We start from the raw sequence: 72,089 nt of genomic DNA, 5'->3' as shown, positions 1-72,089 counted from the left end.
ACACTTTTCTGATGATAATAAGACCGGAGCAAGGCCTCACCCCATTCCCTAACCCCCGAGAGGGTCAGACTGTCGTTATCAAGGAGGAAGAGGCACGATAAGAAACGCTTTTCACAGACTGATAAGAGCATGCAACTCCCAGTTCACAGATTTTATGCGAGTTACTCACCCTCCTGCAGTTCGGCAAATTTGCCAGTAGCAACGCTGAGTGTCTTTGACTACACCCGCAAAGTTTATCATAGGATACCAGTGACGATGATGCTGACCACACACTATTCAACGGCTCTCCACCACACACAGGACATGAACCACACCACCAAATGTTGTTACAGGTACCAATGTGTGGATGATGTGACAACGCCAGGCACACAGCAGCGTCTCCACCCCACACCAAACACACAATGACATACCACCCGACAAAGTTTGTTATAGGATGGCAGGGCTATCTATCCATGTGTATGCCAGTGTGTATGCCAGTGCATACTGATGATCTGCAGACCGTGCAACGACTCCACCTACACAAACACACAATAACATACCACGCCAAAGTGTTGTTATAGGGGATACAAGTGATGTGCTGCAGGCCATACCCATACAACACACTCGCCCCCTGCACGCGCCCTGGCTCCACTCAAGCTTGAAGGAATACAAGCAGAATATCCTGTTGTCTTTTCGAACAGCGCACTCATATGTTTGTATCTACAATTTGTATATAAGATAACAAATACATCATGACATCGATAGATACCATACATGGGATAACACACGGAAATCACACATGAGATAACAATATCTCCATAAGATAACTTTTGTTCTCTATCTCCTGTGTTCATGGCTGATTCTCACATAGATACCTATACTTGTTTTCTATTCTAACATTAGTGATATACTGTTTCTATCTCGGTGCAGTGGCTATATCTCACATAATACTATACTTTTCTATCTCCTGTGTTCATGGCTGTATTCTAACAATAGATACATACTTGTTCTATCATTCTAGTGTCAAGGCTGCCTATTCTCACATAGATACTATACTTGTTCATATCTTCTAGTTTCAGTGGCGTATCTCAATGATACATACTTGTTCTGTCTCCTGCTGTTCCGTCTGTATTCTCACATAGATACTATACTTGGTTTCTATCTTCTAGTCAGTGGCTGTATATCAATAATATATACATATACTTGTTTCTGTCTCCTGGTGTTCCGTGGCTGTATTCTCACATAGATACTATACATATTTCTATCTCCTGGTGTTCGGTGGCTGTATTATCACATAGATACTATACATATTTCTATCTCCTGGTGTTCAGTGGCTGTATTCTCACATAGATACTATACTTGTTTCTGTGTCCTGGTGTTCAGTGGCTGTACTCGCATCGTATCACTGGAGCACTCATCTCCTGTCCCACTGGTTGTACATTTTTCACACTTACTGCTTTCCTTCCGGTTGCCTGCACACTGGCAGCATTGATGATACGAACTCATTATTTCTAGAGAAAGATGCATTGACTCCTATTCTATCAGCAAATAAAATATTCCGACCATTCTGTTGACTACGGTCTAAATGAACTCCGTTTTTGATGCAGAAGCATCGGTAGCAATGTACCTCGAATATCCGTATAAGAGTTAAATAACTAAACAAATTTTCGTTATTTAATTATATGCTGCTCTAATAAATATAGAATTTATGTATTCATGATAATTATAGATCTGTTATAGTTTGAAAACAATTATGTCAGCTCGACAGCCATTTGGATTCGGCATCGTGACCGCAGCTTTCGTTGTATTCGTTTCCATTCTTATAATCATATTAATTATAAGAAAACGAAGAAAGCTTTTCATGCAAATATGCCATATAGTTTTAAGACACTCTTTTGCAGTTTGTTTTTGAGATTATTGTGGATTTATTGTTTTCTCTGATTGTTTAAAATTCTCAGACACTTTCATCACGAGCATCAAAGCTCTGTAATATTAAGACCATTTCATGACGAGGACTCAATGAGACAACATCGTCACATTTGGTTATTCACCTATTCATCCTCTTCTGTTGATAGTCATGTACATAGCCGCATTTACTTTTTTTTTTTTTTGCGATCTGTCTTCTTATAATTATTGTGTAGAGTCGTACGAATGCGACACTTGTAGTAGGTTCCACATTCTGTTCTCTCTCTGTATGTATATATATCCCAAGTCATGGCTGACGCGAAACAAGCATATCATCAGTGAAGGAACTGTTAAACCCATTACCTCCCCACCCCAATGCACCTGCGTGGTGTCGAGTTTCCTTGCGCCTGTGAGAGTCGTGATGCATTTTGCAAGCTTGAGAACGGCCGCTAATAGCCTGTAATAGACCCTTATGATGACGATCTTCTACTGTGAGCGTTCACAACAGAAAGGCGAGAGAAAGAAGAGATTTTGGAACACTGACAGTGACAGCACACTCTCTCTCTCACTCTCTCTCACACACACAAACTATCTCTCTCTCACACACACAACACTCACAACAATCTACACACACAATCTCTCTCTCTCTCACACAACACTCTTATTCTCTCTCACACACAACACTCTCTCTCACACACAACACAATCTCTGTCACACACACAAACACTTTCTCTCATACACACAACAAATCTCTGTCACACACACAAAAACACTCTCACACAACACTCGTGACACAAAATCTATCTCACACACACAACAACACTCTCACACACACACACAATCTATCTGCACTCACAACCAACACTCTCACGACACATACATCTCTCTACACACACACAATCTCTCTGTTCTTCACACACACAAATCTATCTCTCTTTCATCACACTCACAACTCTCTCACACACACACACACACTCTCTCACACACACACATACACTGCTCTCACACACACACAACACTCTCTCTCACACACCAACTCTTCACACACACAAGGAAGTGGTTTTATCGATTCTACGCTAGCTCTTATATCTCTGTCTCTTAAAAATCTCCTAGAGGGGGGTGGCGAGGGAGGTGCTCCAGAGATCTATATACGACTTTTGATCATCGGGAGGGGAGGGGTCATCATCAGCTTCAAAGATTGCCTCACTTTGAACTGGTGTTTCCGTCTCACATTAGCAACACATTGAATTCTTCCTCCCCAATGCACAAATTTATTTTAGCTGTTCTTGGTTTGAAGGGTAGGTTTTTTGAACATGACATTCCAACAGTGGACGACAACAAACGATACACCGCCAAACTGTTCGTGAAGTAAACTCAGTGTAAAAGGGTGGGCGAACGTCATTGAGTAATGGCTGCAATATTGTCTATAGTGGCGCCTTCAATATGACCTGAGCGGGACTCAAAATCAATAAACTCTATGAGATATAAAAAATATAACACAACTAATTTATATTTAGTGAATCAAATACATGAGAAAGATGCATACGAACACATTTCTTTTCGCTCAGCTTATAGCCTGGACTCAGTTTCTCGCGGACCTGGCAGGCTGGCATGTATACATCTGCACAAGAAACTAAAACCAAGAAACCAACATAGCAGGCTCACTTTGTAAGTACTAATATTGTAGAGCTCGCGATTGTTAGATATATTGCAAACTATACAAAAGCCTTAGCAGAAAAAAAATGTTATTCCTGGATAAGAGGCTGAACATGAAAACACTTTAGTTAAGTTAGGTTAGTTTTAACTGGAGCCTGGAGGTTCCGCCGCTAGTGTCAGGTTAACAAATCGTCGAAGCCAGAAGAAAAATTCAACGAGAGCCAATCGCTATTTCAGACGGGATCGTTTCTCGCCCTGATTCCAAACAAAGCAAAGCTCATGCTAGTGCTAGCTCACTCCTCGCTCACAAGTCTGTCAACAGCTTCCCTGCTGCAGCCAATCACCCACTACGTGAGAGCACTCTCTATCACCTCCGAACTCTCAGGCGGCCCCGAGTGCATGTATTCCTTGTGCGTGTGTAGTGCGCGCCACGTGTTTAGGGGGAGAAAAAGATAAAAAGTTTTTAGGAGATCGAAGTCTATGGAATGAAATGTGTTACTGCAGATTATAACTGTCTGTACACACCTTAATGATTGGCGATTCGTACATCCTTTGCCTTGACTCAAACTCGGATGGATGGTGTGCGATTTCGGGCATCACTGTTAACCAATGATTCTAGTCATCACATTGATGTGTAGTCATGTATGTCACACCATATGATAAGAGTCCCACCAACCATGATTGCATGAACGAAAGGCGAGTGTAGTCACCCTAACGAGATGAGTTGGTCGAGTTATGAGGACAAGACGAGAACATTCCGTATTCTGTCATAACCTTGAACCCAATGACTCTTCTCTCTGTTTCTTCGAGTGTTTATCCTCGCAGGAGGTTAATCCTCTCAACATGTGATTTTCCCTTTCTACATCCTTTGTCTTTAAGAAAAGCGTCGTCTAGGATTTGCTTTATTTTAACACGAGTAATTCACCTCTTTAAACTCAGAAGTTCATTCTCTCCGAATTTACCTCCTTATAACCCAGGAAGAAGTAGAACCTACAGCACCACAGACAAGTTTAACAGCCACTTGCAAGTACCAGAGACAAAGTAACAGCACCAGACGAGAGCATCGAGGGGATGTGAGCCCCGTACTTATGTTTTTATCAGTTTCATAAACCGAAATATGAGGGTGTTTGCCCTCAGTAAGATACAATGACATAGTTCTGGTAGGTTCAAAATCGGTACATTCTTGTTTGAATCTTCCTTTATATACTCAGATTTACTTGTTTTTTTCTCTGCTCCTGTCTTTTTATTACACTTACTGAACGTGAGTGTGAGTGGATGATTGGAGTACATGATTTTATTTTATGTGGGTAATGTATATTTTGAAACTGAAAAATGCAAAATAAACACATTACACTGAATACTGTACACTCAGCCATCACTTACATGTAATTGTAGTGTTAGTACCCGTAATCAACAAACAAACAAAAAACCACTGGAAAGCCATGGAATTGTTTGGCTACACGCGCGGTGATGCTCACACGAGAAACACCAGCAGAACGCGTGGGTCGCCCTTTGCGCAAAATTAGTAGCGAGGTCACGTGGGCACGCTGACAAAATCCGAGGCAACCGACCAAAACCGAGATGATTTTTTTTTTTTTGGGGTTAAAAAATCAACGCTAACTGGTCAACGAAAACTGAGGTTTTACTGTACAGTGAAGGTGACTGTCCTGGGTTCAGCCTCATTCTCGGAACGCTGTCTTTCTCTGTATTGGTGCACAGTAGTGTTACAGCCCCCCCCCCCCGCTATTGCTTTGCCGTATGTCCGTGAGCCTTATAGCTACGCTTCTTTTGTTTTACCAGTTCCTTTTTCTTCTGTTTTTGTCATCTCAATTTTATTTTTTTTTTATGCTGGTTTCGTTTGCTGGTTTTTATATTAATAAGATGTTGGGTCTACATTGTTGGGGTGTACTTTTGTACGGTGCAGACACCGGTTTTACTCACTAATTGTCTCTAGTCAATAACGGGTGACTCACACGCGTTTTATTATCGGTTGTGAAGGGCAGTGCAAATATTGATAAGAATAAAAGAAAGCTGCCTTCACTACGAACTGTTCCGAAAACGTAAGACACATAGAGACACGACACACACCAAGTGACACTGAACTAAAGACACTGACAGTTCTAGACACATTACATGACACAGTGACAAAAGATATGACCCAGCTTAGAGACACACGATCATGACACAAAAAACAATGACATAACCCAGTAACACGAAAAAGATGCCCACGACACACAATCATTGCCAATACAACGCAAAGGGGCCCCATTGAACACCACGAAAAAAACAGCCCCGAATACACAATGACACCAATTGAACCACAGCCCCCCCTCAATGACACATTAAAAACAGCTCGTGACACAATGACAACAGCCACCAATTGACACATTGCTAGAACACCTTTTGAATTTGCAGACTCCCTTCCTTGTGGATGTTTTTCAGCCGGTACTGAGATAGCTTCATAATCAAAGAAAAAAATACGAGTAGGGTTTATCAACAAGTCCAACGCAAACGTTACGTGACGGGACTTATCCCAACACATATACAGTGTGACATCATATGTGCTCACTCCCATCTACAGTGACAATCATATGGCTCCCTCCCATCTTTACAGTGTGTGTGACATCATATGGTGCTCACTCCATTTCTACAGTGGTGACATCATATGTGCTCACTCCCAATCTACAGTGTGTGGGACATATGTGGCTCACTCCCATTACAGTGTGTGACATCATATGGTTGACTCACTCCCATCTACAGTGTGTGATTAATCATATGGTGCTCACTCCCATCTACAGTACATCATATATGGTGCTTCTCACTCCAATCTACATGTGTGATGGTGAAACATCATATGTGCTCACTCCCATCTACATGACATCATATGGTAGTCTCACTCCATCTAGGGGTGTGGTTACATTCACATAACATGGTGCTCACTCCCATCTAGTGTGAACATCATATGGTGCTCCACTCCCATCTACGTGTGAACATCCATATGGTGCTCTTACTCCCATCTTACCAGTGCCATCATATGGTGCTCACTCCATCTACAGTGACATTCATATGGTGCTCACTCCCAATCTACAGTGTTGTGATCATTGGTGCTCACTCCATCTACAGTGTGTGAACATCAATATGGTGCTCACTCCCATCTACAGTGTGTGACATCATTATGGTGCTCACTCCCATCTACAGTGTGACCATCATATGTGCTCACTCTTATCTACAGTGTGTACATCATATGGTGCTCACTCCCATTATCATACAGTGTGTGACATCATATGTGCTCACTCCCAATCTACAGTGACATCATATGGTGCTCACTCCCATCCACAGTGTGTGTTGACACATATGGTGCTCACTCCCATCTACCAGTGACAATCATATGTGCTCACTCCCATCTACAGTGACCATCATATGCTGCTCACTCATCTAGTGTGTGTGTCGACCATCACATGTGCTCACTCCATCTGTGTGTGACATCATTTGGTTTCTCACTCCCATCTACAGTGACATCATATGGTGCTCAGTCCCATCTATGTGTGTTGTGACATACATGGTGCTCAACTCCCATCTACATTGACATCATATTTTGCTCACTTCCCATCTAGTGTGTGTGACATCACATGGTGCTCACTCCCATCCTATATAGGCAGTGATTCTATATCTATCATTGGTGTCTCACTCTATATGTGCTACAGTGCTGTGACATCATAATGGTGCTCACTCCCATCTACCAGTGACATCATATGGTGCTCACTCTTATCTACAGTGTGTGACATTCATATCTTGTGGCTTACTCATTTATCTACCAGTGTGTGACATCATATGGTGCTCACTCCCATCTACAGTGACATCATATGGTGCTCACTCCCATCTAGTGTGTGACATCATATGGTGCTCACTCCCATCTAGTGTGTGACATCATATGGTGCTCACTCCCATCTAGTGTGTGACATCATATGGTGCTCACTCCCATCTACAGTGTGTGAGATCAGAACATCCACAAAGTCACGTGAATGTTACGCTCCTTCGCCACAGTTCCCAAGACTGTGACTTCAGAAAACTGACGAAACATGAGATGTCACGTGACCACTGAACCCACGCCTTACAGCGTATATAAATACAGTGGAACCTCGGTTAACGAACTTAATCCGTTCTGGAAAGCTGTTCGTTAACCGAAAATGTTCGTTATCGAAACAATTTTTTCCATATAGAAATAAAGAAATAGATTTTAATTGGTTCCCAGCCCCTGTTGACTCGCTATTGAAAGTTAGGCTATTATATATAGTATTTGTTTTAAATGAGAACAGTTATAATGCGATAAGTAATGAGAGTTAAATAAACATAAAAACATTAACGAAAGCATTTAAACATCAGAAAACTTGCCGTTTTGAACGACCTGGGTGAAGCAGCGTGTGGGAGGAAGGGGTGGAATTACTGCTTTGAATCCCTCTCCATGAGCACAGCGTGACATTATAAAATCGGGGTGACTTCCCTTTTCTGTAGCTTTAGGTTGAAGAAAAAAATTCGTCCAGTGTCTGCTTCTTCTGCCTTTTTTTTGTAAAACCTCTTGGGTAAATACGACATCACATATCCGACAGACGCATATGCCACCTTCATACTTTGAATCATTCCTTTTCAAATTTCATTTGTTGGGGCCGCGTCCTTGATACATGTACCTACTACTATTATTGCTCTTAATCTCTTGGAGCCATGATTGAGGATTATCTTATTAAAATATGCACAAAAATTCTAATAGATAATGCCACAGGTAAGGAACGACTGATCGTAACTGTGTCTCTGAGCGCGAATGGATTACATGCTGGTTGTTCATGTGGTCACGTGGCTTGTTCGTTTATCCGAAATTTTGTTCGCTATCGGAGACAAATTTTTAACGAAATTTTGTTCGTTATCCGAAATTTTGTTCGCTATCCGAGACAAATTTTTAGCGAAAATTTTTTCGTTTTACCGAAAATTCGCTATCGAGGCGTTCGCTAACGAGTATCCACTGTATATACAAGTAAGTAGGACGGGCCCGCAGCAATCGTAGACTGAGATTTTGGTGAAATCTGACGAGTACATCGACACCAGCCAAGTCTGACGACGGGGGACATCTACAGCTTCCATCCCACAAGCTGCTGTAAACATACCGTCCGTTATCACAGCCCTCCCGCTACCGCCTCTTACACTAATGTTTATCGTCAGCAAGCAGTCATTATTTTCGGGAGATGCTATTAAAAGATAAGCATATCAGCAAGAAAGCATGCGGGGTCTTTCACTTTTCTAAAACATGTTTGGCAAGTCGAATAGGCTTTTCAAACGCACTGATGGCTACAAGCACTCACTCACGACGACGACAGAATATTGCAAGCAAGCGACATGATGTTGCCGATCAAACATTCACCAAGCGATCATGATGTTGCCATCATCAAGCCAATCCAACATACATCAAGAGACACGATGTAGCCAATCAAGCATACACAAGAACATGATGTAGCCAATCAACATTCATCAAAGCGACACGATTAGCCAATCAAATACATTAATCAAGCGACACTATGTAGCCAATCAAACATTAATCAAGCGACACGATGTAGCCATCGAAAGTTCAGGTGAGGTCATCGCATGTGAGACGAAGTCGATCAGCTTCACAGACGAGATGATGAAACAGTACAACATTCATCATGTTTAGATGATCTTAGCTCAGACCTTAATTTCCACGTGAGATATGTAGCTAAAATTTAGGTATTTAGCGATAGAATACATTACTGACCTAAGTTCAGCGTTGAGTTTCACTGTCAGTTTACACACACAGTTCTAGTTCGTGAGATCATTCTGTTTGTTTGTGTTTAATGCCATGCCAGCAAACTAGGGCTAAATCACGGCAACTTGAGATCATTCTGTAGGTCCTTAATAACCAATCGTCAGCAGTTCGTCTCCACCAGTCCTCATTCCCAACCCCCATCTTGTGTTTGTTTACAAGGCTGTGTGACCGGCTGACCGCACTGGTGCTATTTATACTCTAGACTAATGACCGTGATAGCGTCAGTCTCACAAAGTCTTCTGAGGACTTTGCTTTGGCTCAGTCTCAGAATATGAAGATGAGACTCAGACGTTTGTCTTCTACCGCAGAAAAACAATTTCTTGTTACCCCAAACATGCCAAAGTCTAAGGAAATCCTCTTGATGCACAAAATGTGGAGCAGGTTGATGTGATATCACATCCTCGGCATCTACTTAACCCTTTTTTTTCACAAAGAAAAATAGAAAAAAAACCCCACACCCAAAATTAAAAACACTGTCTATATATACAAGAACCCCCCCGACTACCATTAGGTTGTTTCAATTGATGTCGTTTTCTTCGGCGTCAAGACTGAGAATTTGAAGATGGTATGTAGGTTGAAAGAAAGGAATCTTGGAACTGCAAATAATTGGAGGGCATAACACTTCTTTCCCTCACAGCAAGGGTCTTCAGCAAGATTGTTTTGTCAAGGACTGACGGCAACTCTTGAGAAGACCTCCGACCACAGCAAGCAGGATTTCGTATGGACGATCCTGCTCCGAACACATCTTTCATTTCTGCGACAGATTCTGGAGCAAAGCAACGAATGGAACACACCGCTGTACAAAATCAATTTCAATCGACCTGAGAAGGCTTTTGACAGCATCCACCGCCGAGTCCTTATGGAAGAATCCGAGCATACGGAGTCCCTGCAAAACTTGTTCAGGTCATTGCAATGCTGTACAGCGATTTTCAAATCCAGGTTGTCTTGACACAGAGCTCACAGACCCTTCAACGTCAGTACCGGGTGAAGCAGGCTGCATTCTGCGCGTTTCTTTCATCGCCTGGGCCATGGGACTGGATCATGAAGACTTCACCGACATGAGAGAGAGGGAAATCAGAATGGACTCATGACTATGACCAGCAACAACAGCGCTGGAAGACTTAGACTTTGCTGATTGACATAATTGCCCTGCTGTCACACCTGCCACCAAGACATGCAGGAAAAAAACAAAGCCTCTCAGAACAGCTGAAACCTTGGCTTGAAGTCAGCACAAAGAAAACGAAAGTATGAGAGTGAACGCAGAGTCCCAAGACAGCATCAAACTAAATGGAGAAGAGATTGATGAAAGTTGACAGTTTCTTGGGTCCAAAATCTTGGTCCAAAATGTCAAACGACCGATGCGAGGTGGAGATTCGAGCCCGACTGGCGAAAGCCAGCCAGCCTTCGCCTCACTCAGGAGCACGTGGAAGCAAAAACATCAGCCAGAAGATCAAGCTGAGAATCTTCAAGTCAAATGTGATCAGCACCCTCTCTTTACGGATCAGAATCCTTGGAAATGACCAAAAACCATCAGTAACAACTTGACTCCTTCCAAAACAGATGCCTCAGGCGCATACTTAACATCTTTTGGCCAAACACAATCACCAACGAAGAACTCCACCGAAGAACTGAAACCGAGTCCATCACCACGCGTTCAACGAAGGCTTGGCGATGGATTGCATGTGCTCCGCCAGCAACAGCAGACCTCTCCAGAGTCGCCTACGATGGACTCCAGACGGCGGAAGAAAACGAGGCCGCCAAAGAAACTTGAGAAGAACAGTGAAAGGAGATGAAGGAAAGGCTGGACATGGTCACCTAGAGCGGTTTCAGCGATCGACATCGGTGGCGGACTCTGGTTGAGGCCTTATGTGCAGCCTGATGCACGAAGAGGAATAGATAGATAGTAGGTTGAAGATCACGAAAGGTTCGATCACCTAGTTCTAAAAATTATGGAAAAAAAAAGAGGGCAATCAGATGGAAATGAAATCACTGAGCAGAATTTACTGTTGTATGCAAAATCTTGGAATGCAATTTTTTGGGATAACTTCTGGAAGGATAATTCCAGATGGTGAAAACATCACTTACCATCTGTCCATCATGCAACTTACAAACAACTATTAATACCAAACTGAATGCTGTATTAGTATTTTAAACCACATCTCTTGCAAGCAGACACCATCTCAGCCACTCTGGCATTCTGGATAAGCTCTACAAGTTCAAATGACACTCCCTTTCCCGTTTTCACGAGTCCAGGTCTCGTAAGCAGGAAGCCCTGATTGGATTATTGTCATGATAGCACATGTAAATTGAGATACAGGGACCCGAGATAGCCAGCTATGGTATGAGACAGAACTGCAATGGGGGCTCCTGCATCAGACGGTCCAGTTGGGATTTCCTGCATTCAAAGCCTGGCCAATAGAGAAGCCCAAAACTGTTCATGGGCCGGAGGTGCATAATGAAAAAGCACAGGCAATTCCTACTGACAATAATTATGCATGTCTCCTCTTCTAAACTTAAATTACACAAATTTTACTTACAGAGAAATATTATTACACATTTGACAAGACAGTCTTACTAAAATGAAATGTCATTTTGCTTTATTAAAGGAGCAAATCTGCACCAATGGTTATTAGTACACTGCTCACACCAGACCTGCACCATTGCCTACTATCAATAAACTATTTCAGATATGCACCACTGTTTACTATTAGTAAGCTGTTGACAATATTATTGAAGTATCTACATCACATTCACAAAATCATCTATTAATGGCTGTGTTTGACAGAATCTGCAGTGACCTCTACCCACTCCAAATCTGAATTTCTGTCAAAGTCATAGCTGTGTTTGATGGGGTCTGCTGTCACTTCAGCCCACTCTGGACGTGCAGAAGCTGAAGACCTATGTTTATGGCTATGGTGTTTGTGGTCATGTGGGTCTCTATATCGTTTGAGTTTTTCCCTGGTGATGTCCTTAGCCCTTACTTCACCACCTTGCGAATTCCCACTGTACTTGCTTTCCTCTTGTTCACTGTCATCCTGTACACAATCTTTTCTCTTGTCAAGCTGCTGCATGTGTTGGTATCTCTGTAACCCTGAGCTGTCTAGTTTGACCAAGCATCCGGGCACTTTCTCTTTTACTTCAGATTTCCGCTCTTTAACTTTCTTCTTTTTCATCTTCTTTTTCTTCTTCTTCTTCTTTGCATGTCTCCTATTGATAAAAAAGAACTTAAAGTCACCAAGCTAAAATCTAAAGAAATGTTTACATACAGCGTGAATATGCAGAATCAAAAAGAGATATTATAAGCAAAAGTAGAACGGGAAGAGGGGGATAATAGGACAGGGGAAAGCCAAAAACAAAGTTTTAACAATGATCTGCTGTTTATCAAGCAGTCAAATAATGAATGATAACTCTGATATAAAAATTATTAGGATTATAAAACTGTAATCTAGTCAAAAATCTACTATATCCATCACGCAGAAATATCAAATAGCTTGCTAACGACTTTTCCCTCAGATGTTTCCTGCCAAGTTAATTATCCACAGAAGCTACCAACCTTAATTATCATCATCTAAAGGCATGAATTGTGGCACAAATCCTATTTAATGCCATCTCACTGTCACCACTTGTAGATGATGGTTATGGTTCATAATTACACACTGAATTGGATGGAGACTTCTTCCTTAACTGATGTTTGGCAGTACTGATTGTGAAAAATTTATCCCTCAATGCTGAAGATAAGCTGTTTTGTCTGAGTGATGGAAAAAAGTGTGTGATAAAGTGGAAGCCAATGTTTCATTCTAGGCTGCAGAAAAACAAAAGAAAATTCTATAACCCCACCCTAGCCAAGAGTCAATTATCCCACTGATTTGCAAGCAATCTTGGTAAAGACAAAGACTAAAGGAGTGAAAATCCTACAGCAAAACAGGATGTTAACAAGGGATCTCTGGGCAAAGGCTTTCCTTGATAAAAGTACTAGCCAGTGCCTAGTGTCCATATGTTCTTGAACAACGCAAACCTTCAGCTGATAGGTTATCAACTGTGGTCTTGCTTGGAGAGGAGACTGACGCCAGGAAGAATATCACAGTTATGGTTGGGTTGAGGCCCAAATCAACAATGACCATACATCCCTCAGCAAACTCCAAGGAGGAGAGAGTACTACTGGATCAAGATCGTGAGCAATGGCACTAAGAGAAGGAACCTCTATGAGCATGTAGAACATCTGCATATTACTTATGCCACCATTATCCAAGTTTACACTCTGACCTCCACACATAAAGACCACAAAGTAAAAAGTTCTACAAACAGCCACAAAGAACCCTAAAGGTAGTACCAAAGATGAATATCCTTGTCATGCTCAGTCAACGGGCAGGAATGGTCTAGGGGAAAGCAATGACAGGGGTTTAAGGCTCCTCATGTTCCCCACAGAGCCACCCTAGCCCAGAGATTCTCAACCTTTTTCACAATTGTATCCACAAAGGGGGAGAAAGTATGTCCGCGGATACCCCTCGTATAAAAGTTCACGTATAAAAGTACTTATTTTTATAATGGTGTGTGCTTATTTATGTCGCTGCGTACTCCTGCATAACCTTTGCCGTACCCCTAGGGGTACGCATACCACAGATTGAGAACTGCACCCAACACCCTCCATCTCCACAAAGAACTGAGCAAAGCAACTTGTCATTCCCCCAAATGATTCAATTTATAACCAGATCAACTTCTTCCTACTGCCAAGACATTTCAAATCCAGCATATACAATTAACATCACTGGCTTGTTTGGGTTGATGTTCCTGCCTGACAGAGTTTGTGTTACATTATTTCGTAAAATGTTATTTCGTCGCTTCATGTTTCCCTTTTAGCTGATATCTCCGCTTCCTTTGTCAGTTCATGGGTCTCTTGTCCTCCCTGACAGATCTGTTCACTTGGCGTTTGGCTTCCCAATATTCAGCTCAGAGACCTTCCTTCTTCTTGCTGGTCTTGAACACTATTGAGTGTCTGTTTTCAGTCCCTTCTTGATTTCAATTTTTGTGCAGGTCTCTGGACTCATCCATTCCTTTGTGTTTTCTTTCCCTCTTCCTAAGAACATCTGTGCAGATTGACTTCCAAGTGCTCTGGAGTGTTGACCAGTATTCTTCCACTGATTCTTCTGTCAGTCCTGAAAGAGCCTCATACTTATTCTTGACTTCACAGTTCTTGAGACATTGAGTATTAAACTTGTGGTGTGGTCTGCCTGCTGGATCAATGAAGGACTTCAGCTTAATCTTGAAGACTAAAAGCTGGTGGTCTGAAGCAACATTTGCATTTCTTCTCGCTTGGACATTTTGGAGACTCAATCTCCACTTTCGAGCAACTGTTATATGGTCAATCTGGTTTTCTATCTGGCCATCAGGGGAAGTCCAATTTGTCTTGTGTATATTTTTCTGTGGGAACACAGTGCCACCTATGACATGGTCAAGACATCAAGAAGTGGAAGCGGGGCTGGATTGGTCACACTCTATGAAAGCCAGCCGACGAGACAAGCTTTGGGCTGGAACCCACAGGGGAGGTGCAAGGTTGGGAGACCCAGACAGACGTGGAGGAGATCAGTCCACAGAGAGGCAGAGACAGCTGACATCACATGGTCCCAACTTTAAAGGGATGCCCAGGACCGGGTTCGATGGCGGGGTGTGGTTGCAGCACTATGCTCCACTGGGGGCGAATAGGAAACAAGAAAAGAAGAATCTTCTTCCCATAAAGCCGATCTATGCAGAGACACCACTAGTATAAATTTCCACAAAGTGTTAGCTGACCTATGCAAAGATGCCAGTTAATCTATGCAAAGTAGTATTGTTAGAAGGAAATCTTTACATTTTTACTGAAAAGTTCCACTGCCAAAAGATACACAAAAGTGAATCTGAAAGATATACTAAGGCAGATTATAGGAGAATTGTCCAGTCTGCAAGCCCTCAATTCCTTTACAGATTTAATATCTTTAACACACTGGCATTTACAAATCCAAAGGAGTACTAACAGTGTGCAGCTGACTTACTTCACTTGGGTAGCTGTTAGTAAGCAAAAAAATAGACCCTTTCACCCCTCCTGGGGCAAAGGCCATCGACGACAGTCTTACCTGTTGTCGATGTTTTGGTAGCAAGGATTTGTTTTACGGGGTGGGGGTGCTGGCCCCACGCCCAACCCTCCTCCTTTTTCAGCCGGGCTTGGGACCGTCCTTGGCGGAGGGCAGTCAGCCCTGTAAACAGATGCCACGTGCAGAGAAAGAACAGCATGCCCGAGACGAGAAATGAACCCAGGGCAGCCAACCTTCACTGTATTGGTGACAGGCGCTAACAGCGCTAACCGTTGCGTCACTGGGCCGCCCGTTAGTAAGCAAGCTAACGATATTAATAAATTCACACTTTGCAGAAACTGTTTGCTTGATTCAAAATAAACTGACAGGCAGAAAAATCATCAGCCAGTTGAGAAAGGGAGAATGTCTGATGGCACATTTGTGGGACGAAAATGTGATATAACTAAAACAAATAAAATCAGGGCTTTTGAATAATCCTAAGATATCATAATTTCAAGCAAAGCTATTTACAGTTTTTGAGTGTGAGCTTTATGACCATCACATGACTTATCCAAGTCAAAATCCTCTGGGTAAAGTTCTCTGTAGCCACTGTGATCCCACCTGTAACACAGATCCTTGATATTGGTAATCTGACAAACGTTCATTGTTATAAGCTCTTAGGCTTGAAGTTTAGGTTGTAGATTTTCTCTCTATCAATTAAAAATTATTTCAATGCAACATTTAAAAAATCAGTTTATTCAAGATTTGAAATGAGATATATAATACAAATTTTATCTGCATTTCCTGTTTAAATAATATTTTAGTTTAGAGAACTACTTAATAAATTTGTTTCCTACCCTTAAATTCCATTAAAAAAAAATAAGATTAAGCTGCAATAGTGATATTCCTAGAGATTTAAGAGCATGTCTTTTTTTCTCTTATGTAATCTAGGTTGGTTTGTGTTTAACACCATACCAGCAACTAAAGCTATATCATGGCAACAAGAAGTAATCTTACTTTAAAAAGTTAAAGGTCAAAACCCATTGAGTGATATAACCATAACATCCTTTAAAAAAAGCCAACGCAAGAAGTAAACAATTATGTAAAAGAATGGATAAAGTGTAAAAAGGAGTATTGTCGCCCTAAAAGGCCACCAACAAACAAAGAAAAGAAAACAACCAAAAGACAACAGTTATCAGGACATAAAAATCTTAAATCTGATGGTAGAGTCCAATCCTCCTTAAAAATATAAAGACTGCTCCCAAAGGGACAGACCTAAACAAAGGAAACAGATCTGATGTAAAAAAAACTACCTGGAAAAAAGGTGGGAGAGGGACAAGAGCAGCTAGGCCAGCTCTGAGTCCTCCACCACAATAAAACAGGGCCAGGCCCCCTCAACATTCTTTCTCACGCAATCTCTCACCTCATCCTCACTATCTGAAGATTCATCCTCTCTTACACCTTTTCCTAGGTTTGTTCTTTTTGGTGCCATGATATAAACAATTTGGTTCGTTCCTTATGCTTCCCACCCATCACAGAGTCCAACAAGGGAATGCCACTGAGCGCTATCACTTAGGGCAGTGATGCCCAACCATTTTCGGCCTGCGGGCCATATACATTTCGGAGAGCCGTGTCGCGGGCCATATCCATTTCGGACAGCCGTGTCGCGGGCCACTTCACCGCAAAAACACAAAAAAGAACAAAAATTAGAGCAGATACCATTTTTTATTAGAAACAAGTTGTACTTACCATTAATTATGTAGTACTTAGTGGGATATTTGAAGTTGTTTTCCCGAAACCAACTTCTGAATGTCCGGCTGCATCGTAGAGACACAAAGTAGGAGCACTGAATCGAAATGTTCATCCATCGAAAAAAAGATTGGGAAACGCCCCTACGTGGGGATAAATACTTCTTCCCTTTTTTCGTTTTTTTTTTATACTAGCATGTCGATTTCCTGCACTGTGGGCAGAAGTTTCGCGGGCCGGATATGGCCCGCGGGCCGTAGGTTGGGCATCCCTGACTTAGGGCATTTCCAGCAGGTTCGCACCAGGTATACATAATATACTCTGGCCTTCTGAGTATGAAACTGGGGGGGGGGGTGTAATCTAGGTAAGATCAGTGATGAGTTTCATAATTTCTTCCTGTGTGCACACACTTTAGCTGTTTCTCATCAAATGTATATGCAACAATAAGACATCACACCAAAGGTATATGCAGCAATCCTAACAGTGCTGTGTAAAACATATACTCAATGCCATGATTACAAAACTACTCTATTTCTCCCATAAGTCTGTGTAAATTGATTAGACTACTGCCACACTGCAGCATTATGTTGCACACACAATGTCAGACATATATATATTTACATAATCCATGTATTTAGCACCTGTTTGGATCAGATCTCTCAGCCTTGTCAAGCTGTCTCATCCAAAATGTACTTTCAGAGTTATCCTGGTCCATATAAGGCATTTGTCTGTCTTCTTGCATCTTTCTCTTCTTTCTGTCAAATTTATGCTGTCCACTATACAAGTCTCTGCTCCAACGGTCATCGTGGTGGAATGAAGGGTTGTTGGGGCCAACATCAGCTGTTGTCTTCTGACGCTCATATTGCTGCCACATCTCTGCTTCCTCCACCACCTGTGATAAACCGATATGAATGCTTGTAATACAAGATTTTTGGCTCTCTCTTACTAGTTTGCTGCATTTGCACTAGAGGCCTAAGAAAGATTCACCTGACTCTGAACAAAAGGACAAATAAATACAGGGTGAAACATTTTAGCAACAAAAGCAGAAATGGATCAATACCAAGAGAATTAGCATCCACAATCTTACCTGCAGTGAATTCAAGTAATTAATGGGACATTCATCTGAATGCCTTAAATGGGATTGCTTTCATTCTTTATGTAACTGGATGGTGACCAGCATTTGTATTTTAAATAAACTTCCACTTTTATAAGTGGGATCACTGGAGTTACCCTACCTATTCCAACAGGGTGATGCTATTAACATTTATTACTTCTAACACTGCTGAGTCAATGATATAAAAAAATGATATTAAACTTTACTGTTCATAAATTGGTGCCACATTCAGCAATACAAAAGTCTCACCTTGTTGTGGGAGTCTGTATGGCGGAGGACATTACGTAGCATCAGCTTAGTTGTCTTGGAGAAAATGCCACTCATACTGTGTTTCAATAAAGTAATTCTGCAAACAGCCATAAAATGTTTTGTGAAACTACTTAAATACAAATCAAATACCATCATTTTAAACCAAGCTAAAGAGCTTCGGTAAACTAGCATTTTCTCAACATCTATTAGAAGCAAACTAGGTATATGTATATAAAAAATACAATAAGAGCAAAAACAGTGGATAATGGTTCTTCCTTTCTTTCCCAGAAAATAACTGAAAAGTAATGAAAAACTGATGCATTATAAAATACAACTTAAGGCGTTATTTGAAAAAATCTGCACTAGTTGTGCAGATGCCTATACTGGTATATATCCACTAAAAAGACAAATCTGTGAATAGGTCCTTGGCATGAACTGATTTTCTTGCTACAAAATATGCAGTTTACAATGAAACTACTTGTACGAACATCGGCAGATGGTTATTCGAGTTGCACTTACTCACAACACAACTAGTAATAATGAATCTTCGAAGAAAACGGCTGTTTACTTCCGATGATTTTCAGTATAGCTGTTAAGAGTAGGTCTGTGCGAAGCAAAAAATCTGTCTCGCCTAGGTCAGCGTCAACAACTGTTAGTAAGTCAACAGCTGAACCTGTTCCAGCACGATGTCACATAAAACTCCGTGGTTCAAGCTACAGGTTTAGTAAGTCAAAACTGTTAAGCTACACACGGGTATCATACAAGTCCGTGGTTCAAGCCACAGACTTATATGCAACTCCGTGGTTCAGCTACCGGAACTGGGTCTATGCAACATTACGTCATAGGATAGTGTGATGAGCAGAGCTTCCGGTGACGTAGTACGCATACCAAGGACGCATTCATGCGCTGACTGCCTGATCTAACGGTGAGTACGTGAACCAAAGAGCCATAATCAATTTTGTTTTAGTTTTTCTTGGAGATTTTCAGCGTGATTTACATGTGTATAACAATATTACTAGTAGGCAAATTTGTAGAGCGCATTTCTCCGTGAAGGGGCGTCGAATTCCGCGTGCGGTGCAGATCAAAGTCAAACGATAATTACGTACCGCGCGGTCATTTCGACCCACAGCCTCAGTCAGTTCGTCCCAGCTATATGTCTGTTTCATACCAGGTAGGACCATTTTGTCCCAAGTCAAATTGTTCCAAGCCCCAAAGACGAATCGATCACCGATGAAACAAGTAGCTATTAACACAAAATATTATCAAAAGAACCATACAATGGCAAATAAACGTGATTTTTCTTGTTAATCTTTTAAACAGATTTTGTCATCATTTAATTTATTGTGAACTTGTATTTTGACTTTTTTTTTGGCTTATTACACTTTGTCGATCGGGTAATCTTTTAGCGGCCTGTACACTATAGCCAGTTCAATACACAGGGTTAGAGAAACTCAAAGACCTGCCCTTTATAGCCAGTTCAGTACCCAGGGGATACAGAATACGTTCTTCATCACCTCCGACCCCAATAGCTGTGAAATGGGTATACAAACAGACTGAGTATTTTTTAGGAAACTTTTTACTTTATCATTATGAAATAGTATATTTTCAATAGCAGACTTCGAGCAGAACAGGAACAATGGTATTATTAAATAATGATTTTTATGTTAACTGCAAATTTTTGGCTCATTTGCAGACTTGTTGATATATAATGGCCTTAGCTGTATTTCTATCACTTTTGTTTACTGATAGTAAATCATACTTTCTTGCTTTGTTATTAATAGCATGTTTTGTATATTATGCCTGTCAGTTGTAGATTTAGTAATATGAAGCTGTGTCTCCCTAAACTTGTTGATATGCAGATAAAAAGTACATTGCCTAATGGAGGCTGTCACAGCACTAAAAAACATGGGCTTACTACCAGAGCTTGGCAGTGATGAGGAAGGAAACAATAAGTTGTTACAGCAGGCCCAGCAGGTGTGGAACATGCTGGATGACCTGGCAGACAATGACCCCCAAGGATACCAACGTTTTATCCAGAAACAGACAGCAGACTACAAAGAGATGACTGCACCACCTCAGCCATATATGTGTGTCAAGACTCATTTCCAGGTCTTGAAGTGATAAATATTCAAATTATTATGATTTTACATGAATGTTGTGAATATCTTAATTTCATTCTTGTTACTCCTCAAGGAGCATAGGGCCACAACACCTCACCAGTGGACCCAGTTTAGGGCAGCCTCCCTCCAGTTGGGCCCATGTGGTTCCAATGTCCTTTGCCTCGCTCTCTACTTTTCTTTTCCAAGTCTGCTTTGTTCTCCCAATTCTCCTCTTCCCCTGAGAATTCCAGTCAAGTGCCTGTTTGGCAATGGTGTCAGCTGGTTTGCCCAGGGTGTGTCCTATCCAACCCCTCCTGCGCTTTTTGATGTCTTGGCTAGTGGCATTCTGGTTGGTTCTTTTCCACAGGAGATCTTTTCAGGCCATCTTATTCCCAGAATATGGCGTTGTGAGTACCTATTGTATTTTAATTCAGGAAAGACTCACAACATAATGAGTGTACAGGGACTAACAGACAAACTAAGACATCAGTAAGCAGAAGTGGGGCTGGATTGGTCACACCTTATGAAAGCCAGAAGACAATTTAACAAGACAAGCTTTGGGCTGGAAGCCACAGGGAGCACAGTTGGGAGACCCAGACAGACGTGGAGGAGATCAGTCCACAGAGAGGTGGAGACAGCTGGCATAACATGGTCCCAAATGGAAAGGATGCCCAGAACCGGTCCGATGGCGGTAAGGTTGCGGCCCTGTGCTCCACTGGGAATGAATATGAACAAGAAGAAGAACAGACCAAACTGTGTTTAGAAGCTAGTCCATAAGGAAGACATGTTGTCTGTATTCCTGGAGTGCAGACATATCCCTTCTTATATTTTTGTATTTTATTCAGCCTAAAATTAATTATTTTAAGGAATTGGTAACAAGAAGCAATCTCATTAAGAAATCACAACTTCATTTTTGTTCTGTAGATAAATTTAAAGTTATGTAAAATTGAAAAATTTAAATTTACCAAATTTAAAGTTACCAGCATACTTACCAGTAAACATGTCTGTTTCAAAAAATATGGCAGGATGTGTTACAATGCAGGTACCAGCCATTTGTTACAGTACAGGCATCAGTCATCTGCTACACCACACATGCCAATCATCCCCAATTCACAGGTCTTGCTGAATGTCTATACTGTACTGTATATAGATTTATCCATAATTACTGTGTGGAACTAGAAAGCCTAGTGGTCTGGGACAGTCATTTGGTTTGATCAATGATGCTTGCACCTAAAGGGTTTGCATGCAGTACTTGGATTCCCCTTGATTGACCTAGTTGTTAAGGTGCACCTGACACCATAAAGCGTAAGAGAAGGTAAGTCATTAAGGGGAGAAGATGGACACACCCTCACAAAAATGCTGGCCTGGAGATATGCAGGTGGGATCTCTAATATCGTAATCTCTAGTAAGTGTAAGATCATAGGACCACCTTATTTTGGCTTTGTGTACTCAGAAACTGTGAAAGTAATATCTGTACATTAAGTACACAGACAAATAAACTGTAAAATATCAGGCAGGGGAGGCTTTGTACGTCAACATCATGTCCTGGGCCAGAATTCCAGCACCAAAGTCACAACATGACAACATTCCACTCTTTGCAGCTCCAGTAATGGATGACAAGAAAGGAGAAAGAAAAGGTATGCCTTAATTATATTGTACATGTAATGATATTCCTGTGACAATTATCATTTTACTTTCTTGTAAAACGAAAATGTTTTTCAATGATTAGACCTCATCATTTAATATGCATCTATATACATTTTAAATATCTGTCAGGCAGTCTGCCCACTTAGGATGTAGACACTATCTGCAAGTCCCTGTGCCCTGACACCAAATATCTGCTATGGCATGAAAAGTGTAGACATTAAGTATCTGCCCGAAACTATTACAGTTGAGGTGTAGACAACATGCATGCCAGGCAGCGCATACCAGATGTGCCTAGATATTAAAGCTATTTATTTGTCAAGACTGCTAATGAACTGCTGTACGATGTGTGCTGACATTTTGACTGTTCAGTTATATCACTAGGATATTTCAATAGTGTTACACAGCTCTAGTCTGGCTGCATTTTTAAAACTGTTTTCTTTCCAGCTGCTAAATTGTCAAATCTAACAATATTCAAATGTAACTGGTCTGGCATGAAATAAATTCTGAAGTAGTAACTGTATTTTAATGTAAGTGATCTGCTATCAAATAAATTCTGAATCCTAATGCTGACAAATCCTGGAGTAAATGCTGACATAAACATTCAAGGTCAAGTGTAGACGTAAACATCTAGAATCAAGTGTTGACAGATATTAAGGATCAAGTATTGATGAACATGCAGGAAAAGGTTGACAGAGACGTCCAGGATCAAGTGCTGTTAACTAAAACAAGCAAAACTGCACTTTTTGTCTTTCTCAGACCCACCTACAGAGTTTTAAGGTGTCTCTTGCCCATAATCACTCTTATTACATAGAGTGAATCTTGAAATATAAAGCACATTTAAAATGTACTTGCCTTTTACCATAGCTTGAATTTCGCAAGTCATGATAAAGTTATAAACAAAATGGACAGTAAATCAAAAACATATACTGGCAGATGACAAAATAACTGTAGTATCATTTAATGCTTAGCATGGAGTTGACTTATAATGTATATGTAGCAAAATATTTTATGTTTTATTTTTTACTTAAATTTTATGTTTCTCAGAAATAGCCACAGTTTCCATAACAACAAACCCGCAAGTGCTGAAAGACTGTGCCAAGGATAGATCCCAGAGACCATGTTTATTCACTTGTGCTTGAGTATCTTGAACATCTGTTCATCAACCAGTGACTCAACACTTTGAGTTCTGCCTGATGACTCATCTTTCAAAGGATCTACAGGCAGTTCAGAATGGTTTTCTTCAAGCGCTGCACAAGTCTCTTGAGAAGAGAGACAATCATAGTAAAATGATGACGGCAAGGGAAAGAGAGTGAAGACTCTGTTCTAACACAGCTGTCAAAGATCACTGTATGTGCAGATGGTGCCAGCAATGGGCAAAAGTTGACACCCACAGGCCTCAACACTAATACAAATAAGAAAGTACTCATTGAGGAGATAGAAGTTACTGAGAATCTAATCACTCCCAAGTATGACCTGCATATTTCCGAAGCATCAAATACCTTAGTCTTGACGGTTCATCTGCCGCATGTGACATCAGTGTCGCAGTGTCAACTGGATGTTTCTCAGGTGAGAGGAGTAGGGTTAGGTCAGTGGCAGACACAGGCACTTGTTAATTATTGTAGGGACAAAATGTTGTTATAACTTCACAGGCACTTGTTAAGCATCATAGGTAAAATACACTGAAATAACAAACTCTGGCACTTTACTTCAGTGTTACAACACATAAAGGCAGGTACAATACAATGTTATAACATGTAAAGACAGGGTTCAGTACAGTGTTATTTTAGACTCAAACAGGTGTACAAGTAGGACACTAGTAGCAGCCAGACTAGCACTTGTCACAATATCAATGATTGAGTGTTACTACATGCTGACACTAGTAGCAGCCAGGGTAGCATTTGTGACTGTGTCAGTGAGTGAGCATTAGCAACACATTAACATGAGTAGCAGTCATGGTAGCATATGTCACTGTGTCAGTGAGTGAGCATTAGCGACACATTAACATGAGTAGCAGTCACAGTAGCATATGTCACTGTGTCAGTGAGTGAGCATTAGCGACACATTAACATGAGTAGCAGCCAGGGTAGCATTTGTGACTGTGTCAGTGAGTGAGCATTAGCAACACATTAACATGAGTAGCAGTCATGGTAGCATATGTCACTGTGTCAGTGAGTGAGCATTAGCGACACATTAACATGAGTAGCAGTCACAGTAGCATATGTCACTGTGTCAGTGAGTGAGCATTAGCGACACATTAACATGAGTAGCAGTCATGGTAGCATATGTCACTGTGTCAGTGAGTGAGCATTAGCGACACATTAACATGAGTAGCAGTCACAGTAGCATTTGTTACTGTGTCAGTGAGTGAGCTGACATTAGTAGCTGCTAGGAAACTATTGTCACTATGGTAGTGATCGTGCACTACATACTGACGCCACTATCAATCAGGGTACTAGTTATCACTGTGTCAGTGAGTGAACACTGCACACTGACACCAGTGCCAGTCAAGGTAGCATTATTACTGTGACACAATGAACACTACATTCTGACACCAGTGCCAGTCAAGGTAGCATGTATTACTTGTGTCATTGAGCATTACACATAACATACCAGACCTTTTGTTTTGCAGGATGATGTGAAGCTGCAAGTGTCAGACAAAAACTACCTGTCTGTTACCTTTCCTGTTGTTGTCGATGACACTAAAGCGTTAGCTCGCTTCAGCAAGAAGTTATCAACGCTGACCCTGCATGTGCCAGTTGTAGCAGAAAAAATATCCCCTGACCACATATTATTGTTGTGCCAAAAACCTTATGCATGAACCCAATATATAAGTTACAGCATATAACTGTGTGATTTTATTTTACTGTTCGCGTGGCAAGCATTCAGGTTGATTCTTTTTAAGCGATTGATGCAGAGTGTTTTGATGTTGAGATGTCACAGTAAAGGCAGGCCTGATATGGCTGACATTGTGATTCACTAGGACTCTAAGGTTACAATGACTATTAATAACATGCTCTGATAAGAATTGTGTTCATGGAACAATATTTCTATCTGCAAAAGTTAGGCTCTGCACTAAAGATTGTGTGTTGAGTTTCCATAAAAAACAACATAATCACTTTCAGCTACATTACCAAACAAAACTTCATGGATGTATTGAGGAATCCATGCAATAGCAAGGTTCTAGAGTGCATCTGTGCTGATGGCATTCACTTTCTTCTTTATGAATAGCTACACTAATCGGAAAGCAAAATGAAGTCTTTGCTTACCATAGTTACATTTTCGTAAACATTGTCTGTGCTGACATTCCTGCTCCCACTTGTCAATGATTGCCGACATGGTGAAGGACGGTTGAATTTTAAATATCTGGTCCAGCCATTCTTGCTCAAAGTTGTATCATAAACAAACAGGCAAATAAATATTGTTTCAGTCTTCTTTATTTGTACGATAATTGTGTCAATAATTGACCAAATCTTGTTTCTATTTATCAGTAACAGAAAAAACAGGTGTTAACCAAAACACGAAAGACCTAATATAGTGTAAGTAAACGTGGGCTAAAATATTGAAAATTTGAAGCTAGTAAGATAGGCTGAATGTAGAATAGAACTTGGGTATTCCACAAGCTCCATTACACCAGATAGAGGTCAAAGATCATCTCTTGGCGGAGAATATTGGGATGTAGAAGGAATTTGTCTCGGCCTGAACAACGACAATGATCTTCATCTAGTCTGTCTCGGCCTGAACAACGACAATGATCTTCATCTAGTCTGTCTCGGCCTGAACAACGACAATGATCTTCATCTAGTCTGTCTCGGCCTGAACAAAGACGACGATCTTCAGCACTTGATGGAGACTGCCAACGTATCTGCTATATATATATTTGTGGCTTATAAACCAGTCCGGCTAATTTAGGAAAAAAAGAAGAGATTTAAAAAGAAATGGTGGCTACGCCTTATAAACCGATATTTACGGGACTGAGCCAAGGCGATGTTTAGACGGTGAGCTCTGCCAGATATTTCTCGAAGCGACCGTTAGGATAAACAGCCTGTATACAGATAAACACGTCATGCATCCGCCTTGGTAGTGTTTGTCTGTAAGAGGTATCCTTGAGAGTCACGTGGTTAATGACATCACCATAACCGTTGGCGGTACCAGCAAAGACCAAGTAGTCACGTCACGGTGACGTTGAAGACGTCACGCCAGTCTAAATATAGGTCATGGGCAGCCCAGTCTACGGATGCATTCTTTCCTGTCGAACACAATAAAGCAAAATGAACAAGTTTTTATTCTTACAGCTGGACATGGTCAGCACGTTCGTTTGTTGTTGTTGTTGTTGTTGTTGTTATTATTATTATTCATTTACAGCATTGTAAAGCCTCTTTGTGGATTGACAAATTGACAATACTTAAACACGTGCAGCACTGCCTGACCTACAAGAGTGTAGTCTTTACAGAAATCCCACTTTTATGTATAATTTCTTATTTTTATTCCGTATTGAACATATATACTCCACCATTCGCGGTGCTGTGGAAGTTAGAAATACACGACTGACATTCAATCAAACATTTCTATTGGTTTGTGAGCCTTTTTTTAATTTATTTTTCATTTATGAATGAATACCTGTCAGAACTGGTTTCCTGTCATCCAGCCGAATTGTGGTTGAGACGGTTTCTGATGTCATGTTTCTGGCGTTGCTGGCTCTAATTTCAGCAACAACCACGTCACCAGGTGCTATGTTCTCGTCCATTCTCAGAATAGCCGAGGTCTTACTAACACTCTGGGAAAACCACTCGGTCAAGGGACGCGAGTCGTGTAGGAACCTGTAGTGATAGAGATCCATACTGGGGTCATCGCCACCCCGCCAGGTCAACTCTAGGTCTGATGTTTTGGAGCGCACTTCCGGGTCACACTCGTCAAAAGGTGATACGATGGGGTTATTGTTGAGTGCTCTTACTGTAACCTGAAAGATAGAAAAGGGTAGCCTTATTGCAACATTTACCACAATGTATCATGACTGTTCACACCATTGCTTGATATAGAAAATCTGTGGTATGAGAGGTTTTCCCTACACGAAACCAGTAACTTGACCCGTACAGATCCTAAATAAACCAATATATATATACATGTGCGTGTCTTCGCGCGCCCTAAGTGTGTGTGTGTGAGAGAGAGAGAGAGTGTGTGTGTGTGTCTTCGCGCTCTATGCACATTCACGCCATTCGTCTAACCCTAACCACATTTTGCACCTGCCTACGAGACTACTCTGGGCTCAGGTACTTCATTCTCTTACATTTTACTTTCAGATCAGAATTACCCTTTGGAAGAGTTTACATGTGGCTCAACATAAGAAAATCAATAAAAAGTTGTTTATGAATTTAATCCCATTGGCCCCTACAGGGCAAAAGAGGTCAGAAACTGTCGGTAGAACCATAGATCATAGAACAGACAATTTCTGGTGGTTTCAAGATAACAGACAGGAACTGCCGTCAATAAATTCAAGTTACCGTTGTCATGTCCGGCGCTTGCAACAAAACAAGGACAGGATGCGATGTTACTGTAGACGCCATCTGAATTTTATTGAGACAGGTCACTTTAGCCTCAACAGGTGCTAAATGTCTTGGCTGTTGAAGCAGCCAACGGCAAGTGCCTGGGGTGACGTCAGTTGTGGCTTGAGCCGACGTAACGCCAGGTGTGACTACAGGTGTGGCTCCCTCTGAAAGTGAGGTCACGCATGATATGAGAAGATGAGGTTCATAAACCTTTGACATGAATGCGTCTTGTCTATGTTTCATCAATTTGAAAAGAATGGATATACTTTGGTTACAATCAGTTTCCTTTCACAAATATTCTCTACTACCTATCACCGAAATGTTGACAGCCTACTCTAACAATCGTATGGCTTTACTGTAGTAGAGCATTGACAATAATAAACAGTGATTGTTGATTTCGGAACAGAGCTATGTCTCATTTGTATATTGAGTAATTGATGAGTGCAGATGTTACCTGTTCACAAGAGTACACTATGTGATCTTACCTTGTATGTTGTACAACTACGTACAAATTGCGACTGGACCTTACTTAGTTCACAGGTGCAGAGGAGGATGCCACTTTCCTTGTCCTCCGCTCTCCACTCGGCCTCCGCCCACACCGTCAACTCGCTGCCTTGACCTTCGTATATCAGCTTCACCTTGACATTGGACACGACTGGCGGGGTTCTGTCCATATAGATGGCGCTGGAGGTGAAGAGAACTCGTTGTCCGGCGCCGTTCTGTGCCACGACATTGGCGTACAGAGGTGCGCCATCCTGCACGTGCACATCGAAAAGGAGGTGACCGCTGTGACCTACGGAGGTTAAAGGTTGTACTTGGAGACCCTCCGGTGTCGTTCCTACGCCCACCATCAGAGTTCTGATTCCTGATTGCGGGTCTTGCACAAGCGTGCAGACCGACACGGAGGACTGCGTCAGCTGACTGATGATGATGGCGCCTGAAACGGTCATGGTCTGCTGAGAACAGACAGACAGCCTCACCTGGATTTTAGAACTGGAGGTCGCGTAGATGTGAACAGTGACCACCTGGCTAGCTCCTGCTGTTTGAATGAACACGTGCTCAGCCGTTGCGTTTGCAGGTGAGGCAAAGTTAAACGCTAACGGCATTTTGAACTCTGCGGCGTCAACAAACCCTCTTACTCTTGGACCTGTGTTGAGAGCGACAACATCCACTTTGATCAACTTGTTAGTTGAGCTCTGCACGCTGAAGTCTTCTTTGTACACACCACTGAGGACAGACGTCGTCTGAGTGTAGTTCAGAACTTTTTCTTGCAAAACGTCGAAGTGTGTGCAGGTAACGCCCTCAGGTGCTGTGGTGTCCACCAAAATTGCCGGCGACCACACCGGCTGACTGTCCAGTCCTGCCACGTCACGGGCTTTGACAACGACCTTGTACCTGATGTGAACAAGGAGATAATGTAGTACTTTTCTGTAATGTGAGCAACAAGTTATCCTCTACAAGCAAAGACATAATGCCTCCCTGTTGTGTGATGTGGAAAAATATACACGAGAGTTCCTCGAAACTGCACAAAGCATTAAAAAAATCTAACGTCAAAGATGCCTACTGCACATCGCTCAGAGCATTTAACAGAAGTTAATATTTCCCATTGTTACGTATTACTTCAATTACTACATAGGTAAAATAACATATTTTTACAGGTAAAAAAAATAGAAGAAACATAAAGACAAGCAGTTTTACACACTACACACAGTCTTGTTGCTAGCACACACTTTTACTGTGCTTGCTGAAAAAAAGGCTATAATAAATTGAATGTACACTACAAGACATTAATATTTGCTAGCCTGCGATTGTGCTGCAGTGTCAGGCCTTGGAATTGGTACTCTTTCGTGAAGCCAATATCGCGGAAGGACACCAGTGGCTTGCTGGCATCATCAGCATCATAAAGAGCGAGGTGGTAGGACTTGACTGCCGAGTGGGTGTCCTGGAAACCATGCCAAGAGGCAGACAGGGAGGTGGTGGAGCTCTGAGCCAGGTGACTGGTGTGACGTAGCCCCGTAAAGACGACGCCAGCGATGGGAGGAACGACGTCAAGCAGCACGCCGTCTGACACCGCTGACCTCACCAGCCCGGCCCCGTTGACGGCACGTACTGTCACGTAATAGCGCGTTCCCTTCTCCATTCTGTCTGATGACAGTGTGTACGTGGTACTCAGGCCTACAGAAGTTGGCTTCACGTAGTCGTCGGCTAAAGCAGTAAAGAATAAAGTAGGTAATAAAAGACATACTGGAGCACGAAAAGCATGAGCGTGCTAACACTACTTACAGTGTTATATTTATATGCAGCTTTATAAACCGTATTTTATTACAAAACGGTGGCAAGTTTATCTCCCAGTTTTTTTTTACCTTAGTTTGAAGCACGTTACTGCAATCATAAAGTACAATAGAAGAATACAATTGTATTGTATTCTTTCTTCTACGGAGGACATACCGAAAGGAGAAGTGCCGATCCATATCTCATAAGCAACAATGGCGCTGTCACGATCTATGAAGACCCCGCTCCAACAGGCCGTGATGTTTGACACAGAGCTGAGGTAATCAACGTCTTGCTCACAGGTGCTGTTGGACTCGATTACCGTCTTTCCACGTGAGAGTAAGGGGGGAGTACTGTCAACAGACACGGGTACCGAGTGGAAGGTCACGCAACTGTCGCTGGACAACCAGGTCCGCACGTTAAGCACGTAACTGAGTCCAGAAGTCAGCACATGATCTCCCGGCAGGCAGTATGTCATCTCCATGGTGAGTCCCACGTCCTGCCAGCTTGTTAGCATCTCTCCAGCGCTCCCGTTGGTCTCGCTGAGGCTCCACTCAAACCTGGATACGTTGCTGATTAAGTCAGTCCCAGACATTGACCAGTGACCCTCCAGACATTTGACTGATGTCGAATACACTTGAGGCACTGCTCCACCACCGATGCGAGGAGTAACCTGGAAGTTTGCTAGGTCACTGGGATCAATCTGTCTGCAAGTCTCTAAAGCACGTGCACACACTTGGCCTGTAGAAGCACAGGCGCAATCGTGCGTGCAGTAGGAGACAGGACAAGAGTAGCGCAGTGCTAATAATCTGAATGGACCAGGACCAGACACCACCTTAAACGCTGTTCGCACCATTTCGCTCTTGAGGCCCACGTGGTTTTCAGCCAGGAGTCCCAAGAAGATGACATCATTTGGCAGGAGGCTGCTCGACATGACAAGCGAGAGATGCTGTATGTCTGTGCCGTTGTCATGAACGACAGTCACAGGACCGTTAGAGAGCTCCTCTCCATTGCATGCCCTGCCAGCAATGACGTAATAGGATACAACTGCAGACTCCGGGTCAGTGAAGTCTTGCCACGTGACATTTACAACAGCAGCCATAACCCCACCAGTGACATTTTCAAATTTCCACGTTAAGGGGGATCTGAAGGTACCCTGAAAAGGAGGGGTGGAGTCCACGAAAAGGCGGGAGGAAGTGCTTGTCGTACAGAGCCCAGCAGCATTGCAAGCCGTGACTGTTGTCCAGTAGAGGTCACCATCAACTAGCAAGTTTTCTTTGCCCAGATTAATGCTCAGCTGAAAGAAGATGCATTGCAGGAAGAAAATTGTGAAAAGCGAACATTCCACAGTATTTCGGTGATAACAAATGTGTGTATGGGAATAGTACTTTGAATGTAATAATGAAGTACACAGTCACATCAAAATTATAAAGTGATGGTAACAGTCTGGGTCTACCTTTGTATCAGCTCCCAGGATGACTGGCTCTGTGATAAGGCGTCCTCTTTGCTGACTGACAACATTGACAACATGACTGACCACTGGGCTATCGAGGTCCCTGAACTGCCAGGCTAGGAGGAGGACAGAGCGGTCCCACTGTCTTTCAGATTTACTTCCGTTTTGCAGAGATAAGAAGTACGGGACAGTAACCACTTCTGGTGGCGTAACGTCCACTGAAAAAAAAAGTGATGGCTCAAATGTCCATGCTGTAATCCTCAAGACGAATCAGTATTTGTAGCTCAAAAGTAAATTAATGTACTTACCAAAGCGAATTAGTACTTGTGGCTTAAATGTCAAAGTTGACAGTACGGCGGCGGCCATTTTGAGAAAAATGGGTTCAAAGATTAGCTTCAAGATGGCCGACTGGGTCTGTTTACTCCTAAGCTTTTGCAGACAAATCTTTTGATCGGTTAATATTTGAATCGTTCTTTGAAAAAGTTGAACATAGAGACTCCGCGCTTTCTGTCAAGGTATAACACGATGGGTTCTGATAGGAAACAGTAGAGACACGGCGTTTGAATTTCGTCAGAAAGCAGTACGGACACCAGTATGGTGCCTCGATTAAAACGTATTTAAAGTCGATTTCTAACTTTTAGTTTAACATAGCAGTGTATTTTCCTGATAGTGTATTAACCAAGGAATCCATTTTAAAAGAAAAGTCAAACTGCACAAAACTGACCCCTATCACCTTTCGGGGCCTCTAGCACAAAGCTGCTCCGCGCGACTTAATTCGTCGTGGAGCGTCGCATTTAGTTTTAACGAGCACCCGAACAGAGACTCAGCCACTTAGAAAAGCAGACGCCAAAGTTTTACAGTTGACACTAATTAAGTTGCTTGATGTCATGCCCACACTTGGAGTGATGAGGGTGCTTGATGTCTTACCCACAAAGCTGTTAGAGACAGTGACGGAGTGCAGGCCTGCAGGATTGTGGGCTCGAACTGTGACGTACAGAGGCGTGGCCACCGGAAGTGCAAGATCGGACACGAGGACGCCGCGAGCTAACATGGTGGGCGTGAGGGGAACGACATCGCATGTCCCTGGTGTTTTACCAGCACACCATGCCATCTCTTGAATTCCGGTCTGGGGGTCAGAGATTCCGGTCCATTGCGCCACTAGCGTAGTGCTGCAGTGAATACAGTAGGGTATACTGTTAGTTCTACTTTGTTTGGATGCCATTAGTGTAGTGAACACACTAGGATATACTGTTAGTTCTACTTTGTTTGGATGTCATTAGTGTAGTGAACACACTAGGATATACTGTTAGTTACTTTGTTTGGATGCCATTAGTGTAGTGAACACACTAGGATATACTGTTAGTTCTACTTTGTTTGGATGCCATTAGTGTAGTGAACACACTAGGATATACTGTTAGTTCTACTTTGTTTGGATGCCATTAGTGTAGTGAACACACTAGGATATACTGTTAGTTCTACTTTGTTTGGATGCCATTAGTGTAGTGAACACACTAGGATATACTGTTAGTTCTACTTTGGATGCCATTAGTGTAGTGAACACACTAGGATATACTGTTAGTTCTACTTTGTTTGGATGCCATTAGTGTAGTGAACACACTAGGATATACTGTTAGTTCTACTTTGGATGCCATTAGTGTAGTGAACACACTAGGATATACTGTTAGTTCTACTTTGTTTGGATGTCTTTAGTGTAGTGAACACACTAGGATATACTGTTAGTTCTACTTTGTTTGGATGCCATTAGTGTAGTGAACACACTAGGATATACTGTTAGTTCTACTTTGTTTGGATGTCTTTAGTGTAGTGAACACACTAGAATATACTGTTAGTTTTACTTTGGATGCCATTAGTGTAGTGAACACACTAGGGTATATTGTTAGTTCTATTTTGTTTGGATGCCATTAGTGTAGTGAACACACTAGAATATACTGTTAGTTCTGCTTTGTTTGGATGCCATTAGTGTAGTGAACACACTAGGATATACTGTTAGTTCTACTTTGTTTGGATGCCATTAGTGTAGTGAACACACTAGGATATACTGTTAGTTTTACTTTGGATGCCATTAGTTTAGTGAACACACTAGGATATACTGTTAGTTCTACTTTGTTTGGATGTCTTTAGTGTAGTGAACACACTAGGATATATTTGTAATTTAGATTTTCGACTATAAAAAGAAAGATGGAGACGAGGAGAGAAGAAGGAGAAAAGGAGGTTTAGCACCACGCACAAAGAACACTCCCAATCGATGTGCTTAGACAGAAGTACATGTATTTTTAAATAATACTTTATATTACTTTTATGTGTAGACATTGCCTGATGAAAACTGCGATATCTGTTCTGTTTTAGAGAGAGCTTAGTCACCTGGCGATCAGTGTTCTCGACTGTCGAGCTTGACGTCGCCAGTTCGAGCCTCTTAGGTTTGTGTCGGAAAAATGGTCATCATGGGATGAGTCATCACATAACCCGCTGCTCTAACCTCTAGGCTACCCGCTGACCCTGCTTTAGCCACTATGTTATCCAGTGCTCTGACCACTAGGATACCCGCTGCTCTAACCTCTAGGCTACCCGCTGACCCTGCTTTAGCCACTATGATATCCAGTGCTCTGACCATTAGGACACCCGCTGCTCTAATCACCAGGATACCAGCTGGTCTAACCATAAATATACCCTCTGCTCTAACCACTGGGATACCCGTTGCTCTAACCACTAGGATACCTGCTGCTCTAACCGATAGGATACCCGTTGACCCTGCTTTAGCCACTAGGATATCCACTGATCTAACCAATAGGATACCCGCTTCCCCTGCTGAAGAATGAATGGGTTGGGTTCTGGCAGAATAAGGACTCGATCATACCTTTTTGTATTTTCTTGCAGACAGTGGATTAGAGTTAAGTCTGGTTACTAGTACACCGGATACCCTGATCGGGTACTCTCCGATGTCTGTAGGACCAGGGCTCCCCTCAGCAGACGCTCCTGCTTGTTGTAAGCTATAGGAGGAAATGGATCAGGTAAAGACATGTATCGGCTGCGTACACTACAAGCGTTGAACATTAAGTGATTACTTGTGTCCGAAGAACTTGCTGTGACGGCCTCCGAAACCAACTGTCGCGTGTCCAACGGTGGGCGGAGAGGTATCAAAGGTCAGGCTGGTTGATGACGTCACACGACAGAGGTTGGCGCCATTGCAGGCTTGGACTATGGCGTAGTAGGGTTTACCTTGCTGGAACTCACGTCGCCAGGTGTATGCTGTGGACAAGGTGACAAACCAACGAATCGCCACTGTCACCACTGTTTCTTTTGACACTCGAAATCTTTTAAAACTGATAGCGAGGAAACGTATAGCTTCATCACTTCTCATTTACCGTGAAAACAATCAGTGTTACATGACTAAGCATCTATGCGCCAGCTAGCAATAGCAAGTGTAAGAATCTGAGACCTACATGTTCGTAATCCCACGTAGACAAAAGACTCGATGTCAGTTTCAAAAGGTTCAGAGCCGAGTCCAACCCTAAAGAAGGCCAGGCCCGATTCTGGGTCATGGAACCCCGACCAATATACCGGGTATTGCCCGATGACTTGGCTGTATGACCGGTGCTCCTGTCAGCAGACAAGCCTGCTATTGACAAAAATCTGTTGCATCTACAGTAACTTGAATTCAAACAATTGCACAAAGTGTGCTCTTGGAAACACAGCTAACCAGAAAAAAGACAAAACAAATTATAAGCGGATGCAAGTGCACAGCTGGTGTCAACAAGCTAATGGCAGACTGCAACAGTGACAATGACAGCAGAGACTTACACTTGATGAATAATAGTGACAGTGACAGCATATACTTACAGCTGATGAGTAACAGCCACAACAGATACTGACACGTGATGAGTGACAGTGACAGTCAGGGCTTCTGCTTACGCAAAAAATTGCGTACAGTGCGCATTAAAAGTTCGGAGGACCCCTTCAATTTTCGTCAATGGGGTCCCCTTCAAATTTGTGTGAAGAACAGGGACCCCTTAAAAATCTGAAGAAGGGGTCCCTGTGACCCCAAAGAATTTAGCCTTAGCAGAAGCCCTGACAGTGACAGTGACAGCGACAGCAGTTACTTACACCTGATGAGTAACAGCCACAACAGATACTGACACGTGATGAGTGACAGTGACAGTGACAGTGACAGCAGATACTTACGCTTGACGAGCGCTCGCTGCTCCACACCATCCCGGGACCCGGAGGAGAACTGTCCACAACGAAGGGTTTTGATGACGTCAGTGTAAACAAGCCGGCTCCATTGGTAGACTATTAGCCACATAGGAGCAGTGTTTGAGGGTTAAAGAGGGTTAACAACGTAGGAACGTGTTTCTAAACTGTCGCAATAATGAGTGAAAGACAGAAGTAGAACCAAAGACGAGAACAGCCTGGAGAACGATGTCGCCTGCAGTGGTGAGGCTCCAGACTGCCATCACTTTATTGTGTGAGACAATAGTCATTTCTCGCCTTCCACCATTACTGAGTTGTTCTCTCCAAAATGTCTGAGTCTGAATCCGACTTCAAAGTTTTGCTGAAAGTATGAGTCCTAACTGTATAATGTGTACACTTATCTAAATATATAAAAAATATATATGACTTTCACAACCAAGGTTCGCATGCAACATTTTACTGTAATCAGCGTAATGTGTAGCTGGCGCCCTCTACCTTGACAAGAATAATGTAGGCGTGACCTCCTGTCAGTGCAGATGTGTTTGTCAGGACGACCGAGTTTCCCTGACAACGCTGAAAGGGAATTACCTCATCGTATGTGTCCTTTGCACTGACACCGACCTGTAAAAAAGAGTAACATTCATATCTGTGACAGAACACAAAGAGTAGCATTTACATGTAATAACTACATCATTTCCACCCTGTCCTCCATACCCGTAACTGACCAATATTTCCACCCTGCCCTCCATACCTGTAACTGACCAATATTTCCACCCTGCCCTCCATACCTGTAACTGACCAATATTTCCACCCTGCCCTCCATACCTGTAACTGACCAATATTTCCAAACTGTCCTCTATACCCGTAACTGACCAATATTTCCACCCTGTCCTCCATACCTGTAACTGACCAATATTTCCACCCTGCCCTCCATACCCGTAACTGACCAATATTTCCACCCTGTCCTCCATACCTGTAACTGACCAATATTTCCACCCTGTCCTCTATACCTGTAACTGACCAATATTTCCACCCTGTCCTCTATACCTGTAACTGACCAATATTTCCACCCTGTCCTCCATACCTGTAACTGACCAATATTTCCACCCTGCCCTCCATACCTGTAACTGACCAATATTTCCACCTGCCCTCCATACCTGTAACTGACCAATATTTCCACCCTGCCCTCCATACCTGTAACTGACCAATATTTCCACCCTGTCCTCCATACCTGTAACTGACCAATATTTCCACCCTGCCCTCCATACCTGTAACTGACCAATATTTCCACCCTGTCCTCTATACCTGTAACTGACCAATATTTCCACCCTGTCCTCCATACCTGTAACTGACCAATATTTCCACCCTGCCCTCCATACCTGTAACTGACCAATATTTCCACCCTGCCCTCCATACCTGTAACTGACCAATATTTCCACCCTGCCCTCCATACCTGTAACTGACCAATATTTCCACCCTGCCCTCCATACCTGTAACTGACCAATATTTCCACCCTGCCCTCTATACCTGTAACTGACCAACATTTCCACCCTGCCCTCCATACACGTGAACCTAGCAACATTTCTCGCCCTTATCCAACTTGTCACTTCCTTCTAAAGGAAAAAAAAGACAGATCACCTCCAGCATTTTAATGCCGCTTTCTTTGTCTTCGATCCCTTCCCAGTGAACGGGTATATTTGCCGCTGAAATAACTTCATTGTCAGTTACCAACCCTACGACCACATGCCCTTCAGTAGGTGGCGAGTTGTCAATGACAAGGACCTCTGACCAAGCCTCTGTCACGTGGCTCCTACTCGATCTTCCGCTGAAAAGCAGCCACATGACAAATGCCGAGATGTTATGTTACATATCATACTATCTGGATATACTATATACTATATACTATATACTATATACTATATACTATATACTATATACTATATACTACATACTATATACTATATACTATCACACATAGACTTTTTTTCACAGTTGCTGGCACTAATTTTATGTGCATTGTATCTCCCAGTCACACCTGTTACAGTCACAATCAAGACACAGTAAGCTGCCAGTCACATCTACTACAGCTCTCATCTAGGCATCATATGTTGCCAGGCATATTTGTCACACTTATTTAATCTATATATTGTATGTTGCCACTCACAGCAACCTTATTAATACCAATAGACAATTTAAACATGGGAAATGTGCTCAGTTACTGTGTATAGAAAGTTCTAGTTACAAGGTAAAGATATGAACAAGTGACACAATCTAAAAAAAAAGAAAGCAAAGCACAATGTTACATCTACACTATTATAAGCACACCCACAGCATCTCACACACCACTGACAATCCATCTGAGGTTGAGCAGCTGGACTACAGGTGTACAGACTATTTCAGGTGTCTGTTGTTTCTACCCACAGGCATGGCATAGTATTTACCTGATCTTAATAATGCAATTCTCTCGTTGTTTGCTGGCCACGTTTAACAATGTGCTCGGTGTTTATAGTCCATTTTAATACAGTTCTAAGTTTGGCATTATATGATGCCAATCACCTATAATTATTTTCATTAAAATCAAAGATTACTGGAGAACATTTACACTAACACTGCTGAGATACTAACACTATTTAGCCTTGTTAAGTAGAGATGTTTCTGCCGGCATTTGCCTGTTCTTTCAGTATTCAGGTATTACCATCACAGTGCATATTACAATGCACAAGATAAAATGAATTTATAATTGTATGGCAGTTCCTTGGAATTATTTCACATTTCAACACCTTAATCGTTTTCACGTCTGACATCCTACCGACTGTATTAATGTTTGAAGAATTCAGCAACTCAACAAGGACTAATTCTTAGTTTACTGCAATGCCACCTTACTATATCTCAAATTGCTACTTGCATATCTTGTTTTTTTAAATGCAGGATTATGAAAGTTTAAAAAAATATCATTTACTTAATGACAGCTCCTGGAAGTTCCCTGATTAATTTTCTTAAATTGTCTGTTATTACTGTTTTACAAATAAAAGAAGTCACCCACTCTTTAGTGGACACAAGTACCACATACTCACTGCAAAATATCTCGAAATAGAACCTGTAAATGCATACTCAGAAACGTATAACTAAAATGTCAAATTTGCAATATGAAAGTTGAACAAGCCTAGCAAAACAATGCGTCTGCTGAAAAGTACTGTTTCATTCCTCGATCACTGCCAACAGACGTGTTCTCAATTAGCAGGACAGATTTCTGTGTTCAGATGTAAAAAGTTCATTTCATTAAAGTAAACATTTCCCAGTATACAGATACTCTTGTAGCCGGACTGGTCAGTTTTTCTCTGAGCCACAAGCAGATCGCACATACATAATTCTGTAGCCGGACTGATTACTTTGAGTTTTTTTAAAAGAGCCGATGGTCTGACCGTAGTGTTTAGTTAGCCTTGTAGTAAAAAAGATGGTCAGTCCTTATACATATATATAAACATTGGTACATTTGTACTGTCCACTGTATATCGGGAGAATAATTCACACAAACAAGTTTCTGAAATAATTTAAATGATTGTAAAAAGTGTTTTATTTATATTACCCGAGATTACTTTTAGTCATGACTGCAGTGGTACATTTCCCATTCTTTATGACGTGAGATACCTGTCTTTTTTTGTCATTTTATTCAATAATTTTTAAGGACTAGAACCAGTGCCAGTAGACGACTGAGATCTGTTTAAAATAAGTTGACATGTCAAACATGGTCGTTTGCAAATACACGTAGCATCGCCGATACTTTGCCTCCATACATCACAAAGAACGGGGCAAGTACCGACTATTGAAGGTGCACTTTAATTGATGAACAATCATTAAGACCAAGTTCACTAGTACTATTAAAAAAAAAAACGATCAAAACCTCAGATGTAAACACTGAGCAACACAAGATGTGGAGGTTGTTCACCAGCAGGGTTATGACCTTCATTTACAAATCACGTGATAGGCAACGTGAAACAGCTCAACACATCTCGTGACTTTGCAAATGTTCTACTCGTTTGCTGCTTTCTTAGGTTTCATTCTCTCACCTATGGTCTACCGGTGTACATTTTCTCTGTCTATGTGTATGTCTGTCTGCTGAAAGCTGTCTGCCGGTGTATCTCTGTTTCCTTGTGCGTCTGTCTACCTTCAGGTATTTTTTACAAACGGCCCACATGCACAGCCCTGCCCACATACACAGCCCTGCCCACATACACAGCCTGCCCACATACACAGCCCTGCCCACATACACAGCCTGCCCACAGACAGCTGCCCACATACACAGACTGCCCACAGACTGCCCGCAGACACAGCCCTGCCCACATACACATCCCTGCCCACATACACAGCCTGCCCACAGACACAGCCCTGCCCACATACAGCCTGCCCACATACACAGCCTGCCCACATACACAGCCTGCCCACATACACAGCCTGCCCACAGACACAGCCTGCCCACAGCCTGCCCACATACACAGCCCTGCCCACAGACACAGCCTGCCCACATACACAGCCTGCCCACATACACAGCCTGCCCACAGACACAGCCCTGCCCACATACACAGCCTGCCCACAGACACAGCCCTGCCCACATACACAGCCTGCCCACATACACAGCCTGCCCATAGACACAGCCTGCCCACATACACAGCCCTGCCCACAGACACAGCCTGCCCACATACACAGCCTGCCCACATACTCAGCCTGCCCATAGACACAGCCCTGCCCACATACACAGCCTGCCCACATACTCAGCCTGCCCACAGACAGCCTGCCCACAGACACAGCCCTGCCCACATACACAGCCTGCCCACATACACAGCCTGCCCACAGACACAGCCCTGCCCACAGACACAGCCTGCCCACATACTCAGCCTGCCCACAGACACAGCCCTGCCCACAGACACAGCCCTGCCCACATACACAGCCCTGCCCACATACACAGACTGCCCACATACACAGCCCTGCCCACATACTCAGTCTGCCCACAGACACAGCCCTGCCCACAGACACAGCCCTGCCCACATACACAGACTGCCCACATACACAGCCTGCCCACAGTCTGCCCACACAGCCCTGCCCACAGACACAGCCCTGCCCACATACGCAAGTAACGATGGCTGTTTCAGCTTCCTGGCAGGGTTTTACCTTTCACTGTTGCAATGCAGGTAGTTCCAGAAGGAATGTTGAGATCTTGAAATTTCCAGGCTATTCGAAGTCCAGTTTGAACAAACGGGGTAATATCTTCACCCCCGGGATAGCTTCCTAGCGAGACAGAGGCAACGAGAGCAGATCGTTAAGATTTTAAAAATTGAAAATAAAAAGAGAGAAAATAAAGCCAGTGTTCATCGTCTTAATAACATAAAACTGTTCGTTGAAGTGATCAGTCTAGTGCAACAGTCTTTGAAAGGCTGACGATAAAAAAAACAGAAACTTGTGTAGGGGTATGTTATGGTGAAACACAGCAGGTCAGGGTTACATTATGTTAAACACATCAGATCAGGGTTACATTATGTTAGACATATCGGATCAACATACAGAACCATTTTATGTAAACAATTACAAGCCGTAGTGAAGAAAATGAGAGTGTTAGAGGGGAAGTTCATGAAGAAAAAGATTCTTACCAAGGGCTACGGAGAAATTCATGGTGGCGTCATCAGGGAGAGTCAGGATTTCTTTTTCTACGTCAGAAAATCCAGACCACGTGACCATCAGGCGGCCATTGTCCGAGAGAAATCCAGATTCGACATTAGCAATAGTCACCGAACCTCTGGTAGGCGGGGAGTCATCGATGACGACACCATCTCCACAGACCTCGGTCTCCACTCGATGTCTGTCGTCAGTGACCTCCCTTGACGCCACCATGGCGCAGACGAAGTACAGCGTTCCATCTTGTAGGCCAGCGCCCTCTCGTGGGAACAAAATCTTGCCGTCGTTCGATCGTCCAGACGTCACGCAGTTCGGGTCATTGGCACAGTTGCCTCCAGGTGGCGCGCGATTCTTCCTCATTAGAAACCACGTGACGTTTCTGTTCAAGCTGTTGGTCAGGAAAGCGGAAATGGTGATGTCACTTCTAGCAAAATCCATGTCCAGATCGTACAGATCGTCTAGCTTGCTTCCCAACTCCTGGCTGTGTAATAAGTCATCGATGTTGGCTTTGACCAGCTCGTCTTGGGGAAGCTCGATGACATGGAACTGGCCGTCTCCTGGCGAGTTGGCAGGGCGTGGTACTTTGTGACAAACTGGAGCCTCAGACCTCCAGGGAAAGGCCAGCTGTACACAGACGAACACTGTACCCCTCTCGATCCCGATGTCGTGCAGCCGGCTGTTCACCTGCCATAATACAAATATTGTTACTGATAAAGTATTGGTCACTGCAAATGATGACATATTATGTTTTCCCTAGCTTTATTAAACAATGTCTTTAAAAACAGACAATACACAGCATTTTGGATTTCGACCACAACAGAACCGACGTTTTGAGTGAAAACTTATGCTCACCCTTATGTCAGAACAGCTGAGTGCTGTTTGCACCTGGGGTCCTGCAATCAGTGTCAAACTGCGTGGGTCTCTGGCTAGAGACCAGGTGAACACACAGGTGTGGCCTGATGTTCCAAGGTCAATGGTGGATTCCACGTGAGCGTTAAATGTGATCTCCATCTCCTGGTCACTCTTCTCCATGGTGATGTTGTCTATAAGCAATGGGAACGTTTTCATCGCGCTGAAAGACTGTGAAGAAACGGCAGGTAAACAGGTGAGATCAAAGCATGGCCTGACGCTGGCCGAGTACAGGTGACCGGGTAGTAGGCGGAGGCCGCGGAATGTGACGTCACTCTCACTCGCCGTCACATCGAGAGAGGTGACACGACACAGGACCCTGACATCCTTTTCCTTCTTGACCGCACGCGCCATGCAGCTCTCGTCCACAAGGTCGACCTGCAGACGTTTGGTCAGCGTCCTCCATTGGCCGGTCATCTCCCAAGTGACCGTGACGTCACTGATGGTCGCTGGCAGAACAGGTGTGTCCTTCACACAGTTCATGACCTTGACCGTCGTGTTGCTAGACACAGCTCTGGGTAAAGCAGCTGTCAAAGTGCTTGACTGTACAGCTAGTTGGTAGCCTGTAAGTGTTGTCTGCAACAAAGCGGCGCCTCTAAATACGACGTCCTCAAGAAATGGTTGAAACTGAACAAAAATTATGTCCCCCGGCATAACAGCCTCTCTTTCGCCCAGTGTCATCATAGTGTTGTTGACAGTTGGCGCAAGAACAAGTGATTTGAAAACGTCATTAAGCCCGCACCCCTTTCCGCTAAAGACCATCAGATGATTGTTCTGGTCGTGCATTGGAACGACAATAAAGCCATCTGAAGAAAATACATTCGTCCCTACTGTGTTTGTTGCCATGACGACGGAAAACAGTTTGGTGTAGACAGGAAGTGAGCTCGTATTCAAACAGAAGACGTCTTGGACCGTGACGCGGGAAAATGAAGCAATATTGTCCGTGTCAGGTCGTGTTCCTATGCCCACCTTAAACGACAGTTTATCGTCGGAATTGAATCCCTCCCACGCCGCACACACAAGGCTTCTTTGTACAACAACGTCCACGTCTTCTGGTAGGTAGCAGGCGTGATCATCATCGCTGTCATCGTCTTCTGTTATCAACATCTTTGATATAATTCTACCTGAGAGAGGCGCAGTAGTTGAATCTGATCTTAATAGCGACGCTGATGTAGGAGTTGATTCTGATGTGGATGTTGCTGCAGCAAGAGCACACCTCGTGACGTCAAGCACCACGGCGCCTGCTGGTGGAAGGTGGTCGGGAAGGCGTACTGATGACGTGTTGACGGTGGTCATGTGACCAGCAGCGTTAGTCACATGAAGCTGGAAAAAGAAGTGGAGACCACGAATTGTGTCATGGCTGTATAGTTCTGACACCGGGTAGCGTATGCACCCTGTCACGTTCTCTGTGCTACAGTAGTCCCACTGCGGCAGGGTGAGGAAGGGGGTCACGAACCCACCATCATATCCTGCAGACATATTTGACTCAAGTCACGGTCTGAAGTTACAGTTCTTATCCCCCGTAATACCCTGCATTTATAACTGACAAGTCTTGATCTTAGCTCAGATAGGTAACATATTAGCGTATCGTTACTCGCTAGGCTAGCATCACTTAGAGTTGTGTGGTTAGCGTAAAATGTCGCAAGACTTGGAGTAAACAGTCCGCTCGTCATTTCGGCTTTTGTTGTTTATTGGTAAAATGCACTCTTTACACGATTATTGTTGCTGTTGTTGTTGTTGCTGTTGTTACTACTACCACCGCCACTACTACTACAACACTACTACTACACACCAACACGGAATGTGTAGCTGAAGTTTGTTCCTTTGGGTTGCTCGGGGTCTGTGAAGACGCCCCGGGTCCAGGATGCCACCAGGTGGCCATTCTCCACGAAGGCAGTCAGAGGCTGGGTGACCTCAGGCGGTGTGACGTCAATGATGAGTGGTCCAATGGTCAGCTGCCTTTCAAGACCGGCTTTGCTGAGTGCGCGCAGGAAGAGGTAGAAGATATCGCCGTGACCCAGACCAGTGTGGGTCACATGGAAGACCTGCCTTCCGTGTGTTGGTGTCAGGGGCTGCAGGTCTGGTGCTGAGGCTGTGGACCTGTCTCGACCTAGACCAACCTGTGGGAAGCAAGCAGGCTATATCATGTATTCCCGTTCATTGCCTACAACTAGGGAGACCATGTGCTGAGTTTGTGAACCTGTCCCGATCTACACCGACCTGAGTGCAGAAACGCTTGACAGATGGCGCTGTAGTTTTCTTTAAGTCTGTCTTCCGTCTTGATCTAATGACCTGTCAACCGTTGGCTTTGACTTTAATGACCAGTAAGCCTGCACAGACCGTGGAGTCTACTTTACTGTGATACATGGATGTTTTGTGGTAAGGCTGGTCTGTGATTGTAACGGTCTAGATCAGTGAATGGGGGTGGGTGGGTGGGACATATTTGTGTGGCCTCGTCATACTAACTTTACAGCTACTTTTCGAAATAGAATTCTCATTTCATTTAATGGACTACATGCCGACCGTATTTGTGCTGGTGGCATTCGCCTTGAACAAACGGATCTTTGTCTTGGACACAATGAGTTGTGGACTATTTTCAGTGCGCCACGCCACCAAGTGATTGGCGGTAAGCAAACATCGTGTTTTCACTGTGGTAAGCGTCACAATGGGCGGCCCGGTGGTGCAACGGTTAGGACTGTTAGCGCCTGTCACCAATACAGTGAAGGTTGGCTGCCCTGAGTTCATTTCTCGTCTCGGGCATGCTGTTCTTTCTCTGCACGTGGCATCTGTTTACAGAGCTGGCTGCCCTCCGCCAAGGACGGTCCCAAGCCCGGCTGAGAAAGGAGGAGGGTTGGGCGTGGGGCCAGCACCCCCACCCCGTAAAAACAAATCCTTGCTACCAAAACATCGACAACAGTTAAGGCTGTAGTCGATGGCCTATGCCACAGGAGGGGCGAAGGGCCTAAAAAAAAAAAGCGTCACAATCCAACATCCAAGTGTATCCGTGAGATGAGACAGTCGTTGAGAGAGAGAGAAGGGGGGCAACCTTGTGGGGCCCCTGTACTGATTACATGATACTGGATAGGCGACTATTGACTCTCTTGGGGTCGGTGCAAGAGAAAGTCAGGGATGCAGAAGCAGTTTGGGTGGGGTGGGGGGAGCAAGAGCTAAGATCTGATCAAGGAATTTCATTTATGCCCTGCAGGGATTACTTCAAATTATTTTAACTTCATGGGAGTGCAGTGCTATCAGTGGCGGACTGGCCAGTCGGGTATTTGGGTAATGCCGGGTGGGCCGGTGGGCCTATTTTCTAGAGAATAATATTCTAGGCCTGTTTTAGTAAGAAGGGCCGCTCTGTAAATAATGTCCGGGCCGCTTTAAAGCTCCGGTCCGACCCTGACTGCTATTTACAGGATAACTCTACAAATGTGGTACAAGTATTACAGAGATTTTTCTTGCATTTTTATTATTTGAAGATGTGAATGCCAAGATGTAAATCAGTTTTAGTTTCAGGAAGACAGTGTTGTCATCTATCATGTTCTAGTCTATACATTTCGGCAAAGCGTACTCTATTCAAAAGTCAAGCGAGAAGTAGGCTTCGATGTTACTGCACAAATTTCTGACAAGATATAACAAATAATTTGTCATCAGAAAGGCCAGTGTTTATAAAAAAAATTAAATCACCATCCCTTCCTGCTCTGCTTCAATTTATTTTATACTCTTGTGACATCTTTTCTCGACCAAAGAGACTTCGAGTTTTCCTTTTGTACAACACTGTGTCTTGATTTGTCATTAGTAACCTTTACGTGTTTTGAATACTGTTCCACAAAAGTGTTTGTCTCGACTTACTCAGTAATCTCCTCACTTACTCGGTACCCTTCCTTCCAACCTACCCAGTGCCATCCTCACTTACCCAGTACTCCTCCATCTCACTCTCCTCGTCTTCCCCAGACCACTGCACCCGCAAGTTGTCGGAAGGCAGCATCACGTATTCATCTTGGGTCATTTCCGGAAGCTGTCGGCATAACGCCTCAGACACGTCTTTCTCGATTATCTGCCCTGACGTCACCGGAAGATGAGTGATTTGTACAGAAGACGAGTTGCACACCCGGGTACACGCTGCAGTCGGAGACAGTCTGACGCAAGTGAGGTTAGAGTTGATGAGCCAGGGTTGTCCGGACTGTGTGCACGTGATCGCCCGCCTGACACGAGCGCCAGCAACTGTGACGTTGTGTAAGTGTGGGGGCGTGGTGTCAAAGGTGATTCCATCTGAACACCCCACTGATGACGGGGACATGGCGCCATTGTAAGCCACCACACTGACGTAATAGTGACCTGTCATAAAACACTACACTGACGTAATAGTGACCTGTCATAAAACACTACACTGACGTAATAATGACCTGTGATAGAACACTACACTGACGTAATAGTGACCTGTCATAAAACACTACACTGACGTAATAATGACCTGTGATAGAACACTACACTGACGTATAGTGACATAGAACACTACACTGACTAATAGTGACCTGTGATAAAACACTACACTGACGTAATAGTGACCTGTGATAAAACACTACACTGACGTAATAATGACCTGTCATAAAACACTACACTGACGTAATAGTGACCTGTGATAGAACACTACACTGACGTAATAGTGACCTGTCATAAAACACTACACTGACGTAATAATGACCTGTCATAAAACACCACACTGACGTAATAATGACCTGTGATAGAACACTACACTGACGTAATAGTGACCTGTCATAAAACACTACACTGACGTAATAATGACCTGTCATAAAACACTACACTGACGTAATAGTGACCTGTCATAAAACACCACACTGACGTAATAGTCACCTGTGATAAAACACAACACTGACGTAATAATGACCTGTGATAAAACACTACACTGACGTAATAGTGACCTGTGATAAAACACTACACTGACGTAATAGTGACCTGTCATAAAACACTACACTGACGTAATAGTGACCTGTCATAAAACACTACACTGACGTAATAGTTACCTGTCATAAAACACTACACTGACGTAATAGTGACCTGTGATAAAACACTACACTGACGTAATAGTGACCTGTGATAAAACACTACACTGACGTAATAGTGACCTGTCATAAAACACTACAATGACGTAATAGTGACCTGTGATAAAACACTACACTGACGTAATAGTGACCTGTCATAAAACACTACACTGACGTAATAGTGACCTGTGATAAAACACTACACTGACGTAATAGTGACCTGTCATAAAACACTACAATGACGTAATAGTGACCTGTCATAAAACTTTACACTGACGTAATAGTGACCTGTTATAAAACACCACACTGACGTAATAGTGACCTGTCATAAAACACTACAATGACGTAATAGTGACCTGTGATAAAACACTACACTGACGTAATAGTGACCTGTGATAAAACACTACACTGACGTAATAGTGACCTGTGATAAAACACTACACTGACGTAGTAGTGACCTGTCATAAAACACTACACTGACGTAATAGTGACCTGTGATAAAACACTACACTGACGTAATAATGACCTGTCATAAAACACTACACTGACGTAATAGTGACCTGTGATAAAACACTACACTGACGTAATAGTGACCTGTGATAAAACACTACACTGACGTAATAGTGACCTGTGATAAAACACTACACTGACGTAATAGTGACCTGTCATAAAACACTACACTGACGTAATAGTGACCTGTCATAAAACACTACACTGACGTAATAGTGACCTGTCATAAAACACTACACTGACGTAATAGTGACCTGTCATAAAACACTACACTGACGTAATAGTGACCTGTCATAAAACACTACACTGACGTAATAGTGACCTGTGATAAAACACTACACTGACGTAATAGTGACCTGTGATAAAACACTACACTGACGTAGTAGTGACCTGTCATAAAACACTACACTGACGTAATAGTGACCTGTGATAAAACACTACACTGACGTAATAATGACTTGTGTTAGATACCTCACTGACGTAATAATGACTTGTGTAAGATACCTCACTGACGTAATAATGACTTGAGTAAGATACCTCACTGACGTAATAATGACTTGTGTTAGATACCTCACTGACGTAATAATGACTTGTGTAAGATACCTCACTGACGTAATAATGACTTGTGTAAGATACCACACGGACGTAATAATGACTTGTGTTATGCTGATGTAATAATGACCTGGTATAATACTCAACGTTGCTAAGGCAATTGCTGTGTCGTTATTAATGTTCGGATGGACGTCTGACTGACAGACACTCGTTCACTTCATCCATCACAAACGCAAACACATTTCACGCACAAACACGTAGTATGTACCTTCGTGGGGAAACGTCAAGGTGGCCATGTCGCCCTTTCGAATGTACGTGGCATTGTGGGCCATCTCTTTGTCTTCCTGCGGGAAACATTGCCGAGACAAAGTCACACGGTACAGGACAACGCCGCTCTCGGGGTCTTGGAAACCATGCCAACGCACGTGCAGGGTGCGGCTGCTGGTAAAGTCCACGTCCCCCTTCTCGTTCTCACTAAGCCCCTCCCATACCACTCCCACTGTGGGCGGAGTAGCATCAACAAGAATGTCAATCTTTTTGAGGGCGTGAAGACCTGCGTTGTTAGTGGCCTTGACCGTGATGAAATATTCTCGATGATGGAGCCCTTCGTGGGTGTGGTTCTTCGTCAGGCTGTTGAAGGTGATGACATAGTCATCGATCTCACACACACCGACGACTGGGCAGTAGCAGCTGGCGTTGGTGGTGGTGCAGTCCATCTGATGAATTATTTAAGGCGTTCAGTCTCTCACACACGTATATCTAACCAAAGTAGTATATCTACTAATACAAACCAACCACGTAACCTATATCTCTACCATAGAGCACAGTATAGCTTACAAGTTGATCTCTGCTGCTAGGTGGGTTTTTGGTTGATGATTATTATATTTTAGACACCACCTCAAAATATCGAGACGGCCGATTGAAAATAAAGTTCATTAGGAGTACCGTGACGAGTGAACATGTGTGCGCGAGAGATTTGTGAGAACTATTATGAGCGAGATGTGTATGAGAGATAAGTGTGAGAGATTGTGAGAGAGATGTGTGTGAGAGATGTGTATGAGAGATTTGTGAGAAATATTATGAGAGAGATGTGTATGAGAGATAAGTGTGAGAGATTGTGAGAGAGATGTGTGTGAGAGATCTGTATGAGAGATTTGTGAGAAATATTATGAGAGAGATGTGTATGAGAGATTTGTGAGAAATACTATGAGAGAGATGTGTATGAGAGATTTGTGTGAGCGATTGTGAGAGAGATGTGTGTGAGAGATTTGTGAGAAATATTATGAGCGAGATGTGTATGAGAGATAAGTGTGAGAGATTGTGAGAGAGATATGTGTGAGAGATTGTGAGAGAGATGTGTATGAGAGATTGTGAGAGAGTTATGTGTGAGAGATTGTGAGAGAGATATGTGTGAGAGATGTGTGTGAGAGATTGTGAGAGAAATGTGTGTGAGAGATGTGTTGGAGATACTATGAGCGAGATGTGTATGAGAGATTAGTGTGAGAGATTGTGAGATGTGTGTGGCTTATGGGTACGAGAGAGATTTATGAGAGATATCTATAAGAGAGATGTGTGTTAGAGATGTGTATGGACGAGAATGTGCTAGATGTGTTTGAGAGATGTTTGTGAGAGATGTGCGATAGAAATGTGTGTATAAAATGTGTAAGAGATGTGTATGACAGATATAAAAGAGAGATGTGTGTGAGGGATGTGTACTTTTTATCATTGTTGCTCTGAGGAAAACATTAGACAAATAAAACTATAATTTTTGGAAAGCAGAAAACTTGAACTTTTCAATAAAAGAAACGAAAATCGCCTTCCCCGTGCTCCCGACAGAGCCACGATCGTGGCCCTTGGTGCTAAGAGGGCGAAGAGGCCACCTTGTATAATTATATACTTGAATTGTGAAGCTAGAATGCAGTGTATAACTATAGAATTATTTTATTGAGTTGATTATATAAAAAGTGTATACACAACAGAAATAAAATACTTTAGTTTTAACGATTTTTTCCTTAGTTTTAAAAAGATTTGCATAGCTAAAAAATGTATTGAATAATTATGAAATTAATCGTATAGCTAGAGATAGAAAACTATAAAATTCTTGTATGGAGAGGTGAGTTTGAGACTTTTTTGACTTCTCTCTATTAAAATAAAAAAGATTAATGACAGAGAATTTCTTCAATAGCAATGAATTTTGGTTGTTTACGATGACTTCCTGACTTCTGCTAGAGAGAAAGGAAGTGAGGAGTTGGGTGTACCGGGTATATATGTTTGTATAATTCTAAGCTTTTATTATTATTGTTATAATATATATTATATTTCACTCGGTGACCGTCTGCCTTCTGTTGAGTGTATATGTTTGTATAATGCTAGGTTTTACAATACTATTAGATGTAACAAAATATGTTTTGTGTATTCTACCAGCTTCGTAAATTAAGAGAAGTCCTTGTCATTGCCATTGGTTCGGGTTTCTGCGTATCGGCTGTCTTGTGTCTAAGGCTTGTTTGTTTTTATCTTCCTATGACATAGCTCATCAACAATATAGAATATTTTATTATTCGGAATGCCTTGTCTTTTCCAGGATCTGCTAGTCTTCCAATGGATAAAGCTAGATTAACTCAATGCGGACGTAAGAGCTAGAGGCAGTTTTACACACTGGTACGCATGATTTTTAACGTTTTTCAAAAAATTATAAAAAAGAAACTATAACAGCTAGAAGAATAATTCAAATTGATAATGGTAGATCAAAATAGGTAAAATAGGATCTTTGAAAACCAAAAAGAAATGCACACACATTGTTCTTGTCCTTAGAAATTCGCAAATTATGCCAGAATTCCGAGATCCGAGATCTAGACGCACATTTCACCTACATCGTCTCGCCATTTTTTTTTTAAGAAGGGTTACTCTGGAAAATTGACGATAGTTCAGTCAAAACAGAGTACCATCCCTTTACAAGGGAAGTAACTGTGTTCAGAAATGCACAAGCTATCGTAACTAAGCGATTTCTTTACGAAAAAAAGCGCTGTAAACGCCCAAAAAAAAAAAAAAAAAAAAAAATGTAAAAACGCGGCGGTTATTTTCGACCGCCGGTCCGACTAAGAATCTGCGCGGGGGCGTACAAAAATAACCGCCGTGTCTGTATTGAGTTAAATTATTGCTTTCCTTTTCGGCTGCATGAAGTAGCGAATCACCACACAATATTCTTCACACAGAAGAAACTGAACCTTGCTCACCTCATTACTCAGTCTCTGAACTCTATAGCTCCAGTACCAGGTCATCAGCAAGGTCACTGGTACCCAGCCTCCACTCCACCCTGTTCAGCCACTGTGGGTGTCTGCCGCATGCACTCGGAGCTTCATGGTGGAGAGGTCAGTGGAGTTGTGCACGTACAGCACGTCTTGGCCTAGTTGATCCTGAAGTCCCAGCAGGCTGACTATAGGGCCTGTGTGGTCGATGCTGACTTGCACGCTGTCTTCCTGTGTGAAGGAGTCACATCGTCTTCCTATATTTTCTTTCTTTGCACAATAGTAATTTGTCTTTCTTTGCACACTAGTAATTTGTCTTTCTTTGCAAACCAGTAATTTGTCGTTCTTTGCACACTAGTAATTTGTCGTTCTTTGCACACTAGTAATTTGTTTTTCTTTGCAAACCAGTAATTTGTCTTTCTTTGCAAACCAGTAATTTGTCGTTCTTCGCACACTAGTAATTTGTCTTTCTTTGCAAACCAGTAATTTGTCGTTCTTTGCACACTAGTAATTTGTCGTTCTTTGCAAACTAGTAATTTGTTTTTCTTTGCAAACCAGTAATTTGTCTTTATTTGCAAACCAGTAATTTGTCTTTCTTTGCAAACCAGTAATTTATCTTTCTTTGCAAACCAGTAATTTGTCTTTCTTTGCACACTAGTAATTTGTCTTTCTTTGCAACCCAGTAATTTGTCTTTGCAAACTAGTAATTTGTCTTTGCAAACTAGTAATTTGTCTTTCGTTGCAAACTAGTAATTTGTCTTTCTTTGCAAACCAGTAATTTGTCTTTCTTTGCAACCCAGTAATTTGTCTTTGCAAACTAGTAATTTGTCTTTCTTTGCAAACTAGTAATTTGTCTTTCTTTGCAAACCAGTAATTTGTCTTTCTTTGCAAACCAGTAATTTGTCGTTCTTTGCACACTAGTAATTTGTCTTTTTCTGTGAAATAGTCATTTGGAAATTAATTTGAATCAAAGCACTTGCTGTAGAAAGACTGTAGATATTATTTCCAGTTGTCTGTTTTCAGACTAGCTAGATTGTGCAACGAAGTTCGCTTAGAAAGGGTGTACTAGGCTGACCCAGCTAGCCCTTGTCTAACGCCAGCCACAAGGGTGTTCCACATGATTCCTGGAGCGACATCCTGACCTGGTGTAACATTGTAAAACATTGTCACTTACTTTAGAATTATTCATGATGTCAACAGCCCGGATCCAGATAACGTACGTCTGACCGTCCAACAGTGGCTGACTCAGGCAGATGCTTTCGGAATGGAAGTCAGTCACCTTGATTGGTGATGACCTTGACCCTCCGTCTACACTCCACATGACCTTGCGAGATGAATTGCAGAAGGAAATGAAATGAAAGTCGTCTGAATTTTTTTTACTTTGTTGTGCTTCTTCTGTTTGTCAAGCAAACAATAATACATTTGCTTCATAGAAGCTAATCTATACAAAGATTATATATATATATCTGCACTGTGTGCAAAATTTATTTACATCTGTACAGCAGTAAATACAAACTAGCAAACTATACTGTTGGAACTAATTACATATTGTCAGGAGATAACTAGGTGTTTTATATATATTGTGTATGTGTGTGTGGGTGCGTGTATATGTGCAAATTGTATTTAGATATACATCTGTACAGAGATAAATATAAACTAACAAACTGCAAATTATGTCCAAATAGTGTTGGAGCTACAGTCTGTCATAACTAGGAGTAGAACTATAATGTTTGTGTCACATTTCTGCCTCTCACACGGGTCGAGCGAACACACAGTCAAATGAACGTGCAGACGCTAGGAACGGGTGGCAAGTTAGGGGTGTTACTTCGCGGAGCACAGCAGTCGTCGCATTTCGGCGCAGTGCCGTTGGGGTTCAAGGGGTGAAGGAGGACTCGCTGCCGTCATTTCAGGGAGACAGGTCAGAGGCTCCGAACCACGTTGACTGTTACGCAGTAACTTCAAGGCTGATGTACCTGGGGTGGACACAATAACTTGCCACTTTATTGCAGCCGTCGTTGACGTTGGTAGTGCATAAGAAGCTCGACTCTTGCGTCCGTAGCTCTACATCTACGAGTGAGGTCGAAGGTGGGGTGGGGTACGGTGGGCAGTAGTAAGCGAGAATAACCACCTCGCCATCATGTATGCGTTAGGTAGTGATTGATCGTAGCTAGTTAAGAGAATGTTTTGAGGTAGTGTGTGTATTCTTGACCAATCGCGAATAACGAGGATTCCGAAAAAAACTGTTGCTAAGGCGCGCGGTAGTGTAACTTTCCGCCACCACTGCTGTGAAAGGTCCTCGGTTCAATGTATGTTGACACCTATTAGCAAGGCCAGCCATCGGCGGGTTTTCTCCGGGTACTTCAGTTTCCTGCCTCCCTCTCCCTCTGTAGTGCGAAATCACTTACAAGTGGAAGCACTTTCTGGCCAAAGCAATCAACCCGAACCAACCAAAGCAGGTGCTCTGAAGGTTAATGTTGTAAAGAGACTGGCCAGGCTGCTAAATATTGGTCTTGGAATCATGACTACTTCATCACAACATACCTAGAGGTACGCAGGCCCGCCTGTGCAACACAATGTGAACGCTCATGGCGCTGAGGCTGGTGGACAAGTGTTGTGTCTCCTCATCAGGCTTTGTTCTAGACAGCAGGGTATGGGAGAGACACGTGGTGATGCAGGGAAAGTGTTTCGGGTCTCAGTGCACGTGTGACGGCAACTATGATCGACGAGGAACACCAGAGGGCCTTGGGCGTGGCCAAAACATTGGTGTGTAAAGTCAGGTGGCGAGTGAGTTCAGCACGAGTGTTAAGTGCAGCGTGCGGTAATTAAGGGTAGGCAGTGAGTCACATGTGATCTGAATTAGCAACAGGAATAATAATAGTAACTCTAGCAAGTTAGTCATTTGGAATCATTTGATTCACATTCGATGCCAAATATTGTAAAGATCTCTAGCTATTAGTAGTTTATTTCGCTATATACAAAGCAACTTAATTGCGTTGGGTTTGGTTAGTGGGGATTAGGCTTGGGGCTAGCAGACAATTGTGTTATAAGCAGCAATTTAGTGTAGGTGTATTTGCTTACACACTCATGTCGGCGCAGGTGGCAGAGACTTTGAGAGTGTGATTAGCTCCAGGCTATTCCCCAAGGTTCATGACACAGTCACAACAGCACAGCAAGAATATGTATCTCTCCCTTACAACTTCGTTGTCTTTCAGACTCTGATTGTCTGTCTGTAAGCTCTCTCTTCACACACCATTTTCTACACATCGTACACGCGTGTGTTCGCTTTGGTGTACACGCGTATGTATTTCCGTGCACTCACCTCGAATGTAACCACCCCATTGATGTTGTCGGTGCCGCTGACAGGCAGGGTTCCAGAAATCTGGTCATAGACGCCTCGGATGTTTCGGCCAGTGTCGTGCTGTACAGGAAGTAGCCAGTTGCTGCTTCTTAGAGCAGAGTTATAGAACCTGTGTTTCCATTCCAGACACACGTTTCTTGAGATGTCTGTTTGCCATCTGTAGTGGGACCTGAGGCGCCGTCAGTAGAGCATGTCACATGCACGTCACAAACGTTTGTTCGTGCAGTCAGCGTTTATACATATATATGTTTACGTGTAATATTCTAAAAGAAAATCGTTTGCTATTGTCTGGCTTTTATTGCTACCAGACCATAATGAAAATTATTATTTTTTAAATACGTATTTCAATAGCCAGCTGAACATTGAACATTACATCAGTGAAACGAAATGTTGCAACGCGAGTGGAAATAAAAGCGACCGTAGAGGTATGGTATAAAGTGGTACACATCTAAATAAAACTTAGGGTTACTTGACCTGGGGTCAGCGGACACGACTAGCACGGTTGCAGAATCAAGAAGCATCACAGAAGACGAGTTATCGAACATGACCAGGCGGCGCGCGTAGGCGACGTTCCCGGCGAGATCGTGGACCTCCAGGATGATGGCGTACAGCTGGGGCCTGTCTCCTGGAAGGGACAGCTCTACCTCATATGGGCCCCCTGCCGACACCAAGTCTGCCTCCCACTCCTTCGTCAAGTTAGGCGCAGCTTCATCCTTAAAGACGGAGACGATGAAACATTTGTTTGTAGCTGTCCTCTTTTTGTATTCCGCACACCATGCAGAGCATTATTTTGCAGCAAGAAATGACATGAGGGCATTCTTCGCTGATGTGCTTTACACTGGAGACTATTTCGGTAAATGGAATATTTGTGCAGCAGGTGTGTATGTACCACATTGAAATGAATCAGAAAACGAGGTAGCATCTGGCAACTGACAATACCCAAAACAAGCCAAATCAGATGCTGGTTTACACTAGAGTACAACTTCCCATGTCAAATAGCCTGATCAGTTACATTGGTTGCAGTAAGTTTGAGTTTATTGTGACAAATTAGTGTTTGCATCAGCCGTGATGTGTTGTGCAAACTGAGTACTGTGTTTACACGACAATGGTCATGCTTAATGTGCTAGGCTGTTCACACCTGTACAGTTAGAGTCGTGAGGTTTACGTTGACAGCGTGAACCTCTAACCGGTAATGATCGATGTGGGAAGCAGGCAGCTTGGCAGACCCGTCAGCTCGACCTTGAGGGGCGGGATCCAGCCACCCGTTTACAGACACCCGGATACTAGGAGTGCGGGTCAGGCGTGAGGAGAGGCTAAGTGGCTTGCTGTCGCAACTTCCGGGTAGTTCAGAGCAGTGCACCGGTCTGGTCTGATCGTACAAGAAGCAGACTTTCTTCCTCTTTGATTGTTGCTGATAGGTTACCTGGTTCCGTCTTACTCTATTGTCGTCTGCCACTGTGTAATAGCCGCCGGATAATGCCTCCACTTCAACACACAATCTGCCAACACAATCTGTGATAAATACTCCTAGAGATTGGGTATTGCCATCCTACTTAATGGACGTATTTCATGAACTAATTATTTATTTTTGATGATGTTGTGGTCTTGTTGCATGATCATTATTTTGTGATCTTATTTCGTATGTAAGCAATTCACGTAATTAGAAGGGCTAATATGGGCCCCGCGACTGAATTAATCCAAGAGCTTAGCGGTTGACATCTTCGGAGCAGAAAATAATTGGGAGGGGACAAGCGAGTTTTGTTGTTTAACATGAAAAGTAAGCTAAACTCCATTACTAATAGGTACCTTTCACCATCCAGCAAGTCAACAACAGGAATGGTAACTGTAGCTTCACAGTCCAACAGAGCGCCACCTACCACAGGTTTCCACGTGCTGACGTTGGCACGGCAGTAGGGGGTCGTGTCGAGAATGGTGGTGTTCAATGTTGTTTCCGATCCTAAAATATGTACAAATTTATAACCTTATTGAGAGAGACACATATAAATAGAAAACAAAACAAAGGAATAATGAGAGCCAAACACTAAAGCATCCACATTTATTTAAACTTTGGCCCCGAGATTAACGCCTCACTCCCAAACGATCATAGTTTCACTTCACGGCCTTAACCCCCTCATCATTGCAGGCGACCCTGACAGAGCTATCCTTAGTATACAAACATTTTAGCCTTACAGAAAAGCATTCAGCAGCATCTACCACTAGAAGCACGAAGCGCTAACACCATTTATCACAAGCAATCGCTCACCGTTGAGGAATGATTTTATCATTCTGACTCTGGCACCGACAACCCCTACTTGGAATTCTGTCACATAATGTGGCCACGGGTGACTGAGGTTGACATTGAGCATGGCAGTTATGGCAAAGTAAAGTTTATCAGGCTGTGAGTTTATCCACTCATCCCTCTGGTTGTCGCACGTCGTGATGTTGCTGGTGTAAGTAGAGTTGACGGTCACACCCTGCTTGTCCACTACCCCCATTTTGCACAATAGTAGGTCTGGTGGGGTGACCACTACATAAACACAAGCAATGTTTGTTAACAGGTAGGCACGTCAGACTGGGTGAGGTATATTGCATACGACATACGCTCCGTAGCATGCTGTATCAAATACAGTTTTAAAAAAAAAATGCTGCGGGCATGTAATCACAAACATACAAGGGCGAGCAAGCTTACACTGGCACTGCACCCCGTTGCTGATGTTAACCCTCCTAAAGCCAGGCCGGCAGGTACAGCTGGCCGCCAGGTTTCCCGGGTTACACTCTCCAGGCCAGCAGTGGTCACTGGGCCAAGAGCAGATCCCTGAAGACGGATTTGGCGAATTAACTCTCTCTCTATATATATATACACACATTTTAGGGCTAGGGTAGCAATGAGAGAAAACTGATCGCTTATAAAGGTACTCCTACCTTCCCTGCCACAGGCGAAACCATTTAAAAAAACGCCCACCAAAAGTTCCGCCTTACGGTTCAGCCTGGCAGGCAATTCCATAAACTTCAAAGGATCGCTTGCCAAGGGGAAATAGAGAATTTTGATTTTCAGCCAAAATGTCAACTCACGTGATGTAACGTAGCTCGTATCGTGAAAAACTCCGATCTCGAAACTAATTTCTTCATTTAAAACAATTGAAATCCAATTAATCCGCTCGACAAACAAACAAACACACACACATATCAATATAAAATTAATTAGCGTGTTATTTTAAGCAAAATATGTAATTTTTGTAACAGACAGTGATAAATAGTGAACTGTATCTTACTGGCCCATTCAATAAAATATTGCAGTGTGACCCAGGCTTTGTTAATGCCCTCAACATCATATTTATTTTCTTCCTCTGATCTTTACACTTCTTGAAAACTTCTGGATTCCCTGAGAGGTAGACGAGCGACAGCTTGATGTTGTAATCGCCACTTGCATTGGTGCAGAGCAAGAGGCTTAGCCTGTCCGTCATTGGCTTGTGGCAAGGCAAAGATTTCTCCTTTGCCGTGATGTAGGTCCTGTTAAACCTGTCATATCACAATTAAAAACGTGCTGGGGTATGAACCCCTCAATATCAATGGGTTCTTGGAACTCAGGCACAAATTTCTCTGCGGCAGCTGCATCAGAGCTCGTAGCCTTTCCATGTCACACTACACTCTGTATACTGGTTCTCTTTTAATTTTTCGAACCAGCCCCGGTCGTCCTGACAAGGTGGTCCACCTACAGCGCCTTGGCCTTTATGCACCTAATACCTTCAGACACAGAATCGCCTTTTAACAGCTTCTCAACGTCTTCTAGGAGTTGTGGACGTTGTTCGGTAATCATTCTAGCTCCTTAATTTCTTCCTTCTTTTTCGGGATACTGCAGATTGTTGATGGCAAACAATTGACAAACATCTCGGCGAGATAAACCATACGCAGACCACTCATATTTTCCTATGTATCCTTCTTCCTCCTAGGAGCACTGTCCTCAGTAACCATCTTCTTGGGGGACATTGTAGGTCACAAAATTTCTTCACGTAAGCCACAACAAACGTCAAAAGGCGCTGTAGCGGGAGCGCTGTTTAGGCCTAGTCCCTTCACCCCACATCCCCTTCCACCCCACAAGTGGTCGCGCGAGCGGCGCGCAGCGCGAGACAGGGCAGCATTAGCGGGTGACGTAGTACCCAAGCTGCCCTGTACAAAATGTGGGCGTAGAGCAGAGCCCGCGCCTTTTCTCTCGAGACGAGAATTGGTCCTGCCGGTATGGCAGTTAGAACGGTTGGAGACTGAGTTAGCGAGAAGCACCAAGGCGCAGCGATGCCCCTGGTCCGCTGGAAATAGCGGCTCGCGACGCTCAGTCTCTTTCCTTTTCCCTCCCTTGGGTGTTGAGCTAGGTGTTAGGTTCTCGATAGGTAGGGTTAGGGTTAAGTTTGGTAGTTGTTTTGTTGGTAGATGTATATATGCTGTAAATAAAATTATGTCTTTATCTTTTATCTTATGTCCTTTCGGTGTGTACTGTCCCTGTGTATGTAGTCGTGACACAGCAGAAGAGAACACACGAGAAGGTCCGGCGAAACTGACACACCGACTGAAAAGACACTTTACGTGTAGTCAGTAAGTAAAGCAGGGTCTTTTGTGGGCTCCTAGGTCGGCTGTAGCTCGGGTGCGTATGGAAATAGGTATAGAAGGAAAAAGAAATAGAACACAACGCGAGGCACGTAAGAACTAGGCGACGCACCCGACTAACGAGAGCCAGAATTTTTGTAGACAGGAAAATTCTCCTAGGGAACTTCCGTCCTCTTCCCTGGACCGACAAAAGAGGAACGGACTGATTTGGCGCTAGGGTGTTAGCGATAAGTGCCGGTCAGTCCGGTTACAGGAGCAAATGAAATGAAAGTTTCCGTGTTAAAAAAAAAAGTCTATAAACACTGGAAACTGAGGGAGATGAGTTTATGGTCCGTGCTTGCCCTAAATTCGTACTCGCACATTCAGCTTCCTGTGCCCAGTGTCTTATTTCTCTTATACCTGCTTATTTCCATGAACATTTTAATTAAACAAATATACGTATTCTGGGACATAAAGTAATCGGTAAGACGCTAGTCGTGATTTTCTAATTAAGTTCCATAAGTTCTACTCAAGTCAATTACATGGAGCCGGGTGTGCATAAAGGAAAGAAGATAGTATTACAAAAGTGTTACAGTCAGTGTGTTTTGTTAAGAATACTTACTCTGACAACTGGGAAAAGACGAGTTCCAAGAGGTGCCTGAACACTGTATGATGGGACTTCCGTGAATCTCGTAGCCCTCGTTACAGGTATGGGAACAAACCGACCCATCGACGTTCGGTTCTGCGCCATCACAGTCCCTTGTCCCGTCAGAAAAACTATTCAGTTGTGGACAGCGGTGAACTATGTCCAGAAACATGGCAGAGAAAATATGTCAATTTAAATATGCTTACTTTTTCATTGCACAATAGTGTAGTAATAATTTATGTAGTGTATAACCTCAGATTGTTTTCTTGAATGCGAGATCTTTGCTTCCTACAGACAAGCACTTAACCATTATTCCAAAAGCTAAATGTCTATTGATAATAATATGTTTGGTTTCAATAGCATTTGGTTATAATATTCTTACCTTCTTGCCTAATTGATTTCATACACTACCTACTCAGTTTTGGGAGGAGTCATGATGCATTTTGGGGATAGATAGCACTACTTTATTTGTGGAAGGACTAGAGTCATTGGTATCTACGTTACTCCTGTCATTTGACAGCTGACAATTTTAGCTTCATTTTAAACAAAATTGAGCGATTTGGTTGGAGATTTTACAAGTTGAAGATGTAAGAGCAGGCTGTGCTTTTCTGCCATATTTTGCTGTTTTACATCTGTAAGGAAAGAACGCTTGCCAAGCTTGTGAAAAGCTTTATGAAGTTTAGGTGCCACGCCACACACAGGGCACTTTCTTTCAACAAATTCAAACAAGAATCACTTTGCATAGGTGCTTCCTACCCAGAGTGACAATATAAATATATTTAACATCAATCAACAGATTCATTCAAATAAATGCCAAAAACAAATAAATCAGGCTATACTTTTTTATATTTGGCAATATTAAAGTCGTACCCTCCCGGCTTCTACCCCCAATAACGGAGGGAATTTCTTTCTGTTCCGACACTTTAATGAATTGTCGGAGGGAAGAGGTGTTAGTGTAACGGCCGCTAACTCGGCTGCTCCCGGGTGGTGGTCCTCTGTTCGGATGAAGGCACCCGGCTGGCGATGAGGTTCCAACGATGGCTCTGTGCACGGACCGCACGTGGTGCCCTACAAACATGTGATCCCCACGGTCTTCTTGTAAGAGAGGGGTATGAATACAGGGGCGCCACTCTCCCAATACTTCTCTATATCCTGACAGTGACATTAGGGTCACAATACAAAAAGGTCAGGGCCAAGATGGTTCACCAAGTTCCTTGCTGGTGATTTTGATTTCAAACACTTTTCAGTCATGGAGGCTCGCAGAGGCTGATGACATCATAGTGAAGGCATAGATGGAATCAGATACACGTGACACGACACGAGAGATTGCAGACACACTGAATATTCATCATTGAAATGTTTACGACCACGTGGATAGGCAGGCTTATATTAGGGTTACCTCATGAACTGAAAGACGTTCAGCTGACGGCGCGTATAAACATCTGTAATATGCTCATGACACGTGAAGAAAGTGATCTTTTATCTGGTCACTGATAACTGGCGATGAGCAGTGGATTTTTACAACAACATGGTGCGCAGATGGCTTTTGTCCCAACCTGATGATTCGCTTCAAACGATATCGAAAGCAGACATTCCTCAAAGGAAAGTTATGCTCTCAGTGCGATGGAGTTTTAAAGGTGCCATGTTTTCTCGAGCTCCTACCAGGGAACCGAACAATCAATTGAACTGTGTACTGTCCACATTTGGACAGTTTGAACGAATCCGTCATATAGAAACTCCAGTGATCTCAAAGTAGTCGTGTTCCATCACGACAGTGTGAGGCCACACAAGTTTGATCTCCCATCAAACAGTTTTGGAACTTGGATAAGATGTGTTGCCACACCCTCCATATTCGCATAGCCTTGCGGTTTCGGACTTCAGTTTGTGTCGCTCTCTTCCAAGCTCCCTTTGTGGTATAAACTTCAGTTCAGATGAGGCTGTAAATCAGCGGCTTGATAAGTTTTTCGCCGATAAAGACACGTCCTTCTATGAACGTGGAATTATGAAGATTGTCGAACAAAAGGACAATATATCATTAATATTGATCTTTGTTCTTTATATAAATAAACGCCCTTAGAAAAACAGAGAAAAGAAGAGTTTGAATAGAAATGTTTCAGCGCTGTATCCGCTGAAGAGTACAATGCTTAAATCAACATTTGTAGTCCAGATATAACTATGTTCCCTAGCATCACTTTGCTTTTCTTTTCGCAGGTTTAAATGAGATTACACGCTTTATTATAATCATTATAACTTTTGTATATCATGCTTATGACTTCTGTGATGTATTGTTTTAAGACACTGTAAGCGAAGTCATATCTGCAGACTTCTGTGAGGGAGAAAGGTTGAGCTCTTTCTGTGCATGGTTTTGACATGTATCTCGAGGCTACCAGTGGGCTTTTCATTAGGAGAACTAGCATCTTGCATTGAGCCCAGTCAGCGGGAAAAAACTAAAGTTTGTAGATTTTAAACACTGATGGACACTATGATAAGTTTTACCTTGTACGTGTATTGTGAAAGAACAGGTGTAGCGGTCGGTTGAGCTGAAGATCCACCAGCCGCTCTCTTCATAAGTCTCGTAGCTAATAGTCCTGCTTCCTTCCGGAAAGCACTCGCCGCTATTTCCGCCATAAGGACCGCCTCTGTACAAAGTCGGGCTGTGAGCTTCACATTTATTTCATTAAAAAGTCCTCTGAAAATGTATCAAAAAAACTGACTTTCATCTTTTAAATTTTAAATGGCTATCCGGATTCGCTTGGGTTGTCTTGGCCGCTAACTCTTTAAGCTGTGGTTGCATCGTTAGATTGTTGATTCATTTGTCAAACTTATTCAGGCGCGGGGTCAGGGAAGCCAACACAAACACGTGTGTCCAACACGTGAAACGCGTGTAGTCGTGATACCCAGTCCCTAACTTATTGGCAGTTTGAGTGCACGACCTTTGGAGTAAAGCCGCCACGTGATTTTGCTCTCGCTCCCTGTTCTATCATTTTATTTGGTATAAATAAAGTAATGCATGGTTTCCTTGTACTCCCTAGAGAAATTTCGTGTCTTACAGATGTCACAGTAGCAAATACTTCATGTATGAAAGCTACGCAACATTTGACATTTCTAGTAATATTATATTATACTTAGGGGGCGTTGATTTGCCGGGACCTACAGAAAGATCGCGAAAAGTGTGCTCTGCAGTGACTGGTTATAGGGCCCTCAGTGCTAATCGGTTTGGACATACAGAAGTATCAAAGAGGCTTCTTCCCTGCGAATGGTATATATAATATATAAGGACCAAGCTGAGACAGAACGAGAGATATGGGGAGCTAGGTAATGTAGTTTGTCTCTACTGCAGTGAATGACCCTGGGTTTACAACTCATCTGTGACACCTGTTTGTAAATTCAGTCGTTGTAGGTTTTCACCTGGTACTCTGATTTCCTCCCCAAACCTACCTTACCCTTCCGAGTGCATTTTAAAAAAATCTTAGTCTGGTGATTGGGGTTACTTGAGGGTTGACATCCTAGAAATGCGATCTTGGATTTGGTCAGGGGTACGATTTGTGTTCTGTCTTGTGCCTATGTTCTTGGATTTGTGTTTTATCTCGACTAGCGGTTTACTAAGCCTCACCATAGTGAAAGGGACCCACACAAGCGTGAAGAGGTATGAAACCATCATAAATCCTTGCTATTCCACAAAACTATTTTTCTTCTCGCCGATTCTCCATTTAAAACGGAATTTCGCATTTAATAAGTATAGTTAGGTTTTACTTTGCATATATTTAAATTATATTTTGCATCATTTAAATACCAAATACTACTGTTGTTTTGATAGAACTGTAGAAGTACGCAAGCAATTTGTTATGAACAGAACAGATTTAGTGGAAAGGAAATGGTAAGTTTAGCAGGAGGAATTTGATCTCCTCTTTGGGCACATCGTCTACTACCGGCGCTCCCATAAAGGAAAAAAAAGACACGTGCCCATTTTCCTTTGGCCAATGTTTTATATATATATAAGAAATTTTGGACCACGTCAAAAGACTTACCAATCAGATCTTCTGTGCTAATTTGTTATTAGTATCCTGTACCAACACTCATCTTGAGACATTTTACAACTAAGGGTTGCTAAAAAAAAACTTTTTACATATTGTGTTTGCTAAAGAAACAAAAATATCAGGGAAAAATCATTCAGCGCGAAGAAGGTAAAAGAGTAGAACACGGGAAGATTGTGGATTTAACCCTACTTACGTGCTTCCCCCAGGAGTCCACCACGTGGCCACGGCACACCGTGCTTTTGGTGATGCCGTCAAGTACAGGTCGCTTGGGCAGGTGATGCCTCTCTTCACTCTCCTAGTGACACCTGTTACATACCATATGAGGAATTTTAACATTTTTCAGTCTAAATCTTATGTTTGTTAGCGATCCACACAGCAGTTCCTCCAGAAATATTTTCAATATGCAAAAATACTAAATATAAAAATAAAAAGTACATCATTTATATAGCTAGATCACAACACCAGATAACCACTAGGTTTATCCTTGCGCTTCTTGTAGTAAGCTGAAGTGTTCATTACGAAAAGACTTTTGCTTTACTTTACATTAGGGTTTATGTTGCCTAGAAAGAAATGCAGTACAGGTTCCATCCTGTTATGGGACTGTTCCCTGTTCTTTCTCTTTACGCAGTCAAACCTGAGGTTCGGCTCCATACACATTTGATAGAGTCGCCAGTCCTGTTTCATCGTCGCCGTCAGTCCCTTTACCAGTTGATGAAGGCTATGATGGTTATTCAGTACTGGCATTGGTGAAAAGATGAACATGCGCAGTGGCTTTCGTGGTTTGTGAGTTGGGTTTTGTGCGTTGTCAGGTTGTCAGGTCCTGCATGAGGACCAGTCCACTCCTCTAAGTTTGCTCCTACCTAACCTCTTTCCACCTCGGCGTCGATCTCTGTCTTCAAAGTACCCCAAAAGATAGTAGACAGGCTGTCATGTCGGGTCACATGGCCAAACCTCTTAGAGGGGTTCCTGGTGTTTTATGAGAGTGGCGACCACTATCCTCACAAACGTTCTATGTAGCTCTCAAATGCCTGGCTTCTCTCTGTATCGGTAAGCAAAGTCCACAGCCCAAACAAAAGTTGATTTCATTGCACATGAGCATATGACAACTCCTCAGAGGACAAATGTTAGCGATTATCTTGATGCTTCTTGTAGTAATCTAGAAGGACTTACAAATAGAGTAGATGAACGGATGACTCCGACGGCAAGAATTGTCTCTTCGTTTGCTGTTTTAAGACATGGACGTTGTTTCCCCCAGAAGCCTTCTGCCACACATTGTTCTAGTTTGTCTATTCTGGAAAGACGATGCTTTAAATTTTCTATACTGCAAACACAATGATGTTTTAGCTTCTGTACAGGCTGTCTGATATTCTCATTTGTCTTTGATTGTCACATGGTGTACTCACTGTCCCGGCAACATCCTTTCTGTCTATCCTGATAAACATTACTACTGTCTTACTTGTCTTCTCTGGCCACCTGTGTTACCGTTGGCTACCTAACTCACAATGATCGTAAAGAACTGAATTTCTTGTAACCTTGTCATATTCTGTCATATTAGATTATTAATCCAATTTTCAAAAATGAAACCAGTATATTCACAAGCAATGAACGTTAACTTAGCATTTCGGAATATTTTACAAACAATTAACATTAATTTCAGTAGTACAGAATGTTCACAAAAGTGAAGACAGGACTATACCTCTGCATAAAAGACGGTGAAGTTTTGTCCACAGACTAGCCAACAGGTTGGTCTCATTCGACCGGACAATGTAATAGGAATCGTCAGTAAAGGCCTGCAGTATGGCATCATCGGTCTCCTGGCCTATGCCGACCGCTATGAACCGGACACCTTGTGACTTGAGAAGTCTGGTCTGATGAAGATGACAACATTATGTTCTGAGTAGCAGTCTTGTCAACTCACTTTTCTTAAAAAGCAAAGCTGCTTTTAAACGCTTTCTGCTGTAAGAGATCCTAGTCTACCAGCAAACGATACTGATTATTTCCACCAAATAAAATGACTAATCAGCACATAACACAAACATTTAGCATTAACACGGATCTACAGACACATACTTCCCGATACTCAAAAGACTAAATACAAAAAGTCATTCGTTCACTGACCAGTTCGAGATGACAGCTATGCTAGCCCGCCTGCTGCTACCACCATGGTGCTTAATGGTTTATATGCGCTGGTTGTTATTCCGGCCTCGTCGAAACAGTTTTATATTGCATTTGCCTTTTTAATCCTATTTACACACCCACACACACACACACGAACATACGTGCACCAAACAATAAACTTCTCCAGAGGTGTTGGTGTACCTCGGTGATGGTCAAAGAAAAGGGAAAGTTTGTGTGCGTAAACAGGACAATGACTTTTGATGCCCCGGGTCTGTGGTTCGCAAAGAGCTGGGTCCTTGTCATATTCAGGGCGGCCGCCAGGTGTACGTCGGTGGTGGGACGTCTGTAAAATAGGGATGCGCATGAGTGTGCTTACATATATATCTTCTACACATTGTAAAATAGAGATGACACCAAAAGGTACTGATCACAAACAAGTCTGTTGCATCCCCCAGTATTAGTAAAGGTCTGTTAGGGATACAGTTGTTTATGTTAACTTGGTAAAGCTCGCCAAAATACTAATTTCCCTAAACTTGAAGGAGTTTTGAAGACACGTGCCTAAACAAACTTGTGAATGTACAGAAGAAAGATCAACAGAAGTCAGGATTGTACATAGATACGTTTATGTTAGCTAGGCCTAAAAACAACTGGAGAAAATATACTGCTTAAAACATTGTACATGCCCTCTTTATATTTTCGTACATTTTTACTAACAATTTTTGTACCAACAGTGAAGAAATCCTTCAAAATCTTTTATTAGTGACTTTGTTGTGTAGGAGAGCATTCTCCCAATCCCCCTGTGTGTGGAGTGTGATCGCTGTGGTGATGGGACCAGGCACCGTTCTTAGGGACGACCCTTGACCGCACAGCGCCAGTGTCACCATGACTTCCTGCAGCAGCACCGTCAGCTGCATGCACTAGCCAGCCTGTCCTTCAGGTCTGAATCCCAGTGAACAGATGTAGTGAGCCAGCGACAGAGCCAACTACCCCTAACAGTTGACCTCAATCAGCTGTAGCAGTTTCTTGAGAAGAGTAGCAGACAATTCCTATAAGGACTCTGACAACATTGGTTCACAGCGGTGCCTTGCCTGCATTCAGGCCAATGGTGGACACACAAACATCTCTGATATCACGTTTGGAATTTTGAAGACAAGGACCATATGAGTCCAAGCTCAAGTGTTTGTTGTTAAAAATGATTTGATTCAACGAAATTGGATGTTAAAAATAAAGAGATGCTTTGATTCAGTGGTATTGTCTGCGTGTTTATTGGCATAAAACGGTATTTGCCTTACATTGTTTTGATCAGTATGTGTTAATTAAACGTATCTCTATACAAACGTGACGTCATAACACCTCTTTCTGTGCATCTTGGTGCACTGACCTTTACTCAGTCACAAGAAAACAAATTTGCAACTGCTAGACCTTTGATTTTCTCGGTAATTATCTAAATTATAACTTTAGGCTGTAGTCAAGGTGAGAGCTTTTAGCATATCTAATGAAGCTTTGTCTAATCAGCGAGTCAAGATATATGACATCACGGAAAGTGAGGCCTTCACCTCTTTACCAGCCCCACGAGAGAACTGTTATGTTGTGAGAGTTGTATCTCGAGGTAGGTAGGAACAGAACAGTTTGTGAGATTAGTATTTTGTTCATGAACTAAACCCTCTCGTTAAAAATAATTTTGCCTTTAATGCTAATTCATTGTTTTAAAAAGTTAGTTTTAGAGCCATTGACAGGATTAAGAAAATTATTCCTTGTTGCTCCCTTGAGGAGCAGAGGGCCTATTTTTTTTTAATATGGTTAGAATACATGACAAGAACATCAATTATGATAACAGTCGGGGAAAATGAATGCAAATCTGCACAGCAACATTATTTCTCTTATGACAAAAATGTATAAACAAATGAAAGAGGTAGACTTGAAGGAAACACCTACGGCATTTCGCTCCTACATGAGGGACAGCAGGTGGCTGTTTCTTTTTCTATCCCCTCTACATCTCGTGACTGGAAGCTGTCCCAGTCAAAGCAAACGAGAGGCCTCCTGCAGTAACATAGGCCAGAGAACCGCATTTTGCTTTGGTTCAGTTCCTTTTTCTGCAAAAGAAATCATATTGATTAATACGTGGCTACCAATTAATAATTTGGTCACTGAGATAACGTCTGTAAATGATAGTGTGTATTTTTAGAAAAGTCGGACAGTATCACGAACCAAAATGCCTGTTTTGAGGACACCTTTTCACTATCACGTCTGCTGTATCTGTCTACTTTGGATATAGTGCTTGACAGATAAACCCATTTAGTTGTTTGACTAAGCTGTCTTTAACTACCACCCTCAACATAACGCCTCGCCAGGTGGCGGGTAGGAGAAACCATTCCTGTGATCCCTGACACCAGCCGCATGATAAGCCTCGGCTCACAGATTACACACCATGAGCTCATGGCACTAAGAAAATGATGTTGAATCTGTAAATCAGAAGAGAATAGGAGAGAAAAGCAAATACAGACGCACACGATTTCATGACAAAAGACATCACTCTTTAGGACGTGAAGAATACAAACAACTGAGGAAGTAGAAATCCATAGCTAGGAGATCACATAGAGATTATACAATACCTGGGGATGGAGCTCTCAACAACTGATAGAAATCTTAATATAAGCTGGAAAGTAATCCAGGTAATCAAGTGTTGGAAGAAGGTCAGACTGTGTATGCAAGACTAAAGAGAACATTATCAACCAATCAGCCAGCGCTTGAAGTCGCATCTGGATGCAGAGACCATAGTCGTTCCAGAACAAACAGGCTTCCTGAAGTTCAAAAGCACAGAAGAGAAAACCAAACACGCTACACAGGAAATGTTATAGCAAAAGGAAATGAGCAGATATCTGCGACTGATGATAGACTACTAGAGATAGATAGAGAGCATTTTCATGACATGCTACAGATTACTTGAAAAATATCGTCCATAAAGGTAGAGCCACCCGGGGTTTGGCGAACACTGTTTTCTTGAAACACTTTCTGAAACAGCCTCGTTTTCCCCTGTTTCCTTTACAGGAAACGTTATTATATTGACACAGATCAGCACTTATTTACCTTGTTGATCATATAAGGTTCGTGTTAGAGCTCCTGAACCCATTTTCCTTGCGTTCGGAAAACTAATGGGTTGAAGTGTTTCAAGAAAACAGAGTTTGCCAAACCCCATGTGGCTCCATCTTAACGAAGTGCAAATTCGAAAGACAACAAAATACTTTTCGTGTTGTACTTTTGCTGATAATTTTTTCTGTTTTTATTTTTATTTTTTAATTGGTAGATTTTGTCTGCACGCTTTTCATGGTTCAAACATCAATTCTTTTGAATACGCCTCCTGTTTCCTGTTGTAGTTTCTGATATGCGTGCCCTATTCACAATCAACCATTTATATACACAGTGGTGCCCAACCTTAAATTGCCTGAGGGCCTTCCTGGACATGACATAAAATCTCGCGTGCCACAACATGGCGGTTTTGCCGGAATCGTGACATTAAAAATGAAATTATGTTGTGTCTGGTTAAAATAAGTGGGCCGGATGTGGCCCACGGGCCGTAGGTTAGACAGAGAGCGAAGATATAGTGAGGAAGCATTGGTAGCATCACGTTTCGAAGGGACGTAACTTTTCTTAACAAGTACGGACAAAAAAGGAGTGCAGCCCCTCTATATCTACCCTCTCTGGGTTGAACAACTGTGATTTACAGCTCATTACCCACACAACCGCTTGCCTCTAAAACTCTTCACCGAATTTCGAATTTCAATCCTTGGAATACTTTAGTTATATGTTTCCATATGCTAACCGACTACATGACTGAGGAGAGCAGGAACTTCAAGACTAAGAGAATGATGAGAGCTCACCTTGGTGTTTGTTACGAGGTCATTCACGATGCTTCTCATTAAATCCTCTTCTCCTGCACCGTCGACAAGGAAGACGATGTCGGCAACAGGGCTTCCATAGCTGCACTTTGTGGGTCTGAAGATTAAGGACGTTTAACCTTTCAATCATTTCTTAACTTTCGACATTAATTCTTCCTAATTTTTTTTATGCGTTTTATGCCTAACGGTGTCTGATCTGGGAACGGCTAAGTTGCTGACGGAAAAGTGAGTTAATGTGTTATTATGAATGTTACTGTATAAGTAAGTGAGTGGTGAGTTCTACCTCTGAGGGGACATGATAAGTGGGACCTGAAACTTCGTTCTGCGAAATCTCAATGATAGAATTAAGAATGCCATAAGTGTTAATAGTAAGTGTTGGCATTACAACGTTTACGACAGAAGGTGGATAATAACCATCAGAACTACTCGGCGACAATACTGTGATTACCAGAACCAGCTGTGTCAGCTCGGTGATTCGATGGATTACCCGTGCTAGGTGATGAGTACAATGCAGAGGAGGGATTGAGTATAATTACAGATGACACCATATTACAGTGTAACAAAATCAAGGTTGTCGCATGACATTTTCAGGTCTTTGTGGAGGGAGGTGTTTCGCTGCCTCACCTTCCCAAACCCTCTATGAAGTCAGTTCAGATGCCAATCCTTTAAGCCATCCGCTTACATCAGTATTGTAATATCGAATTAGGGATAAAAGTGTACCAGGGAGTATAGATAGGGAAATCATGGCGAACAAAACATGACACAAGCGAGCACAAATGGTTGTATGAGACATCATGGACAATTTATTTCTGCAATAAACTGTCAGAATGCAAGACTTAAATTTAGCGAATGAAAGATTTTCCACATCTTCCTGAAGGACGAGAAGAAGTAAGCTATATACTGTAGAGGGAACATATACCGCTGACAGTGCTTGTTCTCTCCACCCCACATCCCCTTCCACCCCATCACTTGGTCCTGCGAGCGGCAGCGCGAGACGGACGGCAACAGCAAGTGACGTAGCACTGAACTGTCCAGTATAGATGGCACGCAAAAGTCAGTGCTTGCACCTGTTTACCGAAAGGCGACTGGTCCTGCTTGGAGAAGCAGGGAAACTTTGGTCCTGAGCAAGCGAGAAGTACCATTCTGCCTTGAGGTGTCTTGGTCCGCTGGAAAGCGGCTCGCGTCTATCAACCCCTCTCTTTCCACACCCCAGGGAGTTAGTAAACGTGAGTTCTGAATTACCATTGAGAGAATTACCATTGGCAGCCACAGGTAATGTTTGGTATGCCTGGTTAATGATGATGATGATGATGATGATGATGATGATGATGATGATGATGATGAGGAGGAGGAGGAGGAGGAGGATAATCCGAAGTTATAACGCGCATTTTCTTCTAATCAAAATAGCTAAAATATCTACACCTAGAATGAATAAATAAGGCGAAATTGTGTCCCCCTGCCTTGGATCTGGAACTGCACTGTGTCTGGCATCAGTATCAGAGCCACCAACATTGGATGTCGACTCTGGGCATTGTCTAGGAACGTTGAGATGAACCGATGCCCCCTGGCCAGACTCGTATACTGGATCATTGAGACTTGCATCAACCTGTGGTTCACTTGTCACTGGCACTTGAGAAGTGGTAAAGAAAAAGTCAGAACAGGACTCGGTTTGGGAGTGGATTGCTCTGGATCGAAGTTTCTTTACCTTCTTAGGTGACGTCTGCTGCCTTAGAAGTTGCCTCTCGGTGTTTGTGCAATATATGACCGC

The 72,089-nt window shown here is 42.7% G+C and overlaps 3 protein-coding genes across 5 annotated transcripts; 1 reads left to right on the top strand and 2 right to left on the bottom strand.

Annotated features, from left to right (window-relative positions):
- Positions 1-11,499: 11,499 nt before the first annotated feature.
- LOC112567694 (uncharacterized protein NKAPD1-like) lies at positions 11,500-19,342 on the bottom strand. Of its 3 annotated transcripts, none has more exons than XM_025244440.1 (5): positions 19,047-19,342; positions 18,524-18,620; positions 17,802-18,052; positions 15,946-16,035; positions 11,500-12,577 (listed from the first exon to the last, which is right to left on the bottom strand). In XM_025244440.1, the coding sequence occupies exons 2-5, from the start codon at positions 18,596-18,598 to the stop codon at positions 12,136-12,138; spliced, it is 858 nt and encodes a 285-aa protein (XP_025100225.1). In that variant the 5' UTR covers positions 18,599-18,620; positions 19,047-19,342; the 3' UTR covers positions 11,500-12,135. The 3 variants fall into 3 exon arrangements, with proteins under 3 accessions (XP_025100225.1, XP_025100226.1, XP_025100224.1); XM_025244441.1 differs by having other exon boundaries at positions 19,092-19,342; XM_025244439.1 differs by having other exon boundaries at positions 19,043-19,341.
- Positions 19,343-19,385: 43 nt separating this feature from the next.
- LOC112567513 (PIH1 domain-containing protein 2-like) lies at positions 19,386-25,685 on the top strand. Its single transcript, XM_025244207.1, has 6 exons — positions 19,386-19,448; positions 20,383-20,632; positions 22,136-22,259; positions 23,314-23,388; positions 23,570-23,835; positions 24,899-25,685. Exons 2-6 carry the CDS (start codon positions 20,402-20,404, stop codon positions 25,085-25,087), a joined length of 885 nt encoding a protein of 294 aa, XP_025099992.1. The 5' UTR covers positions 19,386-19,448; positions 20,383-20,401; the 3' UTR covers positions 25,088-25,685.
- On the bottom strand, positions 25,686-70,439 carry LOC112567512. The gene is given in 36 exon segments (XM_025244206.1): positions 25,686-26,515; positions 26,887-27,226; positions 27,768-27,976; positions 28,342-29,207; positions 29,615-30,017; positions 30,261-31,380; positions 31,540-31,754; positions 32,464-32,705; positions 34,620-34,803; positions 34,998-35,154; positions 35,737-35,844; positions 36,241-36,366; positions 37,384-37,548; positions 37,551-37,570; positions 40,912-41,028; positions 41,388-42,096; positions 42,265-43,790; positions 44,114-44,441; positions 46,235-46,656; positions 48,712-49,159; positions 51,677-51,732; positions 51,769-51,919; positions 52,863-53,012; positions 55,008-55,215; positions 55,521-55,759; positions 56,185-56,545; positions 56,853-57,003; positions 57,310-57,573; positions 57,736-57,861; positions 60,247-60,426; positions 62,767-62,909; positions 64,501-64,612; positions 66,004-66,175; positions 66,627-66,768; positions 68,361-68,518; positions 70,304-70,439. Coding segments are annotated over 36 exon segments (10,437 nt in total). The 5' UTR covers positions 70,343-70,439; the 3' UTR covers positions 25,686-26,435.
- Positions 70,440-72,089: the final 1,650 nt, after the last annotated feature.

Source organism: Pomacea canaliculata, linkage group LG7, assembly GCF_003073045.1.
Source record: "Pomacea canaliculata isolate SZHN2017 linkage group LG7, ASM307304v1, whole genome shotgun sequence".
NCBI lineage: Eukaryota > Metazoa > Mollusca > Gastropoda > Architaenioglossa > Ampullariidae > Pomacea > Pomacea canaliculata.
This window is presented reverse-complemented; position numbering and strand designations above follow the sequence as displayed.

Coding starts and splice junctions, on each gene's coding strand:
- LOC112567694 (XM_025244440.1), bottom strand. CDS start 18,598: ATGAGTGGCATTTTCTCCAAGACAACTAAGCTGATGCTACGTAATGTC. Junction 16,036..17,801: donor GAGAGATCTGATCCAAACAG/GTGCTAAATACA, acceptor TCTGTGTTACAG/GTGGGATCACAGTGGCTACA. Junction 12,578..15,945: donor AAAGCTCACACTCAAAAACT/GTAAATAGCTTT, acceptor TTTTATCAATAG/GAGACATGCAAAGAAGAAGA.
- LOC112567513 (XM_025244207.1), top strand. CDS start 20,402: ATGGAGGCTGTCACAGCACTAAAAAACATGGGCTTACTACCAGAGCTT. Junction 23,389..23,569: donor GGATAGATCCCAGAGACCAT/GTTTATTCACTT, acceptor GATGACGGCAAG/GGAAAGAGAGTGAAGACTCT. Junction 23,836..24,898: donor GTCAACTGGATGTTTCTCAG/GTGAGAGGAGTA, acceptor TTTGTTTTGCAG/GATGATGTGAAGCTGCAAGT.